Source organism: Solanum dulcamara, chromosome 7 (genome assembly GCF_947179165.1).
Source record: "Solanum dulcamara chromosome 7, daSolDulc1.2, whole genome shotgun sequence".
Classification (NCBI taxonomy): Eukaryota; Viridiplantae; Streptophyta; class Magnoliopsida; order Solanales; family Solanaceae; genus Solanum; species Solanum dulcamara.
Window position 1 is genome coordinate 16,782,072 of NC_077243.1, and position 72,089 is coordinate 16,854,160.

At 33.1% G+C, this 72,089-nt stretch overlaps 4 protein-coding genes and 1 pseudogene across 10 annotated transcripts in view; 3 read left to right on the forward strand and 2 right to left on the reverse strand.

The window, feature by feature from the left end:
• Nucleotides 1-6,507, reverse strand: part of LOC129896930 (mitochondrial carrier protein MTM1) — a 21,164-nt gene extending 14,657 nt beyond the window's left edge. For 3 of the 6 annotated variants that reach the window (XR_008768084.1, XR_008768083.1, XM_055972921.1), the window contains exons 1-9: nt 6,328-6,506; nt 5,381-5,663; nt 5,148-5,237; nt 2,348-2,476; nt 2,141-2,200; nt 1,850-2,020; nt 1,398-1,494; nt 776-867; nt 539-688 (exon numbers count right to left, since the gene is read on the reverse strand). Coding sequence is in view for 4 of the 6 variants with exons in the window: in XM_055972921.1 (XP_055828896.1) it covers nt 539-688; nt 776-867; nt 1,398-1,494; nt 1,850-2,020; nt 2,141-2,200; nt 2,348-2,476; nt 5,148-5,237; nt 5,381-5,650 (1,059 nt within the window). In the remaining 2 variants the exon portion in view is untranslated. Of the gene's footprint in view, nt 1-538; nt 689-775; nt 868-1,397; nt 1,495-1,849; nt 2,021-2,140; nt 2,201-2,347; nt 2,477-5,147; nt 5,238-5,380; nt 5,664-5,754; nt 6,167-6,288 lie in introns of those variants that run through there. The other 3 variants (XM_055972924.1, XM_055972922.1, XM_055972923.1) reach the window with 3 other exon arrangements.
• Nucleotides 6,508-17,138: 10,631 nt separating this feature from the next.
• LOC129894554 (serine racemase-like) lies at nt 17,139-18,556 on the forward strand (annotated as a pseudogene).
• A 5,205-nt stretch (nt 18,557-23,761) lies between these two features.
• On the forward strand, nt 23,762-28,327 carry LOC129895654 (RNA-binding NOB1-like protein). Its single transcript, XM_055971384.1, has 6 exons — nt 23,762-23,869; nt 24,114-24,516; nt 25,754-26,876; nt 27,063-27,231; nt 27,748-27,861; nt 27,979-28,327. Exons 1-6 carry the CDS (start codon nt 23,837-23,839, stop codon nt 28,126-28,128), a joined length of 1,992 nt encoding a protein of 663 aa, XP_055827359.1. The 5' UTR covers nt 23,762-23,836; the 3' UTR covers nt 28,129-28,327.
• Nucleotides 28,328-36,397: 8,070 nt separating this feature from the next.
• On the forward strand, nt 36,398-41,926 carry LOC129895916 (plastid division protein PDV1). Its single transcript, XM_055971703.1, has 2 exons — nt 36,398-37,047; nt 41,097-41,926. Exons 1-2 carry the CDS (start codon nt 36,724-36,726, stop codon nt 41,610-41,612), a joined length of 840 nt encoding a protein of 279 aa, XP_055827678.1. The 5' UTR covers nt 36,398-36,723; the 3' UTR covers nt 41,613-41,926.
• Nucleotides 41,927-42,539: 613 nt separating this feature from the next.
• On the reverse strand, nt 42,540-47,184 carry LOC129896573 (cytochrome c oxidase assembly protein COX16, mitochondrial). Of its 2 annotated transcripts, none has more exons than XM_055972511.1 (4): nt 47,024-47,184; nt 44,487-44,711; nt 42,987-43,113; nt 42,540-42,902 (listed from the first exon to the last, which is right to left on the reverse strand). In XM_055972511.1, the coding sequence occupies exons 2-4, from the start codon at nt 44,681-44,683 to the stop codon at nt 42,831-42,833; spliced, it is 396 nt and encodes a 131-aa protein (XP_055828486.1). In that variant the 5' UTR covers nt 44,684-44,711; nt 47,024-47,184; the 3' UTR covers nt 42,540-42,830. The 2 variants fall into 2 exon arrangements, with proteins under 2 accessions (XP_055828486.1, XP_055828485.1); XM_055972510.1 differs by having other exon boundaries at nt 44,487-44,699; nt 47,024-47,182.
• Nucleotides 47,185-72,089: the final 24,905 nt, after the last annotated feature.

Genomic DNA, 72,089 nt, shown 5'->3' on the forward strand with positions numbered 1-72,089 from the left:
TCATTACGGATTCTTGCTCCTTGGTGCAAAATAAAAGCAGCACTCTCAAACGTAAGCTGATTTCAGATACTAACCCCTTTAATTTTAAAGAAGACATAATCGCAATCACCCCTGGGCAAAAATAGTGTGCACGGTCGTAAAAAAAAATTATATTGGGTATACTCTAGTGTAACAGTAGAGAGGTCAAAAGGAAGAAATAAATGACAAACAACAAGAACGGTTCACCAGAAGTTCAAGACATCAATTAAGAGACTTTCATCCCAAATGTGAACACAGTATACATCCTACCATCCACTCACTTGATTTAAGGCTCATAAGGAACACAGCACTAGGCTAAGGGTGCCGAAGTGATTATGTAACCAACCAGACATTCAAACTGTGGGGTCTATGACTATTGATTCCTGGATCACTTCCTAATTTATGTAACAGACAAGAAAAATGTGGATTTTAATTGATTGAAGTGAAGCTTGAGCCAAGCGGACAAATAAATCTAAATATCAGTATTGCATAAATGAGGATTTGGATGAAAAATAAATACCTCAATCTGTCTTCTAGTCTTAGCAACATCAAGGGGACATGTTGCAGCAGCAGCAATGCTTCCTGCAACAAAACCAGCAGAAAAGTTTGCACCTAGGACACCGGCAGCATTAGCTTCATCTCCCATCTGACTAAGAAGACGCCTTCTTACCTGCAAATATACTTGTGAGAATAATGCTTGAATCAAATGAAATTCATGAACAGATCAGAATCTAACAAAATAAAAATTGAAACATACCGGTTCAAGTGTTGACCAACAAATTGCAGAAAAAGGGACGTCACGAGCAAGCTGTGCCCCAAGTCCAGTCCAAAGTACACGATAGCTTTGTACTGCAGCAGAAAATACTATGTCAACTTCAAACGAGATTGCAAGAGCATTCATATTTAAATATGAAGGTGAGAGCCAGAAATTTAAAGTAGAGAAACAGGGAGCTAGAAGGAGAAGTAATGGACTTTTAAAAATTATATAAGCTATGTGAAGATTCAACTTTCTGAAGGACCATGCTTTGGAAAATATTCTTTTCTCTTACACAATTTAGTACATCACTCACAACATCTCAAACCATTGTCAAGCTTTGATTCATTTCCATATGTTGTAATAGTGCTATTATTAGAAGAGGAACAAATGAACTAGCACGGAGATGAGAATTTAAAGATCATAACTGTTGAGCCTAAAGTTGGAACGAAGATTTTTAGGAATGTATTCAGATAACACCTTTAATTTATTTATTTTTTGACAAGTAATAACACCTTTAATACTATTATGGAATCATCATTGCTATTCACTTTCACTAACAAACAAGTTCTATAAACTCTTTCCTATAGCTGGAAAGCAGGAACAGGAAAAAAAATTGACTTACAGCCAGAGTTGGTACCAGTTGTGCTCCTGACATTGGCAATAACCTCAAACAAAGTCTTCCATACTCCAGCAGGCTTCTTGTTCATATCCTTAAATGCCTGTAAACAGGAGCAACTCAGTGAAAGAGAGAATCAGAACAGTTGAAGGAGTGGATCACCCATGTCCGTAGCAAGTAAAGAACAACAACAACAACAACAACAGCATACCCAGTGAAATCCCACAAGTGGGGTCTGGGGAGGGTAAGATGTACGCAGACCTTACCACTACCTCATGGAGATAGAGAGGTTGCTTCCGAAAAACTCTCGGCTCAAAAGTCACAGTCCCAAGTAAGAGAGAAAAACAATATATATAAAAAACAAAACAAAAAAAATGACTTGTATACAGCCCAGCCCTTTTCCTCTCCTTTATATATGGTGGATAGATTAAACCTTGACAATAGGAGTTGTGAAATACCTGCATTCGTGTCTTGGCAAGTTCAATAGGATAGCAACTTGTGCAAGCTAAAGATCGTGCCAGAGAACCAGCTAATAAAGGAGCATATGGTGTCAAGCTTGGGGCATGTTGAGCTGTGAACTCCTCAAACTTGTTGCGAAAAATGTCATAGAAAGGCAAGTAAATTCCGACCTATTCAAAAAGCATCAGCACAAAATTGTGATTATAACATATAGCGTTTGCTCACTTAAATACACAATAAGGGAGTCATTGGCGAGTTCAAAGAAACTAATTAAATCAATAGGCACATACTGTTGGCACAGCCAGTGCTAGACCAGCATTTGTACCTCTCCATAGCCTAGAAATACCCTCCTGTGAAAAGACTCCAGTTAGAGTCACAAAAAGTCTAAACAATCAAAACTGCAATATGAAAATTCAGAAGACAAACATGAAAGAAACATGAAGACTTGAACAAAACACACTCGAGCATCTGGAAAACATGAGGATAAATTTGCCAACCTGCCGAATAATTTTGTAGAAGACATCAAGTGCTCCTTTGTACTGGAAACAATCAGGCGGGCAGATTGATACTGTACCATGAACACCAGCTCGGGTACATGAAGGTGAACACCTCAGATCTGCAAACATCTGAGTGAACAAATGAATAAGTCAATATCAATTGCTCATTTCAATAGAATAAAAGATTTATAAAATTCCACATTCTTCAAGAGATCAATGCAGATATACATTTGAGACGAGGGAGTGCAACAACCCACCCAAGAACTACTGTATTTAAGATCCTTTTTATTTTTGTATATACTTTTATTTTATGTTGGTGTCTGAGCTAACCTAAGCGCACCTCGACTAATCTATGGAGAATATAGTATATACTACCTACTAGCACATGCACCAAGTAACAACTGCCCACTAAGACTGTAAGACATTGACAGTGTTGTGAAAAAGCGCTAAAGCGCTCGCTTTAAGCGAAGCGAGGCGAGGCACTAGCGCTTCAATACCGTGAAGCGAAGCGAAAATAGAAAAGTGTGCGCTTCATGGAAGAAGCAAGAAGCGCGCTTCATGTTGAAGCGAGAAAAAAGCGCGCTTATTTGTTAAAAGCGGCACTAGGGTTTATTTTAAAAGAGCAAATCTGTAAACTTACAATTAATTATTCGCTGCTGTGACTTCTTCGAGACTTCGTCAGTTCAAACTTCAACCAGGTTAGTTTTTCTTCTCTTCTTCTTCTCTTCTTCTCTTCTTCTCTTTCTCTTTCTATTTTTATTTCTATTCAGCTTCTGCCGCTGTGATGTTCTTCTCTTTTTCTCTTCATCACTTCTTCTCATCTTCTTTTTCTGTTTCTATCCAGCCAGCAGTGCAGTTCTGCGCAGCTGCTGGTATGTTTTGGCCTTTTTTTTTTTGATTTGGGTTCTCAGTGACCTCTGTTTTGTTAAGCTATGCTCTGTTTTTTTCTATCTGTATCATGATTTTCTTTTTCTCATAAATCATTTTATCATATAATATTAATTAATTTGTTGAGCTGAAAAATTTGGTTGAATTTTTTATAGTGATTTTATTACACAAAACAAGGGCTGCTTTATTACACAAAACAAGGGCTGCTTTATTACCCACTGCAGCTGCTTTATTTTTTTTTAATACTGCTGCAGCTGTTTTATTAGGCTAGTGGGCTGGTGATATGAAGTGGAGAATGGTTATTGGATGTTTAATTAACTGCATAAAGGGAATTTATCAAAAAGTGGAGCCATAGACCATTTTCATGGCCAATTTTTGATTATTTATCTATGCATATTTTATATTTTATATTTTATATTTTTATACTAAATAGCGCTTTTTCTGAAAATAGCATGCGCTTCGCTTCACGCTTCTGTGAAGCGAGCCCCCGTCGCTTTTTTCCGCTTCTCGCTTCTCAAAACACTGGACATTGACAAATGGAATATTTCACCAAGTCAAACCTTGAATCCTAAGATTGTTATCAAATAACAACTGCCCACTAAGGAGTAGGCAAATTGGAAGAATTAACCTAATAATGTCTCTTGGGATTCGAAACTTGATTCCTATGATTATTACTTCAACTCTTCCACCATTAAGCCACACCTTTAGAAGTTTTTAGACCCTTTATTAATGACACAGCAGCTATGCTATTATCTTTACCATCTTGAAAATACAGTTTCTTAGCCATAACAAAATCATGTTTTACATGTTGTCCCTGACTAAGAAAGGAAGTTGCTTTCACCTCTTCTTGTACCAAAAAGGTTGTAGAAATCAGCCAAGAACAGAAAATATTTATACCAGCTGAATCAACCTCAAACTTGCTGAATGTGCCCCCCCCCCCCCCCACACACACACACACACACTATGAAAGAAGGCTATTCATACCCCTGCTATATTGCATAATTCAAGGCTAGAATTTCTAAGGATGAATGACTCATGTATTTAATACATTCTATCAATTTATCTTCTCACTTTACATGGTTTACGTGCTATTTTGTTTCTTGTGCATTGGCAGCTGTTTTCCCGAACTTACACTCTAACTAATAATATCATCAAGTTGATTTTTATCGAAAATTAAATAAATAATAGTGTCAACTTGATTCTATTTTAAGGATTATGTGAAACATGCTCTCATTCAGCTCCCACTCCCAAGTGTGGTGTCCTCAAACACTATTCACAACTAATCAAGCAGGCAAGCACATGTACTTTAAACAAACTATTTTATGCAACTACAATAATACGAGGTGTAAACCACTAAGGAAAATTAGGAAATAAGAGTGGAGCATTAGCCGTAATTTGTTCTGCAAGTCCATCCTTCGATAATAATCAGAACCACTAAAAATTAATCAGGGATAAATACATAAAAATTAATCAGGGATAAATACATCCAGCATTTCTTGCGGCAATGCCAATGCAAAGAGTTTTATGACACAATTAAGCGATTCTCATAGCTTATTCATCTATCTTTCACTTGAAAAATCCTAAACTTAGCAAGCCATTCAAGTTCAACAGACAACGTTTTTTCTATAAAAAAGTTCAACGAAGATAACACCAATACACAAGTCAATATCCACTTTTCTTAACTACCTTATTTTAACATGACGATTAACAAGAAAGCATATTGATTTCGCCTGTCTTTTCACAATAGGTTTTGGGTTATGCTTAGTACCACAGTTCTTGATGTATGAAATAGGAAAAGAATTTCAGCGGGAAGAAGCCAACAAATCTATATTCAAGAATCATTAAAGACAAATTAAAGTAAGATCCAAAAAGTTGTTTCCACATAGAAAAGAACACTTAAAGTATGTCATACCATATTTGGTCCAAACACTGCCATGCGGCTAGTCATGTTACTCATTGGATGCGAATAAGCAACTCCAGCTGCCTGTGCTTGCAATCTAGTCTGTAAATTAGTTCAGAAACAGAAATTAGTCAGCTTATCAATTTATTGTATGAAACTTCTGGATACAACTGAAATGGACATCAAAAGATAAGTAGAAAGCGAACAAAAATAATTGGAAAATTGCCTGTATTTAGAATAAATACCTTGACAACATCAAGTGGATTAACAAGGACTGCAGAGAGAAATGCTGCACCAGCAGCTGAGACGGCTCGTTCAGCAAAGCCCAATTGGCCATCCGAGGAGGGGCTAGGACCCTGAGGTGGAGGCTGCTGAGGATGTAATGGTTCTGCCCCATCAGTTATGATTACTGATTCAGACATCAATGTAACATTATTATCAACATCAAATACTCTATCCGACTGCTCAGTAGTGTCCATCCATAAATTTTCTCCTTGCTTCAATTCGTCCACCATTTTATGAATCAACCTGAAATGAATTGTTGCCAGAAACCAACCCCTTTAGTAATTTAAGAACTGAAATTCTACAAACAGACGAAGATTTCGACCATTCCCCTCACCCCTTTCTAGTTTCACTTAAAATGCTTCTATGAGGAAGGACGCAGAACTAGTAGCATATAAATAGAAATTAGGAATAACAAAGCTAAAAGAGAAAATAGGGTCACCCATGTAAAGAAAGAACGTCAACATAGGATAAAAAACATCCAAACGCATACAAGAAAAAGCATCGAATATGTTCCTGCCATAAAATTTATCCAAGAAAAAGTTGACAACAACATCAACAACAACAACTCAATATCAAATTTAATATGAATTTCTCCATTTAAACCCATTTTAATCAAATATAGGAAAGGGGAAAAACTCAAAAGACGTAACTTCTATCCCCTCCGCCTCCACCCAAAAAATAAAACGAAATGATGAAAAAAAAATCCATGAACTGGGTTTTCAAGACATTCATAGACAACAGCTATTAAGGAGAAAATACAAGAAAATAATTCAGAAAAATCATAGCTTTAACGAAAAAAAAAAAAAGGAAAATCAGTAGGGGAATCATAAGTCGACAAGAAAAATTAAAGAGGAGAAGGAAAAAAAACCTATTAATCTCAGCATTAAAGAGGAGAAGAAAAAAAAACCTATTGATCTCAGCTTTAATTCAATAGTCGTGAAGAGTGAAAATCAAACTAATATTTGGAGAAAGAAAGGAGTTCCCTTAGTTCCTTGGAGAAGAGGAAAAGCAAGAGAAGCAAAATTGCTACGCCTCGCGGACAGAAAAGGGGCAGAGAATTTTCTAGAATTAGGGCTTGATTGGCACGCCTAATTAAAAAGGAAAAAAATAGATATTTGCAATATTTGATTTAAATATGTGGAAAAGGAAATTCGAATTAAATATGGAAAATAGTTAAATAGATATTTCTTTCTTTTAATGTTGGCAATATTCAAATGAACGAATGGGAAAAGGAAATTTGATTTTAAATGGGACAAGGAAATTCGATTTAAATATGGAAAAAGAAAAAAAAAAAACTTTTGGAAGTACGACTTGGAAATCTGAAGTCCACAAATAGGACTTTCCATCCCAAAGACAATGGATGGAACAATATATAAAATGGAAATTAGAATATTACCACATAAATTTGTCCAAAAAATTGACTATTGGTCCTCCAATTTCAGCCGTTTGAGATGATTTTCAAATAAATAGTCAAATTATGTATAACAACAACATATCAAGTATAATATTATAAGTTGATTTGAAGAGGATAGAGTATATCCGTACTTTATTTCTATTTTGTAGAGAAAAATAGATTATTTTCAATAATTCTCAACTTAAATCAATTATGTCAAACACTTTGAAAAGGGGGATACATATATCGGAGAAATAACAAAAATAAAATTATGAGAAATGAAGAGCATGATGTACCGTGAATTTACGGTACTTGTAATGCTTTAAACTTAAGAAGTTGCATGTCTTTTAAGCATTTGTTAGTAGATTTGATTGTATTTGTCTTTGTTTTACAGAAAAATTGACAATGGCAATTAAGAGTAGATATGCAATGAACTGGAACCTGAAATTTGGCTTCTACAAGGCCAACCTACGAGTTGTAGGAACTTCTATGAGTCGTAGGTGGCAGATGTAGAAGCAGTGTTGATTAGGACTGTTCACAGTTTTGGTTAAAATCAAAATCAAATCGAAAATTTAATCAAATCGGAAAAAAAATCGACATTTGGTTTGGTTTGGTTTGATTTGGTTTTAAATTTGAATAACCGATAATATTTGGTTTGGTTATGGTTATAGGAAAAAAATAACCGAATAAATAACCGAACCAAACCGATAATTATATACATAAAATTTATAATTATTTATATGTATAATATTAGTTTTTCATAAATAATTAAAGATATTTTATACCTTTTAATTATTAATTTAATATTATTCTACTTATTTTTAAGGCCTAACAATCCAAACTCAACTCTCAAGCCCAATTATAAATTCTAATAAACACTAAACAGCAGTCCAAATCCAATAAACCAAGCCCATTAGCCCAACTCTCAAGCCCAATTCTAAATCCTCAATTCTAAATCCTAAATTCCTAATAAGCACTAAGTACTTAAACAGCAGGCAACAACATAAGGTAAAAATTAAAATTTTAAAACCCTAGTATCTGTTTTTCTTTTACATTTTTGTTCCTCTCACGTTGGTTTCTCACAAAGTCACAGACTCACAATCATAGACTAACAGTGAAGGCTCAAGAACAACCTCAACTCCTCACCCCCAAGTACAAAATTGTCAAATTTTAAGAAGGTTTGTAAGAAGTTTTTTAAATTTTAAATTGATTTTAAGTTGTTTTCTTTTTTGTTTCGAATGTTTAAGTTGTTTCCTTTTCTGTTTCGAACATCTGTGGTCGTGAGAAAAAAAGAGCTTCGTAAGAATTTGAAGAATGTAGAGAGAGAATATTTGAATTGTCTCGACTAGTCATAAACCGAATAACCGAACCAAATCGACAATAACCAAACCCGTGGTTATTATTTTACTTGGTTTGGTTATGATTTTAGATATTTAATAACCGATTAAATTGATTTGATTATGATTTTAATCAATAACCGACCCAAACCAAACCATGAACACCCCTAGTGTTGATATCTAAACGCAAGTCCAGAATTATGAACACTGTCTACGAGCCGTAAGAGTTTCTATGAGCCGTAGGACACTACTAAAAACAGTCTAAAAAGGATGGAAAAAACAGCGACAGACTGCATCGCTCAAAAAAGCAACGGAATTTGAGACGCTGTCCGTCACTTTTTTTAAAAAAAAAAAATTTAATAAAAAACGACGGACAGGGACGATATGTCCGTTGCTTTATTTGGTGGATTTTTGTGCCATATATAAATATATTTAAAAATTAATTATAAAATAAAAATAATGACGGAGTCCGTCGCTTTTGAATTGAAAATAATTAAATATTATTTAACAATTGCGTCTCCGTCTGTCGTTTTTGAATTAAAAATAATTAAATATTTTTTTTAGATAAGCGACGGACAACATCTTCCAGTCTGTCATAATTTTGGTTAAAATAGCAATCAACTATTTAAAAAAAACGACGGACAGGGCGACGCTGTCCGTCGCTCTTTCTGAAATATTTCAAACCCAGCGCCCGACTTTTTCTTATTTCTTCATTCTCCCTCTCTCTAAAACCCTCCCCCTTCTCTCTAAAACTTTCAACCCCCACTGCCTTTCGCCACCCCCACTCCCTCCCCCCGTCGTCGCTGTTGCCGCCGCCGCTTTTCTCCTCAGCCTTCTCTCTCCATATTATTAATAAGTTTAGTTAGTTAGGGTTTTAATTTTGAAAAAAAAAATTAATTTATTGATTTGTTAGTTAATTTATTTCATTTAATCTGTTTAATGTATGTTATTAACATAGTTAATTTATATATGTGATTTTGAATTGGTGAATGTTAGAAATTAGATTTTAGGTCTTTGCTTTGATTTGGGTTTTTTTTTGGAATTAAATTGTGAATTGAATATTTTTTGAGTTGGAATTAAAGTGTTCTTGATGTTCAAATGTTATTAAAATAGTTGGTTAGTTCTTGAAGTTAGAATGTGAATGAAAATTTTAGGGCTTTAGTTTGAATTGTGGTTTTTTTTTAATTAGATTGTGAATTGGGTATTGTGTTAGTTGGACTTGAAGTGTTTTTGAAGATAAAATTAAAGTTAGAACATGAAGTAATTAGAAATTAGAATTTAGGATTTTTTATATTTGGAAGATATTCAAGTTAGAAAAAACATTGGGTTGAATGATTTTGATGTTTGGAAGATATTCAAGTTATGAATGTGACTTTAGGATTTTTGAATTTAGAATTTTTTTTTGGGTTTGTATAAATTGTGAACTTTAGACTTTGGAACTAATTAGAACTTAGATACTTGAATTTTAGGAAAGTTGAATATAATATAGAACTTGAACTTAAAATTTGAATTTTGAACTTGAACTTAGAACTTTGAACTTGAAAGTTTTTTGACTTTAGAAATCTTGTTGAATTGTAATACTTATGAACTAATTAAACTAATTAGAGTTAGACGATATTCAAAGTCATGAATTTAAACTTTAGGAATTTTGAAAGTGGAACTTTGAAATTTTTAGGTTTGTATATGTTTGAACTCTTTAAACTTTAGAATTAACTAGAACTTAGAAGTTCATGTGGTTATTAACTTGAACTTTAGATACTTGAATTTTAGGAATTCAGAACTTTATAAATTATTTTGATTTGGATAAATTTTGAACTTTTAGACTTTAAAACTAACTAATTAGAACTTTATGTTGTCATTAACTTGAACTTTAATTAGATACTTGAATACTCCTATTTTAGAACTTTAATTTGTATATACTTGAAACTTGTAATTTTATTCTTATTTAACTTGGAACATCTGACTTGAAGTAATTAGAACTTGAATTATTTATAATTTGAACTTACTTATAAGTTGAACTTAATTATTATATGAATTAATTAATTATAACTTGAACTTAATTATTATATTAATTAATTAATTAATTATAAATTGAATTAATCATAACTTAAACTTAATTATTATATGAATTAATTAATTAGAACTTGAATTAATTAGAATTTGAACTTTATTATAAGTTGAATTAATTATAAGTTGAACTTAATTATTATATGAATTAATTAATTAGAACTTGAATTAATTAGAATTTGAACTTTATTATAAGTTGAATTAATTATAAGTTGAACTTAATTATTATATGAATTAATTAATTATAACTTGAATTAATCATAACTTGAACTTAATTATTATATGAATTAATTAATTATAACTTGAACTTAAATATTATATTAATTAATTAATTATAAATTGAATTAATCATAACTTGAACTTAATTATTATATTAATTAATTAATTATAACTTGAATTAATTAGAATTTGTAGTCTCGATGAATTGTAGTTATTATGAACAAATTAATTAAGCTTGAATATATGTAATTTTGTAGATGGATCATCATTTGTGGATGTATAACATGCATTATGAAGTTGGTGGTGGTTTGAAACCTGAATTTATTGACGTTGTAAGAAGTTTTATCGATCATGCCATGACACTTGATATTTTTAAGAGAAATGGATTGGTTAGGTGTCCTTGTCGTGAATGTAGGTGCTTGAAATTTTTTAATCCATATATGTTAAAGTTCATTTGTATGGTAATGAATTTAAGCCTAGATATTTTGTATGGGTTAATCATGCAGAAATAGATGGATTGAATAATATATTTTATAATCTGCTGCCTATGGATAAATATAATATGCTTGCACCACATGGTCAAATTAGGGTTGAACATGATACGGTTCTACATGATAAAATTCAACATGATACATTTCAACATGATAGAGTTCATGAAATGGTTAATGATGCTTTCGGGGTTCAAGGTGGGATGGAACCCGAACAATATTTTGATGAAACTCCTAATGAAGAAACAAGACGCTTCTATCAACATTTAGAAGAGGCTAGTCGTCTATTATGTGAAGGGAGTCCGCATTTTGCTTTATCAATTGCAGTTAGGTTACTGAATATTAAATCAGATTGGAGTGTCCCTCATGCGGCTATGGACTCAATGGTTGATCTTTTGGGCGAACTAGTTAATCCTGAGTATAACATACCTAAGAACTTCTATGAGGCAAATAGATTGATTTCCAAGTTAGGATTGTCGTATGATAGAATTCATTGTTGTGTTAATGGCTACATGTTGTTCTACATTCATGAAATGAGTTTTTTAAGTCAACTTTTAGCTTGGGGTTGATTACTCCTTTTTTATATATATTTTTATACGGACTGTAGGAAGGCCTCGTAGGAAGATCTTTGAAGGGTTAAAATTTTGATTAAGTGTGAACTCACTTTACAAGGGGGTCTTACAGACCATAGGGGGTCCTATGAACCATAGGAAAGAAACGTAGAATGAATTCAGAGACTGAGTAATTGGAGTTTGGAGAAGGTGCCAGGATAAAATGGTTTGACAACCCATAGAAGATTTGTCAAGCCATAGACAGGGGTCATAAGATAGGCCCCGAAATTTGGAATTTTGACCAAGTGTCAGAAGATTTGACAAGCTGATTTCACGACCCGTAGAGACATTGACGATCCATAGACTTAACTAGTAAGTTCGAGGTGCAATTTCCAATAGCTAATATTTTGTGTACTTAAGTCCTACGAAGGTTTCTAAGACTCGTAAGTGCTTCGACGACCCATAGGACATGGTTCGCAAGAAGTAGGATTATTTTGACTTGAATTTCTATGAGTGCAAGTTGACGAGCTAGACAAGGACCTACGGACCGTAGGTCCCATCCGTAGGTCACTTCGACAGTTTTAAGTAAGGGGTATTTTGGACTTTTTCCCTTTGTTTAAATCATAAACCACATAATTTTGTACTATTTGGGATGTCCTATAACCACCCAAGCCTTCAAACTAACCTCATTCCCTCACATTCATCAAAAATCACTTCAAGGCATCAAGGTTTCCTCTCAAGCTCAAGTCTAGGGTATCCAAGTTTAAGGTCTCCAATCGTCTATTATTTCTAGGGCTTTTATTTCACGGTATGTGGGAATTCACCAATAGATTCCAGTTATCCATTGGGTACAAAAAGAACTCAATTTTCGTTATTCAATTTTATCGAATTTAAAAGGGTTTCATGTCAATTATTCGTGGGTCTATTCTATATTGATTCATTTGATATTGTTTCAGTTGATTATGCATTAATTTATATTAACAAATGATTTTAAATTGATTTCACATTCACCAATGTATTATGTCTATGATTTTCAAGTCTGAACTATGAATTTATGATCATGAACTTATGAATGATTTATGAAAAGCTATGAACTATGTTTCCAAGTATGGTCCAAGTATGAATGAATGAATTTGGAAAGGTTTTCTCACAATATGAGGAAATCATGATTTACATGCTTAGAAAGGTAAGTGTCTATATGAAGTACATTTTGATCATGATTTTCAAAGAGTTCTTTCTATGATGTATTTTATTAATGTGGATTGGTACTTATTTTCCTTTCCCAATGTTAATGATTTACTTATTCTGTTGGAATTAACTAAGCACCGAGAGGACTTTATGGTGGAGACTTAGTAAGGGAGTCTCTAGCACCTAGTCCCAAACTACATTGCCCTTGTAGGTTGCCTTGATTGGTCTAACTAGTGAATCCACATATTTATGATTTTGATACGGAGTCTACCTTGGCAAGTAGCCTCTCTCTTCTCAATTTGAGAGTTACATCTGATTCCATGGTATAGCTCACATGAGATTAAATATCGATTAAGGTTAATATCCTACAAATGTCTATGTTTTCTTATAAGCTCTTTAATGATATTTTTATGATACATTGATCCTATTTAATGTTTTCATGTTTTATTTCACTCTTTTCAAGATTTTTGGTCATGCATCACAGGTTCATATTGATCATGTCAATTTATTCATCTCCATTTTCCCAATGCTCATCTCAAATTCAAGCTTAGGGTCTAGTACTAAAACTTACATCACACATTGTTTGCATACTATACTAAGTTACAACTACTAGGTGAAATTAAGAAACATTCTCCCACTAAGACCTCATGACAAGTAGTCAATCTTTATCTTCCAATCTACCTAGTTATAATCTATCATCATATTCTCTTTCACAACCTAAGTATGATTTACCCACTCATTATACCTCTTTGCCTAGTTAAGCTCTTAGACCTATGAATATTCTGGGCTCTCCCGTAAAAATCAAAAGCCTAGCTTAGTTCTATCAACTCATGACTACTCTGCCCTTTGGTTTAACACCAATACTTGGCCCTTACTAACCCAACGACACCTCAACATAAAACTCTTCTCTTGGTTCAGGTGTACTCTAACTAATCTTACTAGCAACTCTTTTTCTACCTTCTATCATGAAGCTAGACAATAATTACTACTCTTTAGTCAAAAACAAAGGGACTTCACTTATAACCCCATTACTTAACTTATAGGTACATAATTCTAGTTATATGCCTCAATCAACCACTACTCTCACTATTTGTTTTACACTCCTCTAACTTCATCTTTCTGGCTTTGGGATCATTCTACTAATTATAGCTTACCATGTGTCAAATTACATTATCTCAGATTGTAACACTAACCATTTAATATTGCAAGTCTGAACGAACCACCCAAACTAAAGAAAAACTAAGCCGGCAAGCAACGATTAAATAGATCAATCCATCAAAATCAAACCCAAATAAATTTTAACCACCACAAGGTACACTACTAGCTAGTAATTACAATGACACATGCGAACCTTGCACCCTAAATAAGAAACCAAGAGATGATCCCATGAATTACTTTGACTCCATCTTAAAGCTGAGCTTTCTAAGAGAAATTCCATTCGCTCATAGAGCCAAAGTTTGAATTAGCCAAAACACACCACTACAGTAGACCCTAATAACAATTTGACTCCTTGGATCATCGATACACCCGCTGTAGTTTACCCGTGCTACCAAGGCTCAACACGGAATCATCGAGATTGAAAGTAGTCCGAGTTGTAATGTAAAATGAGTTGGTGTCTAAAATTTCCAAAATGCACTAACTAACCACCTCAAAGTGCATAATTTACAAGAGCACACCCAGGCAATTCTGATAAAGCAAGACTAATCAACCTGAACGCTCTCGCTCTATAATCATCCCTTTCCTCAATATTTTGGTCAGTTACAAACATAAGAAGACCACCACTTCCATGTACCCGCTAGAACCCTATTTACAGGATGTTTCAAGTTAAAATATCACCAAACTTAAAATAAACAAACCAATTCCATTTGTAGCCCTTTCCAACTCCAATATAGCCATCTGACACCACATCACACAACTAGTTAAACTAATGACTTTACTATTAAATTCACCATGAAGAGACAACTCAGCCAATTCAAAAGGTAAACCTTAACTCAGCCACCCAAGGAACAAAGAATAGGAAGTATAACAAAGAAGAATCGATGAATGAGATCTACAGTAGACCATAAGGGCCACAACTACTGCCACACCCTTCTCTCAGCAGCAACCTCACACCAGCTAAGCACACTAGGGGCAACCTAGGAAGGGGAAAGGACTAAGCCCATATACTCTAAAATAGCTTAACAAATCCCAACAGAGAAATCAACTAAGCACAACATCCACAAGGTATAATTCTATCACTATTGCCATATCACAATAACATCAATATGATCCACCACTAAAACAAATCACCTAGGGAGAATAAACACATACACATAGTTTCAAATAAAGTTGTTATTGTAAAATAGACATGTGAAACTAATTTGAGATTAAAAATAAACAACAACAACAGCCCAGTGAAATCTCATAACCTGGGTCTGGGAGGGTAAAGTGTACGTAAACCTTATTCCTATCAAGGTAGGACGACTATTTTCGAGAGACCCTCAGCTCAATAGAAGCATAAAAAGAGGTTAGATACTACTAAGAAGTACAAGAAGTTAAAAGCGTTATGTGAGAGCAAATAACGAAAGCGACAAAAATAAAATAAAGTAATCAAAGTACATAAAATAGTATATAATAAGAGAAATCAGAGCACAAGAAATTATAGTAGGCTAATAAGGAAGAATTCAAAAATTACCAAAAAAGAAAAAACACATTAGGATCAATTCAAAGTGATGAAAACAAAATGTTATAATAATTACCTGTCAAGATTTCAACTTTTGGTCAAAAACAGAAGATCTTTGATATTTTATTAGTCAAAAGTAATACATAAATACAAATAACCAAAAAGAAAAAGTAAACTTGAGGGAAAATGAGTACTAATGAAGGGAAATTAAAGAAAATTAACATATAAGTTCTTGAGCTTGAAAATTCATGCATTTTTGGGGAATGAAGTGAGCTTTTCTTGAACAAAAACTAGCATAAAAAATTACTTTTTTTGGCATCACAAATTATGAAACAAAAAGCAAATTCTAGGTTTACGGAATATAAGCTAGCGTTTGACCATAGATTTTTCGAATTGTTTTTGAAAATTTATCTTCAAAATATGTATTTGGCCATGAAATTTGATTAGACTTTCAAAATCTGATCATCGAATATTTTTAAGTTCCAAAAAACTGTCTCGGACTAGTTTTTGGGACTTTCACGCATAAAATTTTAAACTTATTTCTAAGTAAAATTCATACTTAAACATAAGTTCAAATTCCAAAAATCACAATTTCAGAAACTCAAATTTTCACGTTTGAACTTCATAAAGATCATAAACATCTTTTCTACTTTTTGGCATCACAAGTCATGAAACTAAAAGAAAAAAAAACTGGGTTTTTGAGCTAGTACCTGAATATTAAGAAAAGCAACAAACTTAGATGAAGGAAAAACGATATGTGAGCTTTTCTTGAAACAAATATTAGCATAAATAAATTAAATCTTCATTTAGTTGAGCCGATAGTGAAGCTCTCGTCAATTTAAGCTTCAGGTAAATTTACTTAGTTCATAGCTTTATTGGTTCCTTTTTTTTGTTGTTGATAACGATATGCTAGAACTCGATAACAATATAATGTAGAGTCCAAATGGAGCAGATGTGAGCTTAAAGAGAATCAACGCATCCGTAATGATAGTTCTTTTGAAAATGTTTTGTGTAGTAAGAAATGACAACGATTTAATGATTCATATACTGCTAGGATTTCTTTTAGCTTTGGAACAAGAATGTATGTATATATATATATATATAAATGCTTTCACCATTAGATTTATGATTTGAGGTGTAGAATATTGAGATTTGACCCATCTTTTGACATTAAGATTGAAACTTGATTATAGATTTAGACTCCATGGCTTATTGGTAACATGTCCATGACCCATCATTTCCCTTGGTTGATCATTGAGATCAAAACAATTTCCTTTCTCTTTAAGTCCAATCTCGGACATTTTAGTTTTCGCCATAAAATATTTAAATCCGCCTGTTAACCATATTTGCGGATGTTTTGAGATGCCTAACATCTTTGTTGGGAGATAACCAGAAGTCTAGTAAGCCTCGAGATCTTACAGATGTTGTTAAGAATCGTTATTAACCAATCATGTATCGGATGCACCATTCCTTGAAGTAAGTAAAGGGCGCAAAGATGCGGATTTGACCCGCATCCTCTTTCTTTTTGTTTAAATAGAGAAAGTGGTGGCTAGATTCGCGTTCCCTTTCCAGACTATCAAGGATTTCAAAGATCTTTCATACTATGCCGCTTTCCCCTTGTCTCTCTTCTTTAGCTAATGATGAAGTAAATCCCTAAAGTCAAAGTAGTCCATGAAAGCATCTATTTTTTCCATTAAAGAAATTGCTTATGTAAAGATGGGGTGAGTCTCTTATAAGATCTTCTTCTCTTCTCTTTTCAAAGTAGTCCATGAAAGCAACTATTTTTTCCATTAAAGAAATTGCTTATGTAAAGATGGGGTGAGTCTCTTATAAGATCTTCTTCTCTTATCTTTTCTTCTGCTAGTTAGCTTATCATGAGCTAGCTCATACACCCACTACACGAGTGGCATACTACTTAGTCAAGTAGAAAGGCCAACCTGAGAGCTTTCTGGTTTATATGGTAAAACTATCTTTATTGATTTCCTTGGATTATCCCCTAATCTACTTCCCGAAGGGGAGCCTTGGAGTAACTGGTAAAGTTGCTACCATGTGACCAGGAGGTCACGGGTTCAAGCCTTGGAAACAGCCTCTGGCAGAAATGCAAGGCAAGGCTGCGTACAATAGACCCTTGTGGTCAGGCCCTTCCCCGGACCCTGCGCATAGCGGGAGCTTTAGTGCACCGGGCTGCCCTTTTATCCCCTAATCTACTTCCCGTCGAATTTAGTGGAAATCATGCTGCAGCTCTTTCTTTGGCTGCAAAACTACGGCGCATCCCTGCATATATAGTTATACCAAAAAATGCTCCAAAATGCAAAGTTGCGAATGTCAAACCTTACGGTGGTCAAGTTATCTTCAGTAAGCCATAAATGCAGTCCCAGGAGGATACTACAAACAAGGTGTTGCAAGATACCGGTGTTGTTCTTATTCCTTCCTCTAATGATAGGCTCATGATAAGGTAACGCGAGTCTCACCTTTTTTGCTAGGAATCTAGACAGAATGATCTCTACTAATGAATTTTTCTCCATTAATATGTTTATTTTGTGGTCTTTACAGTGGGGCGTGGGCAGGGTACAATATCTCTGGAGCTTTTGGAACAAGCTTCGGAAACCGACACACTAATAGTTCCAATCAGCGGTAAATCAACAATTTTAAGACTTTGATGTATTGTTTTCTTGAAATTTTAATTTGTAAATCAGCCTCATTTTCTGATTCGGAAGGTGGTATGATATCAGGAGTTGCATTGGCTGGCAAGGCGATTAATCCTGCCATTCGCATTTTGGCTGCCGAACCAATGGGAGTAATGGTAGGATTACTAAGTTATCTCAAGTCAACACTATCGCTGATGGCCTTCGAGCTTTTCTTGGAGATCTCACGTGGTAAAGTCGTCGAGCTCCTTCTACTCTAAACTACTATTTGCCTAGTTTAAGCTTTTCATAGTCAAAAAACTAACTTTTCTTGGATATCTGACATTTACCTTCACCATCAAACAGGACTATTGATCTCGTGGATGATGTCATAGTTGTTGATGATACAGAGATAATACAAGCCATGAAACTTTGCTATGAGATTCTAAAGATTGCAGTGGAACCAAGTGGAGTTATTGGCCTTGCAGCTATTCTTTCCGATGGTTTCCGAAAAAATCCAGCCTATAGTAAATGCAATCATATTGGCATTGTACTTTCTGGAGGAAACATTGATCTTGGCATGCTCTGGAATTCCCTTGATAAATGAGAGACTCTAATAGTCCAGGTAGGCGGATTCAGAATTGAACTAGTGGTTCGAATTTGGAATTCTACCACAACTCATTTGATATACTGGGTTCGAAATCAATTACTATTTGTTCTTCGTTGGTGAAGTCTTTATATATATATATATATATATATGGATCTCAACAGATTTTCCATCAGAGGACTACTACAACTACATCATCGTTAAGGCGCCCCGGTTTGAACATGCCAGGTTGGTTGACAAACCCAAGGGCAAAGCCGGGGGGAGGGGGCAGCCGAAAAGGATAGTTCATGAGGTTCTGTCACTGTTATAGATGTACGAGGTTGAGTAGTTTCTTGGTCCTCAGCTGGTATTTCTGGATTCAAAGGTACGAGAAGAGGAACACCATTTGCTGCTCAAACCGCAGCAGCAAATGCTATCCGTACAATAGTGGATCAAGGTATGATAAAAGGTCCCGGTCTTGGAAGATATATATAGAGAGAGAGAGAGTTCGATCCAAAGTTACTAGTTTCGAATGAATCTGTAACTTACACTCTTATGTCCATCCTTGGAAACAAGTGTCATTCAAATTATCATTGTTTTTGTTCTTTATATTCAATCCCTCCTCTCAATGTCCCAACTTTTATGTTATTGATTATATTTGTGAATTAGGCCAAACGGAGTTTGATGATATCTTTTATGAGAAATACATGTGCTAACATATATCAAAAGCTTCGATAATCATGATTTCGTGTTGTAGATCTTGAAACTTGAAAAAAAAAGTAACATTAGTATGTCATTTTTTGTTATGAGAAATACTGTACACAATCTTGAGGTTCTCTTGTATGTAGTCTTAACTTGCATTTTATAGCAAGGTCCGGAAAAAGATTAGATCATGAGGATTTATATACGCGACCTTAACTTGCTTTGCGGTGAAAGAAAGGGTCAAACTACAAAGATCTATTATACACAGACTTAACTTGCATTAACTAGCAGAGTAAAGGAATGACTGAATCACTAAGGTTTATTATAAACACTTTTAGTATTTCTACAAGAGACTGTTTTCATAGTTCACCCGAGAAAATTCCTGTAGTTTAATTACCGGGGGTGGGGGGTTAATTCAATTCACTCTTCTTGAAGCTCTTGTCATGAAATGGTCTCCATCTTACAATACGAGCTGATGACGTAAATCCATACATATATGATTTGTGTCGAATTTCCTAAAACACCCCTCTTTCAATAAGATTCACAACATGTCAAGCAAGCCGAAGTAAGATTGAATAGAGGAACTCACGAGCATTTTACTATCTCAGATGTGTTCATTATAAATAGTGTCTCATTATTTTGATGATGAAGAAAATTATGTAAATACTTACTCGATATCTCACTTATCAGATTCCATTGTGGAATGAATCTCTGGCTTTACCAGTTACTCTAAAAATCCTTTTTAAAAATTTGATAAAAATAAAATAAATATTTATTTAAAAAGAATTGTCACTTTAATACAACGTAGTTTTGTCCTTCCTTCCTTCTTTTTAACGTCTTTTTAACAAACTTTATAGGGTTTTAGAGTTTCCTTCCCATCAGTATGAGCTCCACAACCATGGATACCTAGCCCCCTTCTCCACAACCACCATGTTGGAGCAACATAGTGAAGTAACAACCGTCGCCACAACCATCGCCGCAATCTACTATTACTCCGGCCACCGTCACTGCTGCAGCAACGGCAACGGTAGGTAACGGAGTTTTGGTAGGGAATTGCAAGTCGACGAAGGGGATAGCAATGGATGTGGTAGATGCTAACGCTATAATTCAACGCGGAGATAAGCTGAATCATTCTGTTGACCGATTTGTTTCGGTACTTGAAGTGCTTTCAGAAATTCGTGACCCGAATTCACGTCATTCACTCAATTTTCTCCCGTTCAGTGTTGATACCACGTAGCCGTCTACCAATTCTCTTAAGAAAAGTTGGATTTTTATTTTTGTTTGCAATAAAATACTAGCTGATTTGTTCCCTATTCCTTAGTGTCTGTGGAGAGAGTTACTAGATATCTATGTTGGTGGGAGCTATTAGGCACTCGGTGGAATAATTGAGTTGCACACAATTTTAGGAGGGCTCAAATTAAGTGTCTTGTTTTTTTGGTAGATTTGATAAGCCTTTTATTCTTATTGCTATGGTTGAGTTACATTGCAGGTGATTTCACTTGATTTGGGGTGGCAATATGATTATTTGTCTATCTATTTTTGTATTGTAATGAAACATCATTTGATTGACTAGAAAACAAATTTACTAGTAGAAATAGAAAAAACAAGTTATATAATGACAGTTCACGTTTAAATGAAGAGGTACATAATTAGTTGGCTATTTTGGTCAACTTTACCTGGAGAAATCCTTACACAAATAGCTGACAGAATTCCCTGTCTACCTTTTCATTTAAACTACCCAACTATTTAAACTAAAAATCACAAATAAATGTATAAGTATACAATGGAAAATATATATATATATATAATAAAGTAATTTATTTATAACAAATATTGTCATTCTTTAGTTAATAAAAAAGAAGAAGCCAAAAGTTATAGAAAGTATACACCGACTATAAAATATACCTCATCAAAAGTCATAAAAAAATACATTGATTATATAATATAGATTAAATATAAATGTGATACATTCAAAAAGCTGAATAGAGCTTAATTATATGTGAAGTATACTTTGACTATACATGAAGTATACACTGACTATTCAATTTCTATCAACTCAAAATTACCTATAAATAGTCCCAAAATTGAAATCCTCTCGATATTTTGAGTTTTGTTATATATAATTCGCTCGAAACAATTTACATTTGCGGTACGTCGATTTTTATTTTTTAATAAAAAAGAAGAAGAACAAGAAGGAGAAGACGAAGAAGGAGGGGGAGGAAGGAAGAAGAAGGAAAAGAAGCCAATGGCGAAATTGAAAGGATGAAGACGAAGATATTCGTTCAATTTCAATAATTTTAAAATTGGGCCAATATTTTGTTGAAGCAAAGGGCCGAATGGCTACTTTGCATAATTATCGAAAAAAGTAAACAATAAATTTGAACGATTATTTGTATAAAGATTCCTGGTACATATCTAGCCCAAATAATGTCATGCCAAAATCACCATTTTCATTTGGGCTTATAATCCAATCCAAATTGGAATTCACTGAAATCCATAAAATCTTCGACTCGTCTTCATCTTCATTCTTCCCCAGAAAACCTCAGTTAAATCTCCATATGATTATACTGATAACTGATAACTGATGTCAGATGTGTTCATTATAAATAGTGCCTCATTATTTTGATGATGAAGAAGATTATGTAAATATTTACTCGATATCTCACTTATTAGATTCCATTGTGGAATGAATCTCTTGCTTTAGCAGTTACGCCAAAAATCCCTTTTAGAAATTTAATAAAAATAAAATAAATATTTATTTAAAAAGAATTGACACTTTAATATGAAGTCGTTTTGCCCTTCCTTCCTTTTTTAACTTCTTTTTAACAAAATTTTTAGGATTTTAGAGTTTCCTTCCCATCAGTATGAGCTCCACAACCATGGATACTCAACCCCCTTCTCCACAACTACCATGTTGGAGCGCAATCTACTATTACTCCGGCCATCGTCACTGCCGCCGCAGATGCAACAATGACAGCGACAGGTAACAGAGCTTTGGTAGGGAATTGCAAGTCGACGAAGGGGATAGCAGTGACTATGGTAGATGCTAACTCTATAATTCAAGGCGAAGATGAGCTAAATCATTCTGCTGATGGATTTGTTTCGGTACCTAAAGTGCTTTCAGAGTTTTGTGACCCGAATTCACGTCATTCACTCAATTTCCTTGCGTTCACTGTTGATACCACAAAGCCGTTTCCCGATTCTCTTAAGAAAGGTTGGATTTTTATTTTTGTTTGCAAAAAACACTAGCTGATTTGTTCCCTATGCCTTTGTGTCTGTGGAGAGAGTTAGTTGATATGTTTGTTGACGGGAGGTATTAGGTACTCGGTGGAATAATTGAGTTGCACACAAATTTAGCAGGGCTCAAATTAAGTGTCTTGTTTTTGGTAGATTTGATAAGCCTTTTTATTCTTTTTGCTATGGTTGAGTTACATTGTAGGTGATTTCACTTGTTTTGGGGTAGCAATACGATTATTTCTCTATCCATTTTAGTATTGTAATGATTGATCATTTGATTGACTAGAAAATAATTTTACTAGTAGAAATAAAAAAAATAAGTACTATAATGACATTTCACATTTAAATGAAAAGTTACGCAATTAGTTGGCTATTTTGGCCAACTTTACCGGAGAAATCCTTACACAAATAACTGACAGAATTCACTGCCTACCTTTTTATTTAAACTACCCAACTATTTAAATTAAAAATCACAAATAAATGTATAAGTATACAGTGGAAAATAAGCAGGGCTAATTTCATATATATATATATATATATATAATAAAGTAATTTATTTATAACAAATATAGTCATTCTTTATTTACATAAAAAATGAAAAAATCAAAAGTTATAGAAAGTATACACCAACTATAAAATATACCTCGTCAAAAGTCATAAAAAGTGTACATTGATTATATAATATAGATTAAATATACATGAGCTATACAAGGACTATACATTATGATACATTTAAAAAGCTGAATAAAGCTTAATTATATATGAAGTATACTTTGACTATACATGAAGTATACACTGACTATTCAATCTCGATCAACTCAAAATCACCTATAAATAGTCTCAAAATTAAAATCCTCTTGATGTTTGGAGTTTTTTTATATATAATTCGCTTGAAACAATTTACACTTGCGGTACGTTTATTTTTTAAAAAAAAAATAAAGAAGGAGGAGGAAGAGGAAGAGGAAGAGGAAGGAAGAATAAGGAGAAAAAACTATTAATGGCGAAATTGAAAGGATGAAGACAAAGATATTCGTTCAATTTCGGTAATTTTAAAGTTGGACCAATATTTTGGTGAAGCAAAGGGCCGAATGGCTACTTTGCATAATTATCGAAAAAAGTAAACGATAAATTTGAATGGCTATTTGTATAAAGATTCTCGGTACATATGTAGCCCAAATTGTGTCATGCCAAAATCCCCATTTTCATTTGGGCTTATAATCCAATCCAAATTGGAATTCACCGAAGTCCACAAAATCTTCTACTATTCTTCATCTCCATTCTTCCCTAGAAAACCTCAGCTAAATCCCCAGATGCTTATACGCTTATACTGATAGCTAATGTCAGATGTGTTCATTATAAATAATGCCTCATTATTTTGATGATGAAGAAGATTATGTAAATACTTACTTGATATTTCACTTATCAGATTCAATTGTGGAATGAATTTTTGGCTTTACCAGTTACGCCAAAAATTCCTTTTAGAAATTTGATAAAATTAAAATAAATATTTATTTAAAAAGAATTGACACTTTAATATGATTAAGTTGGGTTCCTTCCTTCTTTTTAACAAACATTTTAGGGTTTTAGAGTTTCCTTCCCATCAGTATTCTTTTTAACTTCTTTTTAATAAACTTTTTAGGGGTTTATAGTTTCCTTCCTGATGAGCTCCATGGATACCCAGCCATCTTCTCCACAACCACCATGTTGGAGCAACATAGTGAAGCAACAACCGCCGCCACAACCATCGCCGCAATCATCTATTACTCCGGCCACCGTCGCTGCCGCCGCAGCTGCAGCAACGGCGGCGGCAGGTAACGGAGTTTTGGTAGGGAATTGCAAGTCGACGAAGGGGATAGCAGTGGCTGTGGTAGATGCTAACTCTATAATTCAAGGCGGAGATAAGCTGAATCATTCTGCTGACCGATTTGTTTCGGTACCTGAAGTGCTTTCAGAGATTCGTGACCCGAATTCACGTCATTCACTCAATTTCCTTCCGTTCACTGTTGATACCACAGAGCCGTCTCCCGATTCTCTTAAGAAAGGTTGGATTTTTATTTTTGTTTGCAAAAAACACTAGCTGATTTGTTCCCTATGCCTTAGTGTCTGTGGAGAGAGTTAGTTGATATCTATGTTGGTGGGAAGTATTAGGTACTCGGTAGAATAATTGAGTTGCACACAATTTTAGCAGGGCTCAAATTAAGTGTCTTGTTTTTGGTAGATTTGATAAGCCTTTTTATTCTTATTGCTATGGTTGAGTTACATTGTAGGTGATTTCACTTGTTTTGGGGTGGCAATATGATTATTTCTCTATCCAGTTTTGTATTGTAATGATTGATCATTTGATTGACTAGTTATATGCTAGCTATATATCCATATTAAAAATCACATCTTTTATTTGGGTTTGGGATCAGCAATGCGAATAAGCTCACACAGGAGCAAGAGTTCCGGCATCTTACTAGTTTTTAGTCCAGTTCTTGCTCTTTTTTTTTCCTACTCTATTTTAGCCTACCTCATTGATCAAGAATTAAGAAACTTGGTGAATTTAATTAGCACCAGAAAACCCCTCTTGGCGAAAAGTCAAGAAATCTACAAAAGAGAAAATTGAATCTAATTAGAAATTCAGGGGTAGAGAATACGAGATAGGGAATATGGATTCTTTGGCATCTCGATTTAATTTTTGGGAAAAAAATATTCATCGAAGAAAAAAATCAGAAACAACAATCACATTCCAGCTAACATTTCGATTTTAAATAGAACATTGTTAAAAAATCAAATCTATATTGTCATAGAATGTATATGTTCTTTCATCTCCGCATGATAGTCACACGGCTGTAAGTTTGGGTGGTTGGAGGTGTCAGGAAATAATACCTTATCTTGCTGAAAGAAATACCACGGGGAAAATATGTGGGATAGTTCTGATTTTGATTTCGGTGATTTTTGATTTAGGTTGTTTGTTTGTTTTTTGCTGTCAATTTGTCCCTCAATGGGCATGTCTGATTCCAATTATAGAGGTAAGAGTAAAGCTTTATCAAAAGAAATGTAGAGGTAGAGTCTGGTGTTTGTTTAGGCCCATTAGTGTGTTTGTAGTCTAGTTAGAATTGTGTTTGTCAATATAGGGGTAAGTGAAAGATTTAGAGAATCTCTAGTTTCGAACAGATGCATATATTACTTTAGGGTTATGTCTGAGTTCCAGAGGATGTCTAATTTTAGAGAACGGTGCTCGGTGTTTTTTTAATCTTGGGCATGTTGTTGAATATGTTCTGTTATCTGTCTTTGCAGTTATCAGCTTTGCAAGGGCTACGGGTGATTTGCACACACTTTCTGATGTGGATCTCAAGCTCATTGCCTTAACTTATACCTTGGAGGCTCAATTTCATGGAACTCAACATCTCCGAGATTGCCTGCCACCTATTCACATGGTTAATGTGAAAAGGTTGCCAGAGAAGGAGTTGCCTGGATGGGGCACGAACGTCCCTAATCCGGAGGAATGGGAAGCAATAGAACATGCACTTGATAATGGAGCAAACACCAACTCTAGAATTCTTCCCTTGAAAGATTTGAGTTTGAATGTTGTTCCTCTTGATCAACAAAGTGGTAGAGATGATTCTGTCGTGAATGGTGGTGATTCTCATTCTGAGAATCAGATGGATGCCGATGATGGCTTCAGTAAACCTCAAAAGTACTTGGCACAGAAAAAAGAAGTGAAGATTGAAGGTAAGAAGATGGTTGCCGATGGAATTGATGCATCACAAGGACAATATGATGATCATGGTGATGATTGGCTACCCGCTGTGAGCAGAAGTACTCATAGAAGATTTCTCAGACGAAAAGCTAGACGTGAAATGTCTGAGACATCATCTAAAATGGATGATTTACAAGATGCAACTGAAAATACAGTAGATGAAAACCTCGACAACTGTCAATGCGACGATATCTCTATGCGTCATAACCCTGAAGAAAATCCCAAGAAGAATGCCGAGGATGGTAAGGTTTCTGAAGTAAAAGATGGTGAGGAAAATTTGTTTACGATTTTGAGTCAGATGCGGCTTGAAGAAGATTCTGCACAAGCTCTTCAAGATGATGCAGATGTAAACATTTCCATTGAGGGGCCTGAATCAAATGATACTAAGCAAGACGGAAAAGAATTTGAAGAAGATGAAGGGGAGAATTTCGACTGTGCTGATGGAGGAGTGGAAGATGCAGAGATGGCCAGCCAGATGGATGAGAGCATTGAGACATCGTTTGTGGATGATAACAGCAGTGAACAAAGTTGGATGTTAAAATCCTTGTCCGAGTCAAGCGTTGCCTGTGTGACAGCTGATTATGCAATGCAAAATGTTATTCTTCAAATGGGTTTACGCCTTGTGGCACCTGGAGGAATGCAGATCCGTGAACTGCACAGGTATGTAAAAGCTGCTGTGATATCCACTGTCTATTGTTCATGTCATAAAGTTGCCAGAGTTATTATGTAAAAGTGGACTATTGACATATCCCTAATGATCCAGTCAATACATTGCTTCCTTAGATGCTAGGAATCCTCTAAATATTTGATTGCATCATTTGCTTATAGCAGCATATCTATTTTCAGGTGGGTACTGAAATGCCATGCCTGCTATAAAGTGACAACAGATGTTACTAGGATTTTCTGTCCCAATTGTGGAAATGGAGGCACTTTACGCAAGGTAGCAGTGACTGTTGGTGAAAATGGCATTGTGATTGCAGCACGCAGACCACGTATATCCTTGCGAGGGACAAAGGTGAGAAATGACATCTCCTTTCCTAAACATGTCCGACTTTTACACTTCTATAAATCACAACCCATAGCCTAATTAAAAACAGTAACTTGAGTAATATGCTTAGATAAGTTCATATTTCTCACTTTTTCTGTACATAGCTTCATTTTTTCCCAATCGAATTACAACAGAATGTATTCAAGAATCAAATTTGAGTTGTCTGTGAATCATAACCATGAAAGTTCTCCTCTTTAAATTTTAGTTAGTGATTTTGTGTCAGTTGCACCCTGCACATAACACACGTGGAGGGGACCTCAAATGTGTACAATGCTTAGCAATAGTTTAAGAGTCTTATCAGATGCTGTAGCCATTGCTTGGAATCCCTCTCTTCAGTCCAATTTCACCTAAATATCCTAGAATCTGTGTTGCTCAGATCCGCGTGGGATCCTCCAAAAATGCTACACTCGACAATATTTTTGAACTTAGTCCGAGCAACGTAGCTAGAATGTAAAACTTTTTTGCTGATTGCTCCCTTTGCAGTTCTCCCTGCCTTTACCTCGAGGGGGTAGAGATGCTGTTACCAAGAACCCAATATTACGTGAGGATCAGCTGCCACAGAAGTATCTTTATCCTAAAACAAAGAAGAAGAACAAGGTTGGTTTCAGCAAAATGTTCCTTTATCTTTTTTTTTTAATCTTAAGTAATATGATGAACATCTTAAGTTTAAATTTCCGCATTGCCTTAGAAGTTGAGTTGATTTGTTCTCTGTAGGAGGGGGACGACGTATTTACTCCGGACACTATTTTTCTCAACCATACTAGTAAGAAGGCTCCTCTGCAGCCCCCTGTTCGCAAGGCACTAGCTGTTTTCAGCGGGAAGAGGAATCCTAATGACAATCATTATTCTCGCGCTAAGCATTAGTATGAATACTTTGAAATAGCCACTCTGATGAGTTTACAGTTTTGTATGAGCAATCTGGGTCTTCTATACCAGTCCATTATATTATGGTTAGATGCCCTGAAGATTAATCCTACATTACAGATTTTTTTGGCTTGTTTATGGATGGTCTCAGTAACATGGGATACTGTTTGATTTCAAATGAAATTGAGTTTCTGCAGTCCTTTTTGTTTCCATTCCAAGTGTACTGTCAAGATTTAGACCGCTCCGAGGAATTCGGTCTAGTGGTTGATTAGAGCACAAGAAGTGGGGTGCGGATTAGGTGCCTGAGAAGGGTAAAAGGGTCGCCCTATTATCTGTCGAGCCTGGGAGATTACTTGGATATAAAAAAACACTCAACATTTATGGTTGTAAAAGACTATGAATCTTTATGGTTGTGAAAAAGGAGAGCATTCTTCAACCACATCAGCATTGTTTGTTTACTTAGTAAAAATTTTTACGTGATACTCTGTTTTGATGTCGCTATTTAATTTGTACCTACTTTTTATATTTTTGACAAAATCAAACAAAAATGTGTGAAGTTACATGAGTGAAGTCTAGACAAAAATGGTTGGACTGCAATTATATTTGCCTCAGCTTTAGCTATATATAATTGAAGTTCGACCAAATTAGCTGAAGTGAGTCAAAAATGATGGAATTTCAACCACATAATTGAAATTCAAATAAAAATAGTTGAATTTCAGTAATATGTTTGAGGTTTGATTTTGTCAAAACTAACTCTTCATATCGTATTATGTCTGAGGTTGTTCGAAATGGATATACATGTACTCGTAATAACGAACTTGCAAAATTGATCTGTTTATCATAAAGAGATTCGTCAGGAATTTTATTTTGTTTTTTTAAAAAAATTAGGCATAAGTTAAATGGCGACGTCATAATCGGGTATTCATGCACTAGTTGTTCTGGTATATAAATAGTATATTATTGTATCTACTTTATTAAATGCACATCTAAATTATGAAAAGTCTTAATTACCCTCTCAAACAAAGATTCTTGAAACTATTTACTCCCCTAAATTATGTGAAGTCTTAATTACTCCCTCAAACTTGAATTTTTGGAATTATTTGCCTCCTAATACGCCACATGATTTTAAAAAATTACTATGTTTTAATTTATATGACTCGCTTTCTTTTTAAGTAAATTTTAAAAAGATTAACACATTTTTATATTTAGTAAAAAATTAACTTTAAAATTTTCATTTTACCCCTAATGAAATAATTATTGGCACACAAATATTTATGACTTATTTTATACCACATCTTTCTTAAATTTCATTTCGAGTCGAACTACATTATATAAATAGGAACGCAAATAAATTTTTTACTAAATATAGAAATCTGTTATTCTTTTTAGAAATTACTTAAAAAGAAAACGAGTCATATAAATTAAAACAGAGTAATTTTTTAAAATCATGTGTCATATTAGGGAGCAAATAATTCCAAAAATTTAACACTTTTTTTAAAAAAATCGGGCGGAGGGGGGGGGGAGATTGTTGGGGGTATGTGGTATTGTATAAAATTTAAAATAATAATAATTAATAATTAAAAAATGGGTGGTTTGTGGAGGGAGGGTGTGTGTGTAGGAAATTTAGAAAAAAAAAAATTATAAAAAAGGTCAAAATACCCCTGAACTAAAGAGGAAGAGGGAGAGAGACTGACGTGACCATCCATGTGGATATTTTTTTTTCCATGTAGCACTGCCACGTCAGTTGTAACGGCCAACCGTTAAGTGGATGGTATTTGTGGTCTCTTTTGGTAACGGCGAGGGTATATTTGATCCCAAAAATAGTTAAAAGGTATATATGAGCTATTTTAAATAGTTCAAGAATAATTTTAACCCTTTTCTTTTAAAAAATAAAGATCTTCATATATTCAATATATAAAATTATACATTAACTTGGTATGTTAGGCAATTTTATAGTTCTATTGTTTAAACAACTGAATAATATATCTTGTTAAGTAATCAACATAAAATAGAATGGATGAATAAACTACCGACTAATTAAACTTTAACCCTATAAAATATCACATTTAAACCCAAACCCTATACAAAAAAAAAATGTTGGACCTAATATTTTGTTAGTTATATATATAAAAGACATTAATTTGATCAATATTCAATACTATGTTTGGATAGATTGTATGATTTGCTATTGTTTAATGATAATTTTGTTGTTTGGTTGGACTGTAACGTACTATATCATAATTGATAAATTTATAAAAATACCCTTAATAAAGGGTAAATTAAAAATATTTAAAATTAAGTAAGGGTATAATTGGAAGAAAAAAAATCTACAATGGGATACCACTAAATTGGTGGTTTCAAAAAGTGAGGGTTTTCATGGTTACAAAACCATGATACCAAACCATATCATACAATGTAATTAAAGAAACAATCAAAACAAACGTGGTTCTCTTACTAACCATATCATACCATACCACAGAAAACCACCATCCAAACAAGTTATATCCGAAGGAGCCTTGAGGTGAACCATAATTCTGCATTTTAAAATGTACTTAACTAATTAATGTGTCATATTTATATTTAATAATAATTTTAATTTTAATTATTCAAATCTAATAATTAAGTAAATTTATTTTTAGGTTTGAATCTTAATTATTAAGTGCATTTTTTTTATGTTTCAATCATTTAATGAGTCTAAATTTTAAATGATTAAGTTAGGTAAGATGTCTATTTTAATAGTTTTATAAAAATAATTCATCTATTATATCTATTCATCGCTATTTTCATTGTCCATCATTAGTAACTACTATTATTGTCACCCATTGTTATCAACTATGTACTACACATCAGTGGCGGACCCAGAATTTTTAATAAGGGGGTTCAAAATCTGAAAAAGTAGACACATGAACTAGCCGAAGGGGGTTCGACATCTACTATTTATACTATATACATAAAAAAATATTTTAACCATGTATAAATAGTATAATTTTTCGCCGAAGGGGGTTCGGATGACCCCCTCATTACATGCTGGGTCCGCCCCTGCTACACACCCATCATTCCTAGCCACAATTACCATCGTTGTCAATTACTATAATCTATTATCACTATCACTAACTATCAATCTGTCATAATTTATAATTATCAAAACAATCATCAAATCACCGTCATCAATTTCTATGTTATATACCAACCACATTATTTATTGCTATTATAATCAATTACTACCATCTATCATTATCATCAGTTGCCACCCATCAACTATTAACGTCAACCTCTGTAATTACCAGTCATTACCATCAATAGCTACTACCTACACATCAATTAGTCAACAGTCAACACCATTCATAATCTACATTCAAAATCATCACTAGCATTACTAACCAATATAACCATAACCAATCGCAATATATAATTTCTTAAGTCTTTTCATTAATATTAATAACAAACTAGTGTAATGGCCTGCCGGACGTAAAACTTTGTTTTTTATGATTACCATTAAAAACAAAATTTAATGAAATAAAAATGAAAAGTACAAAAAATGTTGATGTAGATAAATGAAATAAAGGCAAACATTAATCCCTATATTTAATTTAAAACATTAGTTTGCAGTAGGGGAACAAAATTTATATAGTATAATAAATGCACAAAAATAGAACTAATATACCAATAAGTAAGTTTCCTTTCTCTAACACTAAATAGTTAAAAATGGGGGAAAGAAAGGATGAATAAAAATATCCCACATGTGTGTTAGCTTCAAATCTCTTCCTAGGAGTATAAGTTTGATATAAAATCAAGCATATGAATCGATTTACAAAACAAAAAGGGAAAATAAAGGTACACTACAAAAGTTATTCTCTTCTCGTTAATGTCCGTTAAAATTTCTTGAAAATTTTTATGACGTTTAAATATACAAAGTCTTTGAATTACATCAAGAAAAATGTCTCCATGTGTGCATAACTATTAATTGTAACCTCTTATTGAGAACATAAACCTGAAACAGAAATTAAAATAACAAAATTAATATCAAAAAAATTGCAAGCCCATAAGTACAGAATAATTAGAGAATGAAACTTATATTTCGATTAACAACAACAAAGGACAACTACTTTATTGCCCACCAAATTTCTTGAAAACCCTTGTGATGTTCAAATACAAAAGTAATAAAGGGTAGTTTGGGGAAAATGAGAAAAGGAAAAGTAATTTGCTTTCATTATTACTTTTAAAACACATTAATAATTATAATTGTAACGGAAGGATTTTTATGGATGAAAGAAAATTAACAATTATCTTTTTTATTGATCAATTTTATGGAGTAAAGTTAATCATTTTCGGATCCAAATTTGAAAAACTTAGAAGGTGAAGATGCTATTGTTTAATAATTTGTATGCAGAATAAATATGAAATACACCAATCTTAATCTATATATTTCGATAAAACAATTACCCGCAAAAATTATTTATACCTAGTGATCATTTTATCATCTTTTCGCCTTTTTATCTATTCATTTTCCTTTCAATAATAAATACAAGATAAATGTAACTATATGAGTATTAACATAAGGAGTTAATATACAAAGTGTTATCCTTTGGACTTTATATATTCCAGAATATGTTGAGGTTTCGAATTGTATTTTGTTTTTACTTTGAAACATAGAAAGAAAGAAAAGCTTCTTAAAAAAATTGAGTAGATCTTTAACAAATTTTATATCATGAATTTCATCAATTTACATTGGGTATATGCATATAAGTATTTTGTATTTTACCCTTATAATCAAAGTATATATTTTTTTTTATAATTTTCTTCTTTCTTGCTTAAAAGAGGTAAGAAACCACCAAAAAGATGTGATGAAGTGGATGAGAATGTTGCTCCCTTAATCAAAAGTCTCAAATTTAATAACTGGATATGGAGAAATTCTCGGTAGGAAACTCTTTCCCCCAAATGGGATCATATGCGGTGTAATTTTAAAATAGTTTGAATCCACTGCGGATAATGAACACCGAATACTGAGTGGGAAATAAAAAAACTACATAGGTAAGAAAAATCATTCACACAGATATGAACAACCATAGAAGGAGGCCTAGGTTTTATATCACTTCATGATGTCTCATTGGCACTGTTTTGTAAACTTTGGTGGAACTTCAGGACAAAATCTACCTTGTGGAGTGATTATATGACCAACAAATATTGTAGGAAGGAACATGCTATAGTGGTACAATGAAAACAGGGATCACAGACATGGGAAAAAATGCTAGAAGCCAGGGACTTAATAGAACACCAAATTTGGTGACAAACTAGGAAAGGGGATTCACTTTTCTGCTTTGATAACTGGACTGGATTGGGAGCTCTGTACTATGTAAATCCAAGGAATACCTATGATACAAGAATTCAAAATGTCAGAGAAATGACAGAACAAGGGAGATGGAATAGAAGAAAACTGATGGAAGTACTCACTGAAGACATTGTTGATCATATCATCGATAATATAACCACACCCAGGGAAGAAAGAGATTGTGATAGACCTTGGTGGATACTAGACACAAGTGGATGTTTTACTATTAAATCAACCTGGGAGTTTATTAGGTTAAGGGGACCACAAATGAGCAAATACAGTTTCATGTGGATTAAGGGGTTGCCTTTTAAAATTTACTTTTTTATGTGGAGATGCTGGAAATTCAAGATTCCTACTGATGATGTCCTAAAAAAGATGAACTTTACTTTGGTGTCTAAGTGTTGGTGTTGTATAAATCCTAGAGAAGAGACTATGCCCCATTTATTCCTAACATCAGATACTGCTAAAAGAACTTGGTCTTATTTTTGTAAGGCAGCAGGAATAAACATGGAAGGAGTACAGTTACAACAATTAATTGTGAAATGGTGGAATGCACAAGTAACTAACAGATTGAAACAGATATATGCTGCAGTGCCATCAATCATAATATGGGAATTGTGGAAGAGACGAAATGGTATCAAACATGGGTATAGGAAGGTTAATAGCTCAGTTATTCATCTAGTCCTAATCTCCATCCAAAGACTAGTTCTTTACAGAAACCCCTCAATTAGAACTATCCCTATTGGGTGGGAAAATCTGGTGCATATACTGGAGGAAGGCAAAGCAAGAATGAAGGTAAAGCAAGTTAGATGGAATTTCCCTCCACACGGTTGGTGTGCTTGCAACACTGATGGAGCTTCTAGAGGTAACCCAGGGAGGAGTGCCTATGGTTTTTGTGTGAGAAATGCACAAGGAAATCTAATATATGCTCAAGCAGGGGAAATTGGTTATGCCACCAATATAGAAGTAGAAATTGTGGCTCTACTGGAAGCCCTGAAGTATTGTAAGCAGCAAGGACTTAACAACATTATTTTTCAGACAGACTCACAAACTATACAAAAAATTATAACTGGAGATTGGAAACCTCCATGGAGTATAGCAGACTGGATAGAACAAGTGGAGGAATACAAGAGGGATTTGGATGTCATTTTCAAACATACCCTAAGAGAAGCAAATAAATTGGTTGATGCTTTAGCCAATTATGCTTTAGATGAAGGACCAATGCAGTGTTACTTGTTTAAGGATTTGAAGGTGCACATGAGAAGAATCCTAAACAGTGATAAAAGTCAAATCCCTTATCTAAGAATTAAGAAATACTGAAGGAGCTGGAGAAAAAAGAAAAAGGGACTCACAATGAAAATGAAAATCAAATACAAAGAGGAGGAAAAGGAATTTGATTTCTTATATAATATTTTGTTAGTTTAATTTGTTCTTTTAGGTTGTTTATTTTACAGGATTACAGGAATACACAAAAGGACTAATCAACACAAGGCAACAACTTCCCTAAACAACAACAAATCAATTTCTTCAAGCACTCTAGTAACCACAATGGCGGAGAACAAAACTCTTAGATGCAACAGATTCAACAGAGGGGAAGGGGACACATCAAAATATCTACACCAGAAGAGAATCAGAAAGAAACCAACTAAGCAAATTTGGTCCTATCATCATCTTCACACCTCAATAAAAGAGGATCAACTGAAAGAACAAAAACAGAAAGACGACAAGGAGAAGAATCATTTTCTACATGAAAAACAAGGCAACAAACACACATGCAGGGCTAAAAAACTCAAAAATCAATTAGATCGAAAGCAAATCAGAAGGAAACCAGCAACAATTTGGCCTCTTCATCATTTTCACAAACAATGGAAACAAAGAAGGATGAAGACCAAAAGACGAGTTTTAGGAAGAGGAGCTACAGCTAATGAGTTTCTCTTTTTTGACATATATGAGATAACTCTCAGAAATGAGGATAGAAAAATGCCACGTAGTAGGCAAGTAAAGAAAGATAAATATCTGTAAGGGATCGTTTAGTTCATGCAATAAAAAATCACAATTTAACAAAAAAAAAAAACATGCAAAGTCCCACTAAATTAAAGTTCACTCGTTTACTGACCTTTGATAAAGTGTACATCAGCGAAAGAGAATATTTCCAAATCCCAATCATGTCATAGCGGTATAAAAGATTTGATAGTCAAAGAACTCATAAAACTTAGTAGCTACAAAAGATATTTTCAAAATAATTAATCAAAACTTTTAGATAAATAAAACCGTAGCACAAAATGCGAACTAATTAGATAGATCAAAGGCACTGAAAGTTATTAATTAAGAACATAAATAAGAAAAACGTGACAATGCAAAGGGGATAAAATTGATTATGATCAGAACATAAATTTTAAAGGGCAGAAGAAAAGTAATTTGAGAAATTTTTATATCAAGCACTAATATATAAGCAAAACATTGTTGCATTACAATCCTGTAAATAGTAGTAAACAAAAGAAGCATTAAAGGGTCTAAAACTTTTCATGTAAAACAATCTCAAAATTCCTTCGACCGGATGGAACTAAATTCTACAAGTGATTATAAAATCACACAAAAATTTAGATTACTGAATACAATTTATATATGGAAGAGAACCAACAAATATCTAAACCAGAAAGATATGATTTACGCCTTCTCTTAAACACTTGCTATCAATCGACATGCCCATTAAGATATATGGAATACTTTGTACATCTGTTCATATTTTGTCGTCTTGAAGTGGCTACTAAATCAAAGATAGGAGATTTAGAGAAAATCTGTGAAAGAATTTGAAATAAAAGAAATTAGCCTGCAAAAGAAGAAGATTGGTAGTAGAAGAACAGGGGAATCTTGTAAGAAACATGAATGGAAGAGTCCTAGTTAAGAGGAATGAATTCTTGAGAGATGAAAAATTCAAAGCACTTCTTTATTAATTTTTTAAATAAAGATAAATTCATTATGGGGACCACCAACAGAGGACACGGGAATGATGATGATAATAATACACCTGACTAGTGAGCCTCACGTTTCCACGCTGTAAAGGTCACCAAAATATGCGTTGTTTTTTGCGAAAGAAGCGCTAAATAAATCCAAACAAAGAAGAAGAGGGAAATACAAATACACAAAATATTAAATAAAATAAAACAAATAAATAAAAATCCACAAACCCTAGCTAGAATACTGTCTTTCCCTTTTCGCTTTTACCGAATTTCAATATACTTTCCCTCCCGAGTGTGTTTTCCTCCATGAAATGGGAAATGGAGGTGTATGAAATCGAAGCTGTTCTCGAGAAAATCTGGGATTTACATGATAAGCTCAGCGATGCTATTCACTCTGTTTCTCGAGCTCAATTCCTCAATTCCGTCAAGTCTCGCACCAAGTCCGACGACTTCTACACTCACCGTTCTAACAAGAAAAACGATAACAATGGAGATCAGGTAAAGGCTGGTTACGTTTTCGTTAAGGAGTTCCGTGTTGATGATGATGAATCCGCTCTTCATGAGGCTAAGAGTCTCAACGACATTCGGACTGCACTCGAACACCTTGAAGACCAGCTCGAGTTCTTCCATGTAAATTTTCTTCTTTTTTTTTTACTGACTGATTTCGTTAATTGCTATAATTTATTCGTTTTTATCTTCCGTTGTGTCATGCCTTAGATTTGATGTTTTGTGATACTATGCTGTAATTAATGTGGCTTGCACAGTTCGATGAAACGTCATGATATAATCCTTCGGGTTAGCCGAGTAGCTGCTTAGCATGTTTCCAGCTTGCTTATATGTTAGTACATCTTATTTTTAGGGTCCTGCACCAGAATTGCAAAGAGGAAATGGAGGAATGTATGCGAAAAGAAAGAAAACATACTTCAAATTTTAAGCAGTGCATTTTCTCATACTGATATTGCTGTTATCAAATTAGTGTTGAACTTCCATGTTGTCCACTGGCGAGAAATTACTTGCAAAAACCTTGTGTTTTTTTTTGATACTGCGACATGCAATTTTAGCATGGGTAAGATGGTATCCTACACTATCCTTTGCCAAAAATTTCATAGAAACAGGACTTGGACAGCTTGTTTTTTATTAGGTGCTTATAGAGAAAAGTTTGATACAAGATGCGGTGAAGACTTGGTAGTATTTTGTTGAGAAAATGGTTAATAGCTCTCCCATTCTATTGTCATTTTACCTACCACACACTTATTCTATATGGGGGTGCTATTACCCCCTCAAACCTTTTATTTTTCGGAACTCCATAACCCTTAAACGCTGGCTAGTCCAAGAAGTTGAAACACACCTCTTGTAAGCGCGTAAGGATTGAACGAAAGGACCTAAAATTGCTGAAATCGAATTAAATAGTTCATGTGTCAGTTTCCGAATCATATTATTAATTCAACTTAACATTTAAGATTTTTATTTTTATTTTGTTTCTTTTTGTTTTCTTTCTATTACTTCCTTCTTATCACAGTAATCACACCCACCAAAGACCACAACTACCGCTGCCACCACTTCCGTGGACTATCATAACCCCAAAATTCAAAGAATAGGAGGCTTTTTTTTTCGCACTAACACATCCACATACCACTGCTCTGTTTTTGAAATTCTCATCATTATCAAAGTTCAAGCATTGGAAGCAGTGACCCATAAACACACAATTCATTCTTACGTTCAGATTCTTGACTACCCAACTAATGTTTGATTTTTTTTTTATCTAATTAGGAAGGTAATATGAGATAAGTTGTTAAGTTACCGAGGAATTAAGAGCACAATATCTCTCGTGTTCGAAACCCAATTGATCTGTGTGTTGTTGAGGTAGGAAGAGATCTGTTTTAATGACAATCTGAGTTTGCCATTAAATTTTATTTCACCTCTTTTTCGTAAATTTTATTTCACCTCTTTTTCATACTTTCAAATTGATCTTGTTCCTTTTCCTCTGCGCAAGCTCGTATGATTTTCAATGCTTTTCTCGGAAAAGAATAATGACAAGAACTATGTTGTTCGATTAGTATGAACAAGTATATTTTGGGTTGAGATCCAGATATTTTGTAAGATTGTGGGCGATGAAAATCTTTAGAATGATAAAAGAAAATAAAGAGATTGATTGGATTTGTGAACTGCTGCAGAGAGTTGAAGGATGCAAAACTGGAGTTTTTGAGGTGGTAATTGCCGAGTTTGTCTCGAAAAAAAGGAAATAAGTGGGGGTCCACTGATTTGGAAATAATGGGGGGAATAAAAGAGAAGGGAGTGGACTCCAACGTGTGTGTACGAACATTTTTATATATATAGTTTTCTTGGATGAGTCAGCGTTAAGGCTTACGAAATTCTGAAAATCAAAGGTTGAGGGGGATAATAGGACCCCTGTGTAGTTGGGAAAATGACAATAAGTTGGGGGGGGGGGGCTTTTAGCCATTTTCTCTATTTATGTTAGAAAAATAATAATTTAGAACTCCTATGACAATGCTATGTAGGATGTTTGCAATTCTCTGTTTAAGTTGTTCCCGGCATTCTGTTGTACGAAAATAAACAAAAATCGTTAGTGGCGTTTGTTTTACCCTGCATATTAAACAACCCTCTTGGGTCGAATGAGAATAGGAGAACGGTTATGAACTTGCTGGATTTACTGTATCCATCTCTGATGGCGTACATTCATTGAGGTTGGTACCAATTGTGTTCGTTGAGGTCTGTATCAATTGTTCTTTTGATGTCCAGTGAAAGAAATATTAAGGCGTACATGTGCATAAAAAAGTTGTATTCAACATTAATGGTTGTGTGAACTGCCTGTGAAAATTTGATAGTGATAGGATAGTTAACAATAAAATGAAAGAACAACTAGGAGTGGAAGGTATGGCCAATCATTTGGTAACTGGCTTGGACTGATCTCGTTTGGTTTACCGAATAGATAAACCTAGTTCTTTGTTCAACAAGAAGCTTTGTGTCTGCTACTGTGTCCACAAGAATAGACCAAAAGATGCTGAAACAGATTCTAACACTAGTAGACAGCTAGAAACAAAGCAGGTTCTAGAGAAGCAACAATAAGGCAAAACCATCACCAATGGCTGCAACACTTCTAACTTTGGCCTCTAAAGGTGAAGATAGCATATTTGATAGAACTAAGAAAGAGAGTGTGAGAGCTCTGGTGTCTTAGCCTCCACAACTTAGAAGAAGTTGATTTCACCCTTTTTAGAATATGTTTTGCATACATTTCTGAGTATAACTTTTTGGTACTTAGAGTTATTGGTTCTTTTTTTGTGGATGAAGACGATTCGGGCGAGCTTGTGCACACCTCAACTATTCCACTTGATACTACCGACTCCCATCAATATTGGATAAATTTTCTCACCAAAGATTAGGCAGATTGGAATAAATCACCCAGTGATGCCTTTGTCTCTGATTTGAACCCAAGACCTCATGGCTTTCCTCCCACTTCATTTGACTGCTAGGTTACACCCTTGCACTACTGAGACCTCAAAAAAGGTTGAGGCAATTAAAGTTCCAAACCAAAATTTCCCCAAAAACCTTAGGACGAAGTGTTAGAAGTTTATTCATTATTCAAGTGTCATCCAAACATGACTAACAATCAAAGTAAGGGAAGAAAAGCACAATAATAATTGAGGAGGCTTTGAGGAAACAAAAGATCATAGTGCAACACCTAAGGATGTGGCCTACGTCAATGAAGTGGGTGCAAACCTTGGAGACAAGGGTTCAAATTCCAGCATAGTTACCTGGTACCTGTGCTGGTGAGTACCTGCGTAATAGTCGAGGTGTGCACAAGCTGGTTCGGACATCGCCATTATCCAAAAAAAAAGGACTGAAAAAGATCAAAGTATAATGGTGAAATGAGCCAACCAATTTACTAGACCTCTAATCAACTTATCCAAACAAAACATTAAATACGTCATCAATGAGTCATTCGAGGATTTCAACAAAATCAAGAATATTACCCATGTATCAGTTATCACTTTAAGAAACATGTTCACTTTCAGTGCAATATTTTTCGCTGTCTCGATTTTTTCTGGTATGGAATATTGATTCATGACAAGTCTACCATTTATAAACTCTTAGATTTATTTCAAATAGCTGCTCCAAAATGTTCATAAATTTCACCATGAGAAAATTACCCCGCCTATCCGTTGTCAATTTGCTAAATATGATTCTGAACCTAGAGACGATGGCAATTTTCGGGTTGAGTCTCTCATCCATTTTTGTTCAACACAGGTAAACTTAGGGAGTTTTACCATTGACAACTGGACTGGTTCGTGTATTTTGTTGGTCCACGTGGGAGTCGTGGTACTCTATGCATAAGACCAACTTTTCTTGCTAGTCAGCTTTGAAGGAATTGGAGTAATTGTAGTAAATGCAATCTATATCTTGTTCTTCAAGTGCATTATTAGAAGTGGTTCATGATGATTCAGTCATTAAACTCTTTCTGGGATCCCTCTTCTTTATTCTGAATATGTTCTTGAAGCATTCACATAGTTATATCTTAGTTGGCTCTTTTTTATTTTTTATTTTTATTTTAAAAAAGATGTATGACTGCAGTTTGATTGACTTTAATATTATATTATGTACAACAGATAATTGACTTCCTACTTACTTTTTCTTCTTCTTTTTGGGTGCATTTGTACCAGACCGTACAAAATCAGCAACGTGCAGAGAGGGATGCTGCACTTGCTCGCTTAGAGCAAAGCCGAATTGTACTTGCAATGCGATTGGCTGAACATCCGGGTAAGAAATATAAATTCATTGAAGAAGCTCAATCTTTGGTGGGAGATGTTTGTAATGCCAGTCAGTTTGTTTCTCCTGAAAATCTTTATGGTCCTGCTACAAGCGCCCCAGGTGAAAATTCAACGACGCAGAAGAGGAAGAGATCAAATGCTCTATTCAATATATTCTTTTCTAGTTTTAATTTCTTTAGGAAGTCTCTTAGAGTGGATGAAGTGGGTGGAATTTTGGGGAATGCAGCCTTGGTTGCAATCAGCATGCTGGCACTGATGCATCTGCAGCAAGTTGGTAGCAAGGAAAAATACCTTCTGGACCTCCCATTAGGACAAGACGTTGACTACAACAGAAATATCAGAAAACTCTCTCAGCCCGATGGATCATCTTCCGGTCTAAATTTGGATGTGTTGTCAGCCAGGGGCTGAAACGTAAAATAAAGTCGGTATGGTGAGAATTGGGGAGAAAGAGGGTACTGTCTTTTTGGAGTATAAATTTATTTGTCTCTCTGAAAAAAGTTTCAACGTATTGTAGCCAAAATTTTACTGAGGTGGGAAAACCAAGTTTCTTATTGTAGACAGAGTGGTAAAGAAGGGAACATATCGACCAAGTATGTTTTTTCCATCCATGATGTTGTAAAGAGCGACAGCTGCATTTCTTTGGAACATATGAGCAATTTTATACTATAATCTATATGTATGTTTCAGCGTGAAGTTCAACAATTTTGATTACTTGTTGCCAATAGCTGTGTCGTTGGCTATAGTCTATATGCAGAATGTTGTGTATTTCTAGCATTTAGAAGATTATTAAACATGCACAGGCCATTGAATGGTGATTGTCAGTGTGAAGAAAACAGATAACATATTTTTAGAGGTGTTATATTTATAGGTCCAGAACCAGAATAATGTGTACTTTTTGCCAATGAATAAAAGTAAAAGAAACTATAGCACAATTCATGCACGTCAAAGGTCGTTAGCCAAGTTTTTTAAAACAAAAATACAGATAATAACGCATGTAAGATGCATACTAGTTTTAGGAGCTTAGTCAACATGATGAGCCGATGACTATAATAAAATTGGAAGTTGAATACATCGTTCTACCTAAATTGCAAAAGTTCATAATAAAAAATGAATTCACTTTCGTTTTCACCTGCCAAGTTTTTGATACTTCTTAAATTTTCAATATGAAAATTAATTTGTTTAATTCGCTTGATCGCATATTTTAAATTTTTAAATAGAAAATGAAGCCTTTCTTGACAAGTACTATATGCTAATCTTAACTAGGAGGAGGAACTAGTAGTTCTGGTGTTACAGCTTCTATTCTTCCAGGGGGGCAAACTACTATAGAAGGATATCTAGGCAAATCAACTGTTAATATAGGAAGTAAACAATACGATAGCCACATTATTTCAAACATGGAATACATAAACTTAAATCTTGACTAAGAGTTACATACACAGACTGCTTAGAACTGCATATACAGCCAAAAGCATTCACAACTCGGTAAAAACAATTTCCAACAATAGTACGTAACTTGCGGATGGAAGAGCTGCCTGGTAGATATATCAGTGAAACAACTCCCCAAAAAGAGAAGCCAACGAGCTGCAAGATTATTGCATAAGGGAGTCCCAGTAACATCTTTGTATTTTATTCGCTTTCCTTGGGCTTAGGGATTTTCTTATATTCATAATCATTAATATCAATCTTCTCTTGCAAAGCCTGCAAAGGATAATGGGCATCAAAGTAAAGCCTTAGAAAGGAATTCAACACACGCATGCACACAAATGTCGAGACTATTTGTACCTTTAGTTCTTCCTCCAAGTTCATTTTTTTGGGGTTATATGCATTGACAGGTCCATATCGTGAAAGAGCTTTTCTTGTTTCGATGATTTCCCACTCTTGATCATCCTTTACCTTAGCTATATCCTTGCTGAACTACAAAATTTTGCATCACTTAGTCTTACGACAAGGGGAAAAGAATAGAAACAATGTCTGAAAACCCCACACAATTTATGGCAGGAGAAAACTGTCCAATAAAAACAGGGAGATCACCAAAATGTCAAAATTTTCGTTATCTACAAGCTGCACTGCTTAGGAGTGGGCATGAACCACATAAATACACCCAGTGGGGGTAAGAGATGGCATATTTTGATGTCTAGCCCTCGTATTGACAGTAGACTCAGGCCAACTGCTACCCATAAAATTTATGGTTTTCACTTCAGCTACCAAAATTTAACTCTAGAGGGATGCCAATAGTTAGTAGCACTAACGAAATATAGTAAGTTATACCAATACACATATAATTATCATTTTCCCCATAATGATCCAAAAAGATATGAGTCAACATAATATCAGAGTGCGAGAAGTTTTAGACCATTGTGCTTTTGACTTCTCGCACTCAGGCTCCTATGTAGCAGTCAAGTCCTTGTAAGAGTTGTCAAGGACACTGTTTTTTGCTTTTTCTATCATTTTCCTCTGGAGTCTTGTGTAATAAAAAGGTACCATCGAAACTCAAAGTAAGTTCTATAGAGTGGTTGTTAGACCGACTTTGTTGTATGGGGCGAAGTGTTGGCCAGTCAAAAACTCCCATGTCCAGAAGATGCATGTTGCGGAGATGAGAATGTTTCTTGAGCTGTCAATATCTTTAGCCTTGAATGCACTTCATTTTGGCATTTATCATTTTTTTGCCAAAAAGTAACAATGTTATAAATATCAACAGAACAAAGGTTGTGTGCCATATTTACAGTAGAAAAAGCAAAAAACAGTGTCCTTGACAACTCTTACAAGGACTTGACTGCTACATAGGAGCCTGAGGTATCCAAGACCCATTATCGATTAACATATAAAGGTCTTCCCACGCTGACTTCCTCAACATATGTACTCAGATGTCTAAAAACTTACTATTAACTATTCAAAATATAAAAAATAATATGTCGTAGTAATATAAAAAATAATATGTCATAGTTACTACTGAGGAAGCAGCAACTATGAAAGCTTTGAAAAGCCAGAAAAATGCATCAAAAGGAACATCGCAGAACAACTTAACTAATATACACTAACAAGTAAATCAGAACCAAACTAAGATCGAGTTCCGAGCTCACAACATCAGATAGTCATATAAGGACCAAGTGTAAACAAGGACAATTACATAAAATTGATAAAAATAGGGAAAGGTGAATAATTATTAGCGGTAGGATTTTCGGAACTGTGCCAACAAAAAGGCCGGAAATGCAAAATAGATCTGTCAGTTTGTAAGTGTTAAACGAACATCAGTTGAGTAAATTGACATTAAGTATAACTAACCTGCCTTGCAGAAGTTCGCTAAGACCAATAGATCCAAGCACCGCTAGTGAGATCATAGGAAGTCCATATCTCATAAATGGGGATTTCCTGCCCAATCTTTTGAATGAGGAAGCTGGGTTTTGAGCACTGACAGCAGAGGAGGCTGCTCGGTCATTAGCTTTATTAGGCTGACTCATTGTAGTCTGGGTAGTTGTCATGAAGTCCGTAGGTCACCTGCTTCACAATCTAAAACTAATCAAGAAGTGGGGTGACAACAATGAGCAGTCTATCAAATAATCACACTATTTCCTAATCAAAAGATGAAACTTCTCCGTTCACAAAATTAAAAGTCCAATCTTCTAAGACATACTTTTCTACTCATAATTGAGAATTTAAAAAGTCCAACTATTTACTAAGGGTCAACAGAAAAATACATATTTCAAACAAAAGCTACGATTCAAGGAACACTAACCAGTCCAAGAAGTTGAAATACACCTCTTGTAAGCACGTAAGGATTGAACAAAAAGACCTAAAATTGCTAAAATCTTATTAAATAGTTCATGTGTCATTTTCTGATTGGAGATCATATTATTAATTCAACTTAACAATTAAGATTTTTATTTTTATTTTGTTTTCTTTCTATTACTTCCTTCTCATCACAGTAATCACACCCACCAAAGACCACAACTACCGCTGTCACCACTTTCGTGAACTATTATAACCCCAAAATTCAAAGAATAGGCAGCTGTAATATCAGAATTCGAACTAACACATCCACATACCAATGCCCTGTTTTCCATCATCCTCAAAATTGAAATTCTCACCATCATCAAGGTTCAAGCATTGGAAACAGTGACCCATAAACACACAATTCACTCTTACGTTCAGATTCGTGACTACCCAACTAATGTTTGAATTTTGTATCTAGCAAAATTAGGAGTGCAAATAATAGTGCCCTTTCATCTTTGGATTTTCATGACCTCTTGTCTTCTTTGTAACTATTAGCAGAATCACTAGCCAAAAGCCATAACCCTAAATAGCGAAAACAAGAGCAACATGTGCAGATTTGTGAAACATATGGCAACTAGAGTTAGATATATACAAGTAGCAACCAAAATTATATCAAACATAAGGAGAAGGCCTAAATAAAATCCAAAACTGAAAAGATTTGAGCATAAGACAGAAGGAAGATCGATTGATTGAGAAGAAAAAGGAACCTGAATTTTGACCACACTATACTTGTATCAAAGTAATAAAACTATGGCGCACTTTGCTGAATCTAATCTGTTTTGGGAATTATGGGAGGTGGGACTATTTTCGTGATTGGCCGCAAATAATGAACCCTCACAATTTCTTTGCAGAGATATAAGGAAAGGCACAAGAAGCAGAGGAAAAAGTCCAAAGAGTAAGAAATGATAAAAGAATAGGCAGACAAAAGTAGTTACTAATAACATCTTTTATAAAGTTTATTTGGATTTCATCACCTCCTTCCTGCAGCACCACAAATTAACACAAATACTCTTTAAAAATTCTATGATGAAAAACATGGAATAATGACTTCTTTTATACAAGTGTTTAATTTCTCCTCCTCCTATATGGATTCATGAAAACAAAAAAAATATAACTAAATCTCATGGAAGTCTAACTTTTTAGACGTTGAGTATAGTTCAAATGGAAAAAGAGAAGGAACATCAAGTGCAATAAGAAGTATATTGCATGAAATATTTTATCCATTTACGTATGTAAACTCAGATTGTTTCACGTTGAGTATAGTTTAAATCGAAAAGGGGGAAAAAATCAAGTACAATAAAGGAATGTGTGAATATTTATATGATTGCAGGACATATTTTATTCATTTAAATTGGATTCTTCTGACTTTTAATCTTTGTGAATCTAAACATCAGTAAAGTGTAGACATAATTGTAAGTTTTAATTGTGATTCTACTGTTGAATTATAATCCCGTTAATCGCTATTTATTGTGATACTGCCATTGAACTCCATAATGACTTAATAATTCTTTTTTTAGTACTAAATTCTTAAACTCAAATTAAGAAAGAATAACACATAGGCAAGCAACATAGAAATTTTCCAACCCCCAGCAGCAGCCCCTTAACATAATTTCATTAAAGTTTTGTACAAATACAAGTCATAAAAAGGGACTACGAATTAAGAAAGGGCTTTATATGCTGGGGGGTCTAGCTAATTCGTCACAGGTTCATTTTGACTATGTTAATTCTGTCCCTATAGTTTCACAATCAGTCTCTCAGACATTTTCCAAAGTTCTCTAGTGAGGTTGAAACCAGAAATCAGTGGAAGCAGATTTGGTACATGAACCTTAGATAATGAGGTGTTGGACGAAATTTCACACACAAGAGTGAGTTCCAACACTCATCATCTGAAAGCTATTATTGAGGTTGAAAAACACCAGCCAAGGTGTACAACGATATCAGAAATCAAGGTACCTCTTGCGGTGTTGCATGATACAGACAGATAGATCTAATAATGATGACAAACTAATCTCTACAAACAAAAATCCAATCAAATAAGCTAAAATTACCTAATACATGACCATGATTTCTTCCAAAATTGAAAAGATTTGCTGTATAAATTTTGGGAGCGAATGTAAGTGAAGATTGAAGGAAGAAAGTAAGCCGGCGTCGGTTAAGAGGTAGACGGGAATAGGTTATTTGGGCTTTGTCTTTAAGGGCTTAAAACGAATTAAATAACAAAGTGGGCTTTTGACATTTTATTCATGGAGCGAATTCCATATATGTACCAAAAAATTATTACTTTATCAAAAAAAATATAGCAATGTTTTCATTTACACAAAAAATAGTTAAAAAGAGGTCAAGCACTGAACGCTACGGGGCTCAATTCGGTCCAAGGCTATTTGGCCTTTTTTGCTTTATTTCCCTTTCTTTTATGAAAATTTTCGTAATGTCATTATTAAGATATTATATTTTAAGTTATAACAGGATTTTACAAGTTTCAAGTTGTAGCAGTAAAATTCTATCAAGTTATAACAAATTTTGAAATATAATGCAGTAATTAATTTATTAATAAATGAATTAAGGAAAAAAGTAATAAATGTATTAATGGTAATACCAAATTACTATTCAATCAAGACTCTAGTTTTAATTTATAAATTAATTGATTATACTTTATTAAGTAATTAAATAACAATATATTTGTCCTTAAATATAATGCTTTATAAATGGTCAGATATATCAATCCTTGATTTTCTCCATTTAATTGGACACTATTTTAATTGTTATCAATCTCCTAATTAATAATATCAATCTCTTGTTTTAGTTTTTCTTTCCTCCTTTCTACGATATTGTTTTTATTGTTTTGAAAATTGATATCATTCTTTGTTTTTTTATTTGAAAAATATTTTTTTAATTTAGTATTCTTATTTCTTAAATATGTTTTATTTTTTAAATCTCTCCTTAATACTCTGACATAATTTTCTTCCTTAATATACCCACATTAGTTATTTTTCTTTAATTTTTCATGCATATTTTTTTCTTTTTTCATCCCTATTTATCTTCAATACAAATTTTATGCTTTCATCCATGATTTTAAATTAATTTATTTTTTATATAAATTTTATAAAGTAACATAATTACCATCAATCCAGGAATTAAACCCCTTATTTTTCTCATTTAGTTGATTTAGTTGTAACAGTAATTCGCATTTACTGTCCTTACTTGTCTCAATTAGTTAATGTGGTTAGATATACTCCTTCCTGAGATTTACTATTTTAATATATGAAGAATCAATTAAAACGAAATAAAAAAAAGGGCAATCAATTTTACTTACCATAAAATTTGAAATTACCATCAATCCAGGAATTAAACCCCCTTATTTTTCTCATTCAGTTGACTTATTTGTAACAGTAATTCACATTTACTGTCCTTAATTTTCTGAATGAGTTGTGTAGAACATTTTGTTTTGTGTATGAAATTTGTTTGAATTTAAAATGTACAAGTTCTTATACACTATTGTATGAAATTTAGTTAAAACTTAAATTCCAAAAGTGTTTGTATAAAACCTGTGTATAATAGTGAATGAAATTTATATCCAAGTAATAAATTTGAGTATTAAAGTTGTTTGAATTTGTAAATCCAATGAAATCAAACTTATTAAATATGATCAATGTTGAAAATATTCAAAATATACAAATTTCATACCAAAGATCATAATCAGATTTTAAAATATAATCACATGTAAATATAATGATGTTAAAAAAGATCAAAATATAAAAATTTCATGTCAATATCACAGACAAAACAATGGTTCAGTATTGAAAAAATGTTCAAAATATATAAATTTCACACCAACATTGTACACATAAATAAAAACTTTAAAAATTCAATAAAGACTACTTAATTATTACATGATTAATAAGCAATGTGTATAAGAACTTGTAGATTACGTATTATTTTGTTTAATTATTTTTGCAGGTGTATACAGTCGAAATCCTATTAAAATTCATTACTCACTATACTTTCATGCTATAAAATTGTTAGCTATTGAAGCCACGCTTATTAAATATGATCAGTGGTGAAAATATTCAAAATATACAGTTTTCATACCAAGATTATAATAAGATTTTAAAATATAATGATGTGTAAATATAATGATGTTGAAAAAGATCAAAGTATACAAATTTCATGAAAATATCGTACACAAATAAAAAGAGTTCAGTGTTCAAAAATATTTAAATTATACAAATTTCATACCAAGATCATAATCAGATATGTTATACCAGAAAATATTTGTATTAAATTAGAAGGCATATGTTATAAAACAACAAATACACTTTCATAAATCATTCCCATAACAAAATAAACAGTGTTTTGAAAAAACACGAAATAAAATCAAAAAGCATAATATGTGTTGTTGTTTTGTTAGAAAAAATACTCTAATACTAGAATACAAAAACAAACACATGGGTCCATCCTTTATCTGGGAGCAGGTTTCCTTGGCTTTGACGTGGGATATTTGGTGGTGTCCGGAGCCTGTTCAATTTTATGACAAATGCAAAACAAAAAAATCAAGTTTAGTCCGATTTAACCCAATTTTGGATAATTATAAAACAAGCATAAAATTAGGACTGTAATACATAAACTTTAATCATATCAGCTACATGCCTTTTATATAAAAATTTCATACCAAAAAAATTATTATATAATTACCATATTATGTCAATTTCATACCATTTACAGAAGTCCAATGAAAATACACATAATAGAACTACAAAAAATATCATAATTATACAAGTTAAAATTCAGTAATGAAAGACAAATTCATACCAATTTCATTGGAAGTTAATGTCAACACAATTGAAAGTTAACCTAATGACAAATATATAAACAATATAGCTAAATCACACGACTTTCATACTAATTAATGTCGTTTATATATATAGTATACACACATTGCATACCACTATACCAAGTCTATATAAATTCCATGCTACTTTTATGCCAAGTCCCATTTAGGTTGATAGAGTTGAGAGTAAGGAATTTGGGTCAGAAAACTTCAGATAGTAATTTCGAAAAAATTTAGCCTAGGCTGGATTTAGATGAATTCTGAGTCAGGTGAGGTTTAGGTGACCTTGTGATAGGTGGATGATCGAATCGGTAATCTAATTTAGTTAGCTGATAATCAAGATGATACAGAGCATTTACGGCTTTGCGGAATCGCATTCGAGTGAGTTAAACTCCCAGAATTAGACTTGGCGTGAAATGTATAATTTAAGATGTCTTGGGGAGGGGGTGTGTTCTGAAATGGGAGTTTGGAGCTCAAGTTCCGAGCTTTTTATTTTCTTTCATTCCACCAGAGCGGGATGGTCCGGCCAGAGCGGGACGATTGCGACTTAAAGACGGAGAAAAACCCCAGAACGATTATTTTGATTCTCACTTTGTTCTTAATAGACCAGAAGCAATCTAGGGTGAATTCTTGCTGATTTCCACCATATTTTGCGTCTAAGGTAAGTAAATCACTCCCTTACTTTGTAATTTGATTCCTATAAACTATGGTTGGTGATCATTAGGGAGGGTTTGAACTGAAACTAATGGTAGAAAATAGCCCTAGGATGGGGTTATGATGATGGGTTTTGGCCTAGGAGTGGAATTATGTTATAATGCATGTGAATTAGGTCATTGTATTGATCCTTTGTGTATATGTGACTTATTTTAGACCAAGAACAAGCAGAACGAATCCGAAAATGGAAAACTCTTACATTTTAGAGTGGTTGAAGCTCGAATTCAAGGTAGGTGATGATTTTGTTTCCCATATGTGTTTCATGTACTTGTTAAATTGATTCATTATAATTTATATGCATGTGTGTATATAAATAGGGAAGTATGCTATCGAATATGTGAAATGATCACTTATTGGCCTATTCTTTGATGAACCTGCTCTTGGTGATATAATATGGACTATTGTTGGTAATCTATGATTGATTTGCATAATTGGACCAGGTGTCACGTTTCGACACACATTTGGATTGGGTGTCACATTTTGACACATATTTGGATCGGGTGTCACGTTTCGACACAAATATTGAATACGGTGTCATGTTCCAACATAAATTAAGTATTTGCAGGTCCCGTGAGAGGGCCCTTATGTGAAGTTGCATAGTATTGAGATTGTTGAATTGTGGTCTTGCTAAGTATTGATTGATATGAAAATGACTGAGCTTATACTGTATATGTGTGCTTACTATGTTGAGTTTACTTGTCCATTATTCACTTATTGGCTAGCCGCGTGATCCGATCAGTACTGTTGATTTTGTGTACTGATACTACACTTGCTCTGTCTTTATTGAGTACAGGGCATGTTCAGCCGGCTGTAGAAGAGTGACACTTGTTCGATTTCAAGGATGAGCCATTTTTTTCAGGCTGTCGTGGACTCTCTTATTTCTAGTCCTTCTTCCGGGACTTAGATGTTTAATTCTGGTTTACTTTTAAATGACTTTATTTGGGATTGCATTCCTTTTTCCTAGACTTGACGACTTGTTTAGAGTTCTGGTATGATTGACTTTCAGTTACTAGGTATTTTTGCATGTTTTAAGTTGTTGTCTAGACCTTCTTGAGTTTATGGAAACTCGGACTATGTTTTATTGATTGAACGTGCTTCTGTATCTTTAAAATTATGTATACCTTGCGTTTTTTGTTAGTTGGGCTGGTAGTAATGGTTCTCCCACTGCAGGGTTAGTATGGGTGTCAGTCACGGCGTGATGGAGTCGTGACAATACCTTCATAACATGTTTGACTTTTTTTGATTTGAGGATTTTGAATCATTCAATGTTGAGCTACTAGGTCTTTTTCTAGAGAGTTTTGAAGGCTCACCCTTTTTCAAAGTCTTTGCCCTTTTTGATTTATTCTCACCTGCGAAATCAGAATCAGAATTAGAATTCAAAAAATCAGATGAGTGAGACTCCAACATCTTTTCCTTTCTTTTTCCCATCTCTGTGGTTTTTTTGTTTTTCACTTGGGATTTTCTTCTTCTTGGGTGTATTCTTTTTCTTGAATGTAATCTTCAAAGGAGTTGAATTCTAAAAAGAACCGTTGAAATCGTGTTGAAAACACATATGTTTTGAAATGGAGTGGAAACTGTTTTGAATGAAGTTAAAAAGAGAAGGTGAAGTAGAAAAAGAAAGAGAAACTGAAAATTACACGATAAAAGTAAAAATCCAAATGTAACAATCTCTCTCCACATAATTATCTCCTATTAAAGGAAAAAATCAGAATGTAAAAATATCTCTCCACATAATTATCTCATATTAATTATGTTCTAAATAAATATATTAAAAAAGAATTAATTTAAACTAATTTTAAATAAATACAAATATGTTAAGACCTGTAAATAAAATGTTATAAGTGGTAAATACTTAAAACTACATTTAAAACTTGTAATGTTGACTCTTAAATACATATATGGTGTGATTTTTTCGTTTTCTTTTTTATTTTTCCTCTTTTTTTCAAAACTTTTTTCATGGAATTTTTTTCATCTATCAATATTGTATAAATGGTGTAAAAACATGTATATATGTATACTATACAAATAATTATGTAGTGCATATGTAATGTATCAATTTTTTCTAAATAGTTATGTAATGTATCGATATTATATAAATAGTTATGTAGTGTATATGTAATGTATTGATATTGTATAAATAGTTATATAGTGTATATGTAATGTATCGATATTGTATAAATTATGTATAAATATGTATCATTATTGTATAAATAGTATATAAACATGTATAAATACGACATGTTTCTAAATAGAAACATCAAAAAAAATAAAACGACATAAATATTCATTTATTCCACAAAATAAAAGGAGCAAAAATAAATAAATTAAATCAATGATTTTTTTCTTTAAATAGCACAACATTTTTTTAAAAAAAAAAATTAAGAAAATAAATGTCCGAACAACACTTTTGCTTACAACTAAATTGTTCATTGACCTTTTTTTGGTAAGACAAAATGCAACGGTCAATTTAGTTGTAAATAAAAGTACCGAATGGTCACTAGGTGTAATTATAACTCATTGTAAGGTAGACTGGGCTTTTGATCGGATCATATGAAAGCCCAAATGCAGTGAATGCATGAAAAACTATCTAATTACACAAACGTTCAAACTATAAATGTTAATCCACTCTATAGTTTGAAACAATAACATATTGTATCATTAATTAATAATTTCGTAACAGATTTTGTCTCACTAATCCTATATTTGTGAACACGAGAATGATTATTTGGGGATGGGTACCCGATCTACTATTGTCCAACAATTATCTTAAGGGGTGTCAAATGAGCAATTTAGATTGGATTTGAGAATATCAAAATGAATTGAGTTAATGAATGAACATGTCATTGACCCACTTAAATGTTACTTGGGCTGCAGCAAATTGTGTAGAAATGAGCTAAAAGTCAGATCATAACTCAGTTCTTACTAAATTTTAGATTTAAAGTTTGTTCTCTTGTAATTTATTTGAGTGCGTAATAAAGAAAATTTCCTTATATTATGACTTTAATTTAGAACATTTCAACTAAAAAACTGTATATTTAAAAAATATTTAAACAAAATTTTGCATGAGTCGATCCAAATTACGTATTAACTTAATTTTAAAATGGACTGAACTAAGCGGATCAAAAAATTATATCAATGATACAATGCAAATTTTAGAACTATTGTTACGTTTAGTCGTTAGCCAAATTATTACTATACATGATAAATATCAGCATCAAAATGCCATTATTTATGAAATTTTCTTATAAATAATATTATATGGTCCACATGGATTATCCTGATTAATCAGATAAGCATGCTACCTATACTTGTAAGAAAAGTTGGTTTAAGAAATGACACATCCAGAGAAAACTTGCAAAATCAGCAATCCTTTTAAGAAAGTAGTGAATTTTGTAATTGCATGGGATTTGGAATGGCCCCTCTCAAATCTTTACTACTTTTACTACTAAGCTTTTTTAGCTGGCCACTCTTTTATAATGATGGGGGGAATGGATTGATGGAGGCATTTCCACCTTAAATATGTACCAATATATCACTTTTAATTATTTTATTTACTGAATACATCGACAATAATTTGCTACTAAATTTTATTTAAACAATCAAATGATATATTGTTTTGATAGGGTATTTAAACACATGATTAGACATTACGTAGATAAATTAATTACTTAAAAGATGTTGCTTTCCTCAATTATATGCGTTATTACGCTTAATTTTAGCAGGTGATCAAAGTTTGAGGCAGAAGAATCTAAGAGCCCGTTTGGATTGGCTTATAAGCTGTTTTCAGCTTTTTTGAAGTGTTTGAATGTCAACTTAAAATCATTTTATGCTTAAAATAAGCCCAAAAAAATAATTGAATCTGTTTGATTTAGCTTATCTAAAGCAGCTTATAAGCTGAAAACTGCTTATAAGCTAAAAAAAAATAAGTTGCGCTACGCCAATTTTTTTCTTTCAGCTTATAAACTGCTTAAAATAAGTTAAGCCAAATAGACACTAAGTACATCACACCATCCAACTATCTAAATAAAATTTATTGCCAGGTCTAATGAGTCGTCCATATATTCAACTTTTTTTTCTCTTTTTTTTTTTTTTGGGGGGGGGGGGGGGCTTTTCATTTGAGTTCTCACTAGAATCATATATACAGCATAGCATTCCATATTTGAAGGACCAATATTTCGATGAGACAAAAACAACAGAAAAACATTCTTCTGTTTTTTTGTCTACCTTTTCCTTCTTTTCTAAGGTAATCTTTAAATAAAAAAGAATTTAGGCGTGCAATATTGGTGTGCTTTCGGCAATTGGTAATATAGACTCTAAAATAGCATTTCTTTTTGGTTTTTTAATTTATTGGTCAACCCCCAAAAGGGTGATGTATTTATGATACAATCATGAGTTCATCCTTATATTACGTTGATGTATATATTATATATTATTCCATGCATATAATATACATTGTAAATTAATCCAAATGTTTTTTTTCATGACTTTTTCAAAATGTTTACTTTTCTTTCTATTTTTTTCTTTTGAAATCAAAATTATGGATCATCCTGATATATTTAAGTATGGTGTATAATTTTACCGATTTGAGAATATTAAATATACCTTGCTTGTTGAGTATATGAACAAAAGTCCCCCCACGCCCCCCCTTTTTTTCTTCCTGAAACAACATCCCATTGAAATAATTTTAACGATGAGAGAATTAATTAATTACCTTGTTTATGTTACTATAATTTGAGTTTATGATTTTAAGGTCGCTGAGACATTAGTAGTTAGACTAAGGTCTCAATAGCTTGAGCAAGTTTTACATGATTATTAATTAAAAGTTAATTATAATGAGTTTTACTTGTTGTTCATCAAACTCTAATATCCCATTTAGGTTAAGCTTAATTTGCAACCATCATTTCACTTATTTTATTTTTTAGAAAATGGAAATTAATAAGCAAATATGCTCTCTCATTCAAGTTATCATATCCGATGTCTTTAATGTCGATTAGATAGTTAATATTACTGCGATTAGAATTATCTTGATTCCTCCGACTATGAATATTTGGATTAAAAAAATGCGATTGTATTATAAGATCTGCTATTTCAACTAATTATCCATCTTTTTTAAGTGCGATTTTTATGTTAAGTATAAGCATACTATTCAAATAGAGATGCATGCACTAACTATTTGGAAAATATTTGACCATACAAATTTATTATTTATGGAGTAGTATTAAAATACATTTTTATCGGACACATTCATATATTAACTAATAAAAGCGTTTTTAAAATTAATAACCAAGTAAATATTAGATAAGAAAAAGATTATTTTGTGTTTACACCAAACCTAATTTCCAATGGTTAAAACAATAAAATATAAATATAAAATTTTTAAAAATCACATAGTCCAAGAGCTAATTACTATTTGTCCCTACCCTTTTTAATATTACATAAATGCCTTAAAAAATTGTCCATCCGGATACATTAATTAACAAATTAATTGAGCTAAAAAAGAAATTGTGTAACCGGATACATTAATTCGGATACATTAATTAACAAATCAGTTGAGCTAAAAATAAAAGAAAGTAACAATTACCCGGATACATTAATTCGGGAACATTAATTCAAAAAAATAGTTCATCTAGATACATTAATTAACATTTCAGTTGAGCTAAACAAGGAAAAGAGAGTAGCAAATATGTATCCGAAAAAATGAATTTTGGGTGTAAAAGAAGAGATTTTTGAAATATTTTGAAATGGTAGGGAATATTTGAAGATATGGTAAATAAAGTAGTGTCTATATGTAATTTTTCCAATATAAGTTGAGATGAAAACACATAATTTATGAGTAACAGATAAAATTATTTATAGAAGGCCGAACACATAGATAGGCCCTTGAACTTGGTTGGTTTTTCCTCTCAGGCACCTCAATTATGCTGCCTTCTTATTGAACCCCTGAATCATACATAATTTATACCTTTTAAACATACATTGCTGACATTGCATAAAATGTGTTATCATGTTTGAAGAGCGCATGAAAAAGATTTAAAGGGACTGATGTGGAATCCATTAAATGTGTTAACACGTTTGAAGAGCATGTGAAAAGGAAGACCGTTACATTCCAAAATGTATTCCTAATTAGCCCCTTTAAATCCTTTTAACGTGTTTTTCAAAAGTGATAAAACGTTTTATGCAATATCAGCAATGAATATTTAAAAGGTACAAATTATGTATGGTTCAGGGGGTCAATAAAAAGGCAACATGGTTGAGGTGTCTAAGAGAAAAAACCAACCAAGTTCAAGGGTTTATCTATGTGTTCAACCTTTATAGAATAATGTAATATGATCAATTATAATTTGGACATTTTAACATTTTCTTATTTTTTATTTTTTTAGAAGGGAAGGATTACAAAGGTGGAGAATCAATCCGTCACCAGTAATGTGAAAGTTCAGATAGTCAATTAACTGAGCTATTAAAATTTTCGCACGTTTTAACATTTGATCTATCCCATTTTTTGTTGAATTTAATTAGAGTGGAGGGGTACTATTTTTGCACAAATCTCAATTTTGATCATATGACAAGTTGGCAAGATCCGTTTTGTTGAAAAAAGTAGGGGTCGGTTTTTTAAAAAATTACCGGACCCGACCCAGATTTAACGCGCAACCTAGAATCCGGGCCCATCAACGTGTTGTCGGTGAGGTAAATAGTGGAGGACAATGGGCCCATTTAGTACAGGGCTTTTACCCACTTGCTCTTCACAAATAAAACTGACCCAAACCACGTGACTCATAATACCATTTTATTGACTCTTCATCATTAAAAACAAATATTTGGTACAGAGCCCACTACCAACATTTCACGTTCCCTTTCGTTCATTATGTTTTAAAATATCAAGATGAGAAAACAAAAAAAAATTAATCAAACATAGTAAAACAATTTTCAAAGTATGTGTGGCTGGCTCTATACATATATAGAGTTATGCAGTCGCTATTCTTTAATGAACATTTAATTAAGAGTTCAAGTGACTCTAATATTTTCTATACAGAACTAGTATCTATATATACAAAAGTATTAAGTTTTGAATCTATAATTTAAAACATAATGAAATTATTGAACTCATTAATTTTAAATCTCGAACTAAAATCGATACCTAGGTATGAACTCTATGCAAATTGGGTCGGATTCATCCTCATACAATATTTCAGTTTATTAGAAAAGTAGTTAGATTTTTAATTATTTTTATATGTTCTGAAATGCGACATTGGCTGTTATGGCAAGGACACCTGGCAAATCATATCAAAGAAATTAGAATTACATGGAGTTTGTTTCTTTTCTCTTTGGCTCTTTATTTTATGCTGATTCTAGTCTAGCTGTAGAAGTTAAAGTGGAATTTAGAGTTTTCTCCACTGAACTTAAAAATTTCTCACATATGTTAAAAAAGAAAGAAAAAAGATTGCATACATCAAATGAAATATTTATAAGCGTCACCACATATTTGTTGTTTGAGTGAGCAACGGATATTCTAAATTCAATAGATACGTTCGATTTGGAAAAGAATTTAAGTTATAACCATTGATTTTTGCACAATTGTATCATCTAAATGATATTTATTGACAAGTCTCCTTAAAATATGGCATTGTTAATGGTATGAGACAATAACTAATGAAAACAATAATAACGGAAAAAAAGCACACATAATTTTACATGAGAAATCGAAGAACACCCACGATCAATCAATATATAACTCTTATTGATTCTCAATGAAAGATAATACATAAAAATACACAAATTCAACCAAGTTCAAAAAGGTTGCAAAAACTCTAACCCCTAGAGTTTTTTAGTGTATCCTCTAACCCCACAGTCATACCCACAAACTTAGATGCCGTTTGACCCCAAATAGTTTTTGAAAAAAATTTAATTTTTTTTGACAATTAGTGTTTGACCATATAATTTGTTATTACTTCGCAAATATATTTGGCAAACATCTCAAGTTCTAGAAAAAACTAGAACTTGAGAACTTGGAAAATTTTAAAAATTACCCAAACTTTTATATTTTATAAAACACCCATCATTTATTAATTACAACTAAATTTATTTACTAACTTACTCCATTAACATGGCCAACCAACATTATTAAATAACATATCTATCTACCTCCTCCAGAATATAATATTTTAATTGACAAGATTGAGAAAAAAAGAATAATTTATTTTTAATGTGATTAATGCATTGTTCTTGCATATATTGTTATTTTGTTGTTGTTGATTGTTATCAATTATGTTATAAGGATTTTTTTAACGAAATATGTTCATTACAAAATGAAAATATAAATTTATGAGTATTTTTAATAATTTTTAGAACTTACGGGTACAAAATAATATTTTTGAAACAATCAAATGTTCCTGAGAAAATTTATGGCCAAACGCATGGTGAAACTTCACCCAAAAATAACTTGCTAAGAATATTTGAGAATTTGGTGCCAAACGCTAGCTTAATAGTTTAATAAAGACAGATTACCTATTAAAACGGTAAATATAAGTTTTATCTTTATGTGAGAATTTCTCTCCTCCACAAAATTTAATTTAGATAGCTGCATTATAGGTACAAAAGACAAGTTGTTATGCACGGCTATGAAATCGACCATCCAGAAAATGAATTAAAGCACGCAAACGTTGTTGTTTTTAAAAATATATATCGATCAAGTAGCAGCAGCAGCCAAAATCAATGTACGTACGTATATATATGCATCGTCAATAACATGTAAACAGTACAATATATATATAAATGCATTTTTTAAGAAAGGGACGTAAGAAAACGTGGCTATTCGTTTCAAAATTTGTGAAAGTATACGTGTGTGTGATGGGGACGGGGGACGGGGGTGGGTGGGGTATACATATTACATACTAACTGCTGCTGAACGTTGCGAGGTCGTTGTATATTCATTAATTTGCCAATATATTTACAACAGATTTAAGTTTTATATATAAGTTGATATTATATACGTGGGCCTGACTGTCTCCGACGATGAACGAAGCAAGGGGCCACAGGCTAGGAGGAAATTTTTAAGGAAAATTATTTAATTGAGTGCTTTTTAAAAATTAATTACTGATTTTAGCGATATTTTTTATTTATTATAATTTATAGCAATACATAGCAATATTATGATAAATCTACACTTGTATTAAAAGTGAATTATGCATACAATATAAATGTATTATAAGTGTTTTAAAATATATATTATGTTTGTGTAGTAAGAAATTGACATAATGTATTATAAATCTATTAAAGTATGTGATAAATGTATTATCTATCTATAAAACTTGTATTATATATGTTTTATAAATAGTTCTCTGCAATATGTATTAAAACTGTATTATAAATGTATTATAAGTGTTCAGTGAATTATTTTTTTATTGCTATAAATGATATTGTATATTTATGTAAGTTTCCCAATTTTTAAAGTAGTCCGTAGGTTACTTGGAAAAAATTGCTTGGAATACATTCTAAACCATTTAGGATTAAGATTTATCGTAACCTATATTAACATGATTTACTTGATGTATTTAGTATCATTTTTCATTGAGAGATAATAAGAGTTGATGACTGTTCGTGAAAACTTCCAAGTGATTTAATAACTATTGATAGTGCACTTTCTAATAACTATTGACAGTGCTATGATTATTATTTGCTTTGGCATAACAAATTTCACGAATTAATTTTTAAGCTACATCATCATCGAGCTTAATTAATAGTGTGTGTACTCTTATGCTTTACCTAATAAAACTCTTCATGTTCCTAACGCGAGATGCATTTAAAAAATATTTTTTCAGTAATAGTGTATAAAATTTAAAATTCGAAAGGAATTTTATATTTTATATTTTATATTCTATATGACCTTAGGTGAGCTGTTTTGTACATTGGGTTCTGCAAAGCAGAAGGCTATACTATATGGGCAAAAGTCGGCTCTGATTATTGTTAGTGTTACATGTACATCACATATACATATTGGAATTGTACTATTGTCGATGGTTCTGTCTTCTGATGGAGGCTCTCTGTTCTTTGTGAAGTTGAGTGTCAACAAGCCAGTAGGTTTAAGATGGGGGGCCAATTCTACAATATTATTCATAAACAGCCCACATATTTTGACTTGTCATCAAAGTCACTTTACTCTTTCTCACAGCCTTGCTTCTCATTTTTGCAGAAAAAGAAGCTATAGACCTTTTAATTTCACCTTAAATAGGCCAGGAAATGTGTGCCACAAACAAATGTAATTTGCAACAAATTTTAATGTATGAAAAATAAATTTCAAACACAAATAAAATATGAAAAAAGAAGAATATTTTATTGAAAAATATTGTGGATACAGATATAATTCAATTTTCTCTTGTTTCTTCTGATTTTTTTCTATGATTCGAGCGTTGTTAGTAGCGAATTTCCTATTGGATTTTTGAGATTTATTTGATATCCATGAAAAGATTTTGTGAATAAGTATTTTGATTGTCACGAAAAGTTTGATCGCAACTTAATCTCGTTGTATTTATGAAATTTTCGAAATGCTTCTTCGAGAGAATATTTTATCCTTCATATAAGCAAAATCTAGAACTTATATAGTCTTCAAGAATCCTAATTAAAATTGAACTCATCTAATAAAATCTTACAAAATTTCAATGTCTACTACCGTCACTAAATTTTTTGCATGAAATAGAGTTAAAAAAAAAACAAAGAAGAATGTTTGAAAGGTAAATTAAAGGAGCAGGAAAAAAGCAAAAGGGAAAAGAAACTTGAAACTATAGACACCAAAATTATGATGACTTTAATTTGGATGATCTTAATTAGCTACCACATGCATTTTGGTTCTTGTGTTAAAGTCATACCTACAAAATCTGGATTTGATTTTTTTGGGCTAAAGTATTGTTGGTTTCACAAAGTCAATCTTTAATGCGGTGCTTACTAATAACTGGAAGACACAAGTTGATCTCTCAAGAATACATAATTTCAAGAATTTGAACTGTTCTTTGTATGAAATTTGATACCCTTCATATTTTGTTGGTCGTGGCAATGCCAAAATCATCCCACTCCCTCAGCCACAAAAAGGAACTTACTCATCAGTCATCACCAAATAATATATGACATATGTATAGCTTTATAAGGCATAATTAGTAGAAATTTAGTACATATTGTTATTATGCATAATAAATAGACAAATTTTACGTACGTTGGTTGTTAACCTAGCTACCACAATTTTTTTTTCCGAGTCGGTCCCCTTCTTCCCAAACTCGCCCCAACTCCTTTTGACTTGCAAGCAGCTTACCATGATTGGTAAAGAATACTTAGTTCATTTCATTTTAGTTATCATAATTTGACTTGATAGAAAACTTAAGAGAGCGAAGAAGTTTGACTTTTGAAATTTATAATTTTAGATTAGCATAATGGTTGTGTGATTATAAAATTTATGAAACTTACAATCACTCTTTTAACTTTTCTATCCAAAACTGGATTCGTGAGTAGAAGATGGATCTCCACTTGACTTATAGTATCTTAAGAAAAGCTAGTCAAAGGAACTGGATGAGACCCCCCTCATGATATGTAACTCTTGTTGTAGGCAAACTCCACCAACTACCAAGTATAGATGTCTTCCCAAAACTCTTGAAAATTAAAGGATTACTTTCACATAACTTTCAATGTCCGGATGGTCTTCTTAGACTGGCACATCGGTTTGAGGATAGAAGGCTGTGCTTTGTCGTGAACTTATAGCGACCGAATCTTTATGTGCAATATATTAACATTAATTGGTCGTCTATTGACAAAGAAATCTCAAAAATTGAAGATTTTGTTCTGCGGTGACAATGAATCCCATTTCTTGAGGAATCGGGAAATAAAAGGGGCCATGAGAACTACATTTGGTCAGGTACCAAAATCATTTCCATCATTACAGTAACTAATTTTGAAGCTGCGCAGCCAATTTCAGCGTGTCAACTTAGTTATCCTCGTCAAACCACTTATTTAATATTAGCTTCGGGCCAACTGATAGCTAGACGGTTGCTTTTCCCCAGTCAACTTGGGTACTAGCTTAGTTAGCAATATCATTAAATCACTTACTTGATAGCTAGCTTCTCAAGTGATAGGTGGTTCATTTTATGTATAGATTAAATGAAAAGAGAAACGTAAGCCGATTCTTCCTATTACATAGTATTTGGATAATGATAAAAATTTCTCCTTAAATAAGATAAAATAACGTAAGACAAAGTAACACTTGAAAGAAATTAATAGAGAAAGTTTTATATTTAATAGAAGGGAAAAGGGTCAAATATGCCCATGAACTTTGCGAAAATATCTAGATATACCCTCCGTTTGTAGTTTAGCTCATCATGCCCTCGCCGTCTACATTTTAGCACATATATACCCCTTTCAGCGTTAGTTGCTTTTTTGGAAAATAACTAGCTCTTTTTTTTTTTTTTATATTACACTTGAAATTGCCAAATCCTCATTTAATTAACACATGACATTTATATTAAATAATAAATTCAACCATTTTAATATTTTAGAATATCCGACCCATGATCTTAAATCCGACTCAAAAAATTCTTTTTAACCCATTATCATCAAAAGCCCTAAATTGGGTCATTTCTTCTCCACCAAATCCTCTAATCCTCTTCATTTTTGATGGTAATGAAATGAAGAGGATTAGAGGATTTGGTGGAGAAGAAATGACCCAATTTAGGGCTTTTGATGATAATGGGTTAAAAGGAATTTTTTGGATCGAATTTAAGATCATGGGTCGGATATTCTAAAATATTAAAATGGCTGAATTAAGTATTTAATATAAATGTCATGTGTCAATTAAATAAGAATTTGACAATTCCAAGTGTAATATAAAAAAAGAAAAAGAATTAATTATTTTCCAACAAAGCAACTAACGCTGAAAGAGGTATATATGTGCTAAAATGTAAATAACGAGAACATGAGTGAACTAAACTATAAACGAAGAATATATCTAAATATTTTCGCAAAGTTCAGAAGCATATTTGATCTTTTTCCCTTAATAGAATTATGGACCAGAGAGTTTTTGTAAGTGTCCTTGGAAAGTGAGTTATCAAATAACAAGTCAGGCAAGAAGTGTGAACAAATTGGTTCTGAGCTTCAGTGAGCTTAGAACCTTCTTGTGGAAGTACAAATCAGAGAAACCATGAAGTCACTCACAGAAGATTGAAGAAGAAGAAGAAGCAGAAGAGAGAAGAGAGAGAAGAGAGAGAAAGAAAAATCTTTCTTACATTTTCTGATCTGTGTATTTTTTACACACACACTTTTAATGAGTGTATATATCCATATACTTATACACTTAACCAACACTCAAAATAACAATCCACCAATTAGTTATAACCAACTCAACTAACTAACTGCCTAATTAGCATTTTAACAAACCTTGGTCAAATGACCAAACAGTCCCTAGCTTGCTTAACCTCTAACACTCCCCTTCAAGCTAGGTGGGGTAAAAATGTTCAACACCCCTAGTTTGGAAAGAAGATATTCATGCTGAGCTTTAGACAACCCTTTTGTTAGTATATTTGCTGGTTGCTCTTTAGTTGAAAGATAGTGTACTTCAAGTAGACCTTGTTGCAGCTTCTCTCTAATGAAGTGACAGTCTATTTCTATATGCTTTGTTCTTTCATGATACACTGGATTTGCAGCAATCTGGATTGCAGCTTTGCTATCACTATACACCTGCACTGGCAACTCTACTTCAGCTTCTACTTCCTTCAGCAATCCTAGTAACCAGACTAACTCAGACACAGTTGAGGCCATGCTTCTGTATTCAGATTCAGCTGAGCTTCTTGACACTGTGGACTGCTTCTTGGCCTTCCATGATATCAGTGACTCTCCAACTTTTATCATGTATCCAGTGACTGATTTTCTGGTTAGGGGGCAAGCAGCCCAATCTGCATCACAATAAGCACTAACCTGATTGTCTGAGTGGCTTGAGAGTAGTATGCCCTGTCCAGGTTGTCTCTTTAGATACCTGACTACTCTTAGTGCAGCATCCATGTGGGACTTTTTTGGTTGATTCAAGAATTGACTCAATGTCTGAGTGCTAAAGGCTATGTCTGGCCTTGTCATGTTGAGATATAGTAGCTTACCTATAAGCCTTTGATATGCTGATTGATTTGTCAGGGGATCATCTGATTCTTCTTGACTTTTGTTCACATCATCATACTGTTTGGATGTCAACTTGACATTTACATCCATTGGAGTGCTTGCTGGTTTGGCTGCTGTCATTCCCATTCCTGAAATGAGTTCAAGTGTAAGTATTCCTTCTGCAGATCTTGTAAATTCAATTCCAAGAAAATACTTGAGCTCCCCTAAGTCTTTCATTTTGAAAGCCTTTTGTAGAGCTTCCTTGGTTTCTACTATTAGCTTCAAGCTGCTGCCAGTGATCAACATGTCATCTACATACACAAGTACTATTGCAATTCCTTCTGATGACTTGTTAATAAACAAGGAGTAGTCATATTAGCTCTGTGTAAACTTCATTTTCAGAAGGGCTTCAGTGAGTTTTTGATTCCACTGTCTTGGGGCTTGTTTGAGGCCATACAAAGACTTTGTCAGTCTGCACACATTCTCCCCTTGACTGACAAAACCTGGAGGAAGCTGCATATATATTTCATCTGTCAAATCTCCATGCAAGAAGGCATTAAAGACATCCATCTGATGGATGTGCCAGTGTTGGGCTGCAGCAATAGACAGAATAGTTCTCACAGTTACCATTTTAACCACTGGAGAAAAAGTTTCTGTGTAATCAATGCCTTCTTGCTGGCTATACCCCTTTGCAACAAGTCTGGCTTTGAATCTGTCTATCTCCCCTGTAGATTTATACTTGACTTTATATACCCATCTGCAGCCAATAGCTTTTTTGCCAGCAGGTAAAGGTGTAACCTCCCAGGTATGATTACTCTCCAGAGCCTGAATCTCTGCTTGCATGGCCTCAATCCATCTTAAATCTTTTATGGCTTCAGCATAGGTGGAAGGTTCAGACACAGTGGATGTAGCTGCAATGTAGCACTGATAAGAGGGGGACAGATGAGAATAGGTGACATAATTAGAGATAGGATAAGGAACATCTTTAAGTGTATTGAAGGAGACAAAATCCTTCAGCCAAGCAGGAGGATGTTTAGGTCTTGTGGACTGTCTAGGAATCACTGCAACAGGAGGCCCCTCAGGAATAATCAGATCATCCTGTAGCTGCTCAACATCTTCAGGGAAGGGCTGAGTGGCCTCAATATGCTCAACATCTGCAGATATAGAAGGCTGGTCATCATCAGGTGATAGTGCAGCCTGGTCAGAACCTGGTGAGATCACATGATCAAGTGTAGAGAGCACTGATCCTTGCAGGGTGTCCAGAAACAGCTGCTGATAAGATGACCTGTTATCTGTGGCAAATGGAAAAATATCTTCTCTAAAGAGAACATCCCTACTCACAAAGAATGATCTGTTAGACAAATCAAATAAGATGTATCCTTTATGCACTTCAGAGTATCCCATGTGGACAGCAGACCTTGATCTAGACATAAGTTTGTCATGTTCAGTAAGATTTTTTGCAAAAACCAAGCAGCCAATTGTCCTCAAGTGAGACAATCCTGGTTTGGCACCATAGAGTCTTTCATAAGGGGATTTGAAACCAAGAACACTGCTAGGAAGCCTGTTAATAAGATAAGTGGCAGCCAGTACACAGTGACCCCAGAACTTAATGGGAATTTTACCTTGAAATCTTAGTGCTCTTGTTACTTCAAGTAAATGTCTATGTTTCCTTTCAGCAACACCATTTTGTTGAGGGGTGTAAGGACAGGATTTCTGGTGTATGATACCTAATTCTTTAAACAGATCAACACAAACTGAGTTAACAAACTCTGTACCATTATCAGTCCTTATAGCTTTGACAGTTTTCCCAAACTGATTCTTAACAAACTTCAGAAACAATGGAAGAGACACACAAACATCTGATTTCTGTTTAAGCAAGAATAACCAAGTCATCCTTGAGAAATCATCAACTATTGTAAGAAAATATTTGTTGCCATCAAAGGTAGCTGTTTTGTAAGGACCCCAAAGGTCAATATGTAACAAGGCAAAACAGTCACTACTTTTGATACTGCTAGAAGGAAATATAGACCTGGTTTGCTTAGCCATTGGACAAACAAGACATTGAGAAATTTGACACATAGTGTGTTTAGTCATAGTAAACATTTTAGCAAGTAATGTTGAAGAGACATGTCCAAGCCTTTGATGCCATAACTCCACTTCTGCAGTTGAATCCTTGTCTGTGAGATGATTTGAATCAACAACAAGAGCAGACTCTCTACTAGTGCTTTGAGATAATTGTCTCCACAACAGATATAAGCCTCCTTCTTCTCTACCAACCTCCTTCACCTTCCCAGTGTAAAGCTCCTGGAAAACACAAAAGTCAGGGAAGAAGGACACTGAGCATCCTAATTCCTTTGTTAGTTTGCTGACTGACATCAGATTATATTTGAACTCTGGAATGTGAAACACATTAGTGATAAGACTTCTAGTTGATAGACTACATGAACCAATGTGTGTTACTTGTGTAGTGCTACCATTTGGTAAGGACACTTCCTTAGGAATATCTAGCTTTAGCAGAGACTTCTTTTCCAGCATATTTAAATTTGATACCATATGGTTTGTTGCACCTGTGTCTATAATCCAGACATCACTATTTTCAGTGACAAACAGAGCTTTACCTGCAGTATTTGCCTTATTGTCATCAGATGTAGTAACTCTTGCTTGTGACTGTTGACTCGGCATTTTTAAAATTTGATCATACTGCTCTTTTGTGAATGTGCAGCCTTGAAGTAATTGTTTGACATCCTTTTCAGCTTGACTAGTAGTGATGGCAGATGTGCTGCCCTCAACTGATTTTTCATGCACATTGGTGTTCAAACCATAAGAGAAATTAGCATGACTCAAACTGGAGGCACTTTGCATCTTCTTCTTTGACTTAAAGTCTGGTGGATAGCCAACAACTCTGTAACAGTATTCCTTAGTGTGACCTCTACACTTGCAAAAATCACATACGAGCAGTGTATTTTTCTTGAACTTGTGATTTGCACCTGAGCTAATCACACCTCTAGAATACATTGCTGCTGACTCTAAGGTGGATGCATTTAGGCCCAAGGTATTGATGCCTGTAATAACAGACTTTTGACTCTCATCTCCTACTACCATGGCATAGGCCTGATTAACAGTTGGTAATGGATCTATCATGAGTATCTGACTCCTAGCCTGATGATACGAATCATTTAGCCCCATTAAGAATTGATATAACTTTTGTCTGTTCATGTGAACAACAAAGCCTCTGGATTTTTCACAGTTACAACAAGGAGAAGGTACTAGCACCTCAAATTCATCCCATAAAGCTTTTAGCTTTGTATAATATGCAGAAACTGAAGTTGTCCCCTGCTGCAGAGTTGTGATTTCTTTGTGTAGACTGTAAGTCCTTGAACCATCTACTCTATCAAATCTCTCTTGTAGGTCACTCCATACATCCATTGCGCTTGAAGCAAACGCAATTCCACTCAGTAGACTTTTTGACACTGAGTTCATCAGCCATGATAGAACTATAGCATTTACCCTCTCCCATTGACTCCATAATTCCTCGCCATACATCTCCTTTCTACATGTGCCATCAACTAGCCCCAATTTGTTCCTTCCTATTAGAGCTAGTTTGACCGACCGACTCCATAAAGTGTAGTTCTCCACACCAATCAATTGAAACGAAATAACACTAATTCCACTTACATCTGTAGGGCTTAAGAACAGTGGATGGTTGTAATCGACACCTTGCCCAGACATGGACTGATTCAGCTGGACTCGTTGACCTAGGTTTTCTTCACCCGTCATTTTCCACCTTTCTTCCTGTTTGTTGTAGTTGTATGACCGATCTTAACTTCGATCTGTAGATCGACCAAAGATTTTTGACGAATCTATGAATCTGACTGATTTTTTGACTCCGAAAAATTTAACACCTACCACAATGAACAACTGTGATACTTGCTCTGATACCATGAACAAATTGGTTCTGAGCTTCAGTGAGCTTAGAACCTTCTTGTGGAAGTACAAATCAGAGAAACCATGAAGTCACTCACAGAAGATTGAAGAAGAAGAAGAAGCAGAAGAGAGAAGAGAGAGAAGAGAGAGAAAGAAAAATCTTTCTTACATTTTCTGATCTGTGTATTTTTTACACACACACTTTTAATGAGTGTATATATCCATATACTTATACACTTAACCAACACTCAAAATAACAATCCACCAATTAGTTATAACCAACTCAACTAACTAACTGCCTAATTAGCATTTTAACAAACCTTGGTCAAATGACCAAACAGTCCCTAGCTTGCTTAACCTCTAACAAAGTGTTTTGTAATAAAATATTTGTCTTTGCCTTTTAATGTTTTATCTTTATTTATCGGTCCCTAACTAAAAGTAGTCAGTCCAAACACAGGTTATATCATTACTCCCAACTTGCTACTATATAATATACGACATTTTAAACCTTCACCAACCCGTTAACTTAATTAATAATTTATTTAGACTTTTATTCAAAAAATATAAATATATGATTACCAAGGAACAAATTTTTTTTGTAGAACGTGAAAAGACCGAGGAATTAATTATGCAGGCATGCATTTGCTTAATTAAGCATTTAACACAAATCTACCAGTACTACAGAATTCCTAAGATAAATTTATTAATTAGAACTCTATATATTTCATAGATTTGCAAATAATCATTACATTATGATTTATCACAGTTCTTTTGTCTTGTCAAATACGCAGCATTGCAATTGGCCTAACTCCCCACAGTCTGCCAACAGCACCTTTTGTTACTTTTTATATGTCCTCCAGTTGTCTATTAAAAAAAATAAAACGTTCTAAACTTATTGTGTAACTTTTTTACAAGTGACTAACCATAAAAATAGAATCTTTTAATTTCAAATTCTAACAGGATATTCAAAACTATAAGATTATAGGATATTTTAGTATATTTTATATATTTTTGATTTAAGATTATAAAATTAATTATTTTTTTAATTTTTTTTTTAAAATTTCGTGTCTAATTAAAATCAGACAAATAATTTATTGTCACTTTATTAATATACAGTCTCTCTGTTTCTAAATAAATGATGTTTTCAATTGCTTATCTAAAGCAAAAGAGGAACAATGTAGTGTCTAATAGTTCATCTAAACTCCGTTCAACGAAATATTATATTTTATGTATATATAGTAAATCCTCTTAAATCTCTTTATGTATTTATTTATATATATTTTTTATAAATTAGTAAAATATTCTAATTCTGCCTCCACTGCTATTTTAAAAGGTATAGCTTCTTCCATAGGAGTTGGTATCAGCTGCCTGCTACAGCCAATCAATAAGTTCACATTTACATTTCATATAATCAGCAAAATTACTTTTACACTTTTTTAAGAGAGAAGTTTTTTCTTCCACTTGTTTGTTTTTCAAGTTGATGAGAAGTGAGCGAATTTTGAGGCTTGCCCTTTTCAGAAAGTATCGACCGGTTAAATTTAAAAAAAATATCAATTTTGATCTAAAAGATTGCTTTTTATTTCTTTTTTAAAATTATCAATACTATTTACATAAAGTTATTTATAATCATCTTTAAATTAGTCTAATAGTTTAAATTTTTTTACAATCTTAAAATTTATATGATTTTTATTACTCTCAAAAGTTTCTTACTCGGATCTTCAACCTAACAAGTGATGGTGGATTTGCTCAATTATTAGAACTAGTCTCATTAGTTTATAAATATTTTATTACATTACCATAGTTTTGATTTTTAAGATTATTAATTACTTTTTCTGTACCAATTTGTATGAGTTACTTGTCTTTTCGGTCAGTCGTTTTAAAAAAAATAACACATTTTATATTTAATAATAATTTAATTTTAAAATACTTATTTTATCTTATAAAATAATTTATAATCACATAAATATTTATAACTTATTTGAGGCCTGAAGTTAGATTTTGGTTCTTTTTTAAATTTCGTATCAAGTTAAATCACATCACATGGATTAGGACAAAAAGGGTATTATTTGTTATTATTCTTTGAATGACTTGATATAAATCTTTTCAAACGCTATAAGAAGTTATACGCTTTTCCCAATATCCCAACCGCAAAGCTGCAGCAAAGCAGTCATTTTTTTTTCTTGTGAAGAATATTGACAAAATTATACAGCAATTCTTGAAGGAAAAAAAAGCATGATGTTATTGGTTTGTCTTTTGTAGTATTAAATCTTCTGCATATATAGAAAACATGGACAAATCTGTCTGTTTATAGATTTTCTGTAGATTTTTATGATTAATTTTTAACTATAGCTCATTCCAAATCCATATATTTAAGCGGCCGTGGTCCAAATTATTTATTTTTCGATTTTCGTTACAACTTTTCACTTAATTAATAAATCTGAAAAGAAAAAGTTACGGTAGCATTGGATGGACAAAGTAATTTCTTTTACTTTTTAAATGTGAAAATTCATAGTTTTGATTTGTCATCTTGGAATGAAATAACATAAATTTTGTGTGTTGACTTTTAATTTGAACATATAATGTGTTACTACAATCAAACGATGCAAGTGGAAACCTTAAATATTTACAGTTTGATAAATATCATAATGATATCGATGTGGGTGATTAATTAGATACACTAACCCATAAATAAAATTCATTGTACTTTTTAAGAAAAAACAAATAATTGTTATAAATTACATATAGAAATATATATTTTAAAGAAAGTACGAACAACTCATTTTGTTAATCAATTACATTTTAAAATATACTTTAATCAAAATAAAGAGTAGTCAAAGTTTCAACTTCTAAACATTTAGTTTATACTAATACTACATTGTATATTTGTTAGTATTCCAATAATACATATATGTTATTTATGTAATTATAAACTTTGGTATGACATTTCTAAATATCAAATATTGTACCGAATATCAAATAAAATTAAAATATTTATCATATGCCATATCAAATGTCATAATACCAAAATCACGATATTAAATAATATGATAATTCGATATATATCATACAATGCCCAACCCTACCTATTCATACATATATCGATAGTATACCATCTATTGTCGAGTGTATTTAATTTCTTGACAGATAGTTTGAATTATTTCAACTTCTACTTAATTTTACTATTTTTAGAAGATTATATCAAGAGACGTAATAATTTTTGTTTTTTAAATAAAAAGATTACACTCGTGACAATATTGTATCTCCTTTACCTTATAAGCAGTTGTGTGCATGCGCGCATGTGATGATCATTTTATAAATTATCTGGGGCTAATGAAAGCCTAATAAAATGAAGTTTAAGTCTTGCTAACAGTGATTAAAACTTGCATCTTAAGCATACAACTTTAGAGAATCTGGCATAGGACCACCAGTGGTTATGGTGAAACGAATAGGATTCAAAATTCAATTTCGAGCTTTTGGAATTGTGAACTATTTAATCATGGTAGAAAACGCTTTAATAATTTTACACGATG

Excerpts from the sequence above, each read along its gene's own strand:
- LOC129895654 (XM_055971384.1), top strand. The coding sequence starts at position 23,837 with ATGCCTCATTATTTTGATGATGAAGAAGATTAT. Across the intron at positions 26,877-27,062 it reads CAGATCCGTGAACTGCACAG|GTGGGTACTGAAATGCCATG; the intron begins GTATGTAAAAGC and ends ATCTATTTTCAG. Across the intron at positions 27,232-27,747 it reads TATCCTTGCGAGGGACAAAG|TTCTCCCTGCCTTTACCTCG; the intron begins GTGAGAAATGAC and ends CTCCCTTTGCAG.
- LOC129895916 (XM_055971703.1), top strand. The coding sequence starts at position 36,724 with ATGAAATGGGAAATGGAGGTGTATGAAATCGAAGCTGTTCTCGAGAAA. Across the intron at positions 37,048-41,096 it reads ACCAGCTCGAGTTCTTCCAT|ACCGTACAAAATCAGCAACG; the intron begins GTAAATTTTCTT and ends CATTTGTACCAG.
- LOC129896573 (XM_055972511.1), bottom strand. The coding sequence starts at position 44,683 with ATGACAACTACCCAGACTACAATGAGTCAGCCTAATAAAGCTAATGAC. Across the intron at positions 43,114-44,486 it reads AGCGAACTTCTGCAAGGCAG|CAAGGATATAGCTAAGGTAA; the intron begins GTTAGTTATACT and ends TTTGTAGTTCAG. Across the intron at positions 42,903-42,986 it reads ACTTGGAGGAAGAACTAAAG|GCTTTGCAAGAGAAGATTGA; the intron begins GTACAAATAGTC and ends TATCCTTTGCAG.